Raw genomic sequence first — 60,948 nt, 5'->3', positions numbered from 1 at the left:
AAAATTAACATGATGGGTGCATGTGAAGGGAAGATATCCGAGAATGACTGTGTTGGAATCCTCCATCATAAAAGATTGAAAAGCACTTATATGGGGACAGGAGAGATGGCTCAGTGGTTGAGAGGATTAGCTGCTCTTCCAGAGAACCCCGGTTCCATCCCTAGAACCCACATGGCCACTCCTAACCCTCTGTAACTCTAGTCCTACATGATCTGATGCCCGCCCTCTTCTAACCTCCACAGGCACTACACGGCAAAACACGCAGACAAAACACCCATATACATAAAAGCCAAAAATTTATTTTAAAAATGCAAATTGGCTAACCCTTGTGCTCAGCAGGCTCAAAGCGACATCCCTGGGTGTGACAGGTTCAGTCTCCACAACAGCCCTATCTCATACAGAGCTGGAGTCAACACCTGAAGCCAGCACTTCAGAATACTGGTCCGGTTCAGCACCCACCCACCAAACTGGCTCAGCTTCCTGTCCACCAGCTCAAAGGACAGCTCTACCATCTCTTGTCTTGCCTACCCTGAGCCAGCTGTGGCTTGCTCTGTCTCTGGGTTTTTCTGTCCCCCCCCCACACCTCCGTTTTGTTTTTCTAGACAGTGTTCCTCTGTGTAGCCCTGACTGTTCTAGAACTCACTCTGTAGACCATTATAGCCTTGAACTCAGAGATCCACCTGCCTCTGCCTCCCAAGTGCTGGGATTAAGGGCGTGTACCTCCACCACCCTGCTCTGCCTGCGTTTTCTCTCCATGAAGCATACCTGCTTGCAGAGAAGCCCATATGCAAGTTGCAGTGAAGACCAGAGTCACACATCCATGTTGTCCAATGCTGTGGCAGGCTCCTTCTTTTCCTTCCCCAAGGAACGTTTGTCTCTGGTCCCTCTCCATCCCCTCTGCTGTTATGCACCACCTCCTGCATTCTCTTATAATGCAAGGGCTTCCTCTGATCTTCCCAACTTCATCCTGATCTGGCCCCAGGTCACCTTAAGTGTGCCCTAGTCCTGGCCATATGTATCTTCCCAGGCTCAACTCCCAAGACCTCCCAGATACTGCCTCAGTGAAGTGTGTCCTGGCGCTAGTCTAAGGGGAAAGTGTGGCCACTGGACTTCCTGGTTGGGCCTCAGTGGGAGAGGATGTGCCTAGCATTGTTGGAACTAGATGTCTCAAGGTGGGGCGGTACCCAAGGAGGGCTCCCCCTTCTCTGAGGAGAAGGGGAGGGAGTAGTGGGGGGAGTGAGCAGTATGGAGGATGGATTTGTAGGAGGAAAAAGGAGGGAGGGAAAGAGGGGCTGGGATGGAAAGTGAATATTTAAAAATCAATTTTTAAGTGTTTTTATCTGGAGAACCTGGACAGAAAGTCAGACCCACTGTGTACACGTTATCTGCAGCCACACACACTTTGTCTTCCTTCAAAAGCATCTACTCCCCCTCCACCGACTCAGCCTGCACTCGGTTTGGAAATTTTTTCCATTCCATTTTCAGGGTGTGGCTACTCAGCCTCCTTCCTGGCCAACTCAACTCTGGTCAGCAAGCGGGGGCCATCAGACGAGCGTGACACTGAACGCGGCAGTGGAAAAGGCCCTTGGCAGGCTGTCCTGCACCTCCCAGAGAAAAGAAAGCAGGAAGTGAGGAAAAGAGAAGTGGGCAAAGAGAGCCAGGACCCAGCATACATCGCTCCAACCCCCACTGCAAAGCTCCTCAGCCCCACAGAGCTACTCCTGGCTTATTTTGTTAGTGTGAAAGTGGATAATCTCAGGATGAGCTCCCTCTTGTTAGACTCAGTAAAACTAGACAGTGAGGCTTCAGCCCCATGTGTCTGAGACAATGGCTTTCTCAGGAGCCCTCCCAGAGTCTTTATTCTACATGTACCTGTGCTTTGCAGGCCAGGTTCACAACGTGTGTGTGTGTGTGTGTGTGTGTGTGTGTGTGTATGTGTGTGTGTGTGTGTGTGTGTGTGTGTGTGTGTTTTAAAGAATTACTTGTATGTATGTGAGTACACTGTCTTCAGACACACCAGAAGAAGAGGGCATTAGATCCCATTACAAATGGTTATGAGCCACCATGTGGCTACTGGGAATTGAACTCAGGACCACTGGAAAAATAGTGCTTTTAACCTAACCACTGAGGCATCTCTCTAGTCTCCATTTTGTTGTTGTTGTTGATTTGTTTTGTTTTGTTTTTTGAGACAGGGTTTCTCTGTGTAGAGCTCCGCTGTCCTGGAACTTACTTTGTAGACCAGACTGGCCTCAAACTCAGAGATCCACCTCTGCCTCCCAAGTGCTGGGATGAAGGGTGTGCATTACCATGTCTGGTGCGTGGACTTTTGTAACTGAAATGATTCAGACAAAGTGCCTTAAACAGTAAAACGGAGTCTTCTCCACCACTTGCTGCTGTCAAGCCATACCCTAGGTTTCCAAAACCAGTCAAGTTGGGTCTAAGCAGCCTATCCACATTTCTTCTTTCCCCCTCTTAAAACCCATCTTACCAAGCCAGCAGTAGAGACACACACCTTTATTCCAACATTCAGGAGGCAGAGGCAGGTGGATCTGGTCTACAGATTGAGTTCCAGGACAGCTAGGGGCTACACAGAGAAACCCTTTCTGGAAGAGCAAAACACAACATCAAAAACTTCTGCCAACAAACACCTTTCCTCTTTGGAGAATTTGTGTGGTTTAGGTTGAATTTGGCATCCTTGACCCTAGAACAGGCATTCCACCAGGCTCTTGGGGGCTATGTGGATGGTATGAATTTAGTACAGACGGAAGGTATAGCTCCCCAGTGTCACCCTCAACTGTCTGAAGAGTTCCCTTGGACTTTTAGGGACCTCAACTCAGACCAAATTTGACTTTATACCTTTGACACATTAAAAAAAAAATGTCAGGACTAGCCAATACAAAGCAGAGTTGGGAGTGTAATAAACATATTTAATATAGGCTTAAGCACCAGAATTAAGAGAATGAGAGGTGCTCAGATGGGCCTGAGGTTCTCAAAGAGAAATTACTCAAAGTAAGACATACTCATCTCTCAGGATAGCCGTAGCTGGGTGTTTTACAATAATCATATATTTGATTTTGGTGGGGTTTGAAATTTTCTTCAAAAAGCTGCTAAGAAATCTAAATGAGGCCACCAGGTGGTTCCTCAGGGACAATTTGTTGGGGGCACAAAAGTCCTTGTGCCTACAGATCACTGGGGCACAATGTTAAATATTAAACACACAGGAGCCTCTTCTCAATGGAAGATACAAAATACCCATTTTCCCATCCAGAAGGCTGGGAATGGATTTCCTTAACAGCCTGATGACGTATCTGTAGAGGCAGAGCTCACCCAAACTCCTCAAAATGAGTATCCCAGAATCCTTCCTCCCTGGACCATTCATCCATAGGTGGGCCATCACATGTACTCTATGACCTGCTGTCCTCTACACTACATACTGAGCTTTGAGCTATAGAACTCACCCTCACGGTCACATGATCACATGGACTTTGTAAAGGCATTTATATGTGGGCACACACCTTAAGCTTTATTGTTCATCTGGAATTGGACTGGTTGTTACCTGAAAACCTTTCTCTAGATCGTGCTGTGTTTTAAATCTGCTGACAATGAACTGCCAGGCATTACAGTCCCAGAAGTCGGATCCAGGTTGACAAGTCAGTCTGCACTGGGTCCTCATTCTCATCCCTCCGAACTTTTCCCTCCTTTGACTGTCAGTAAGGTGAGGCCCTAGCCTTAGACCTGGCCACACGACTTTCAACAACAACAACAATCTATATATGAGAATATTATCTCGATGTCAGCAGCCTTTTCTGCAAACGCTAATCTTGCTTCTCCCACTGCTGAGAGATTTCAATCCGACCCCAGGATGGGTGAGGGGGTTCTTTCCCTTCCTGTTGCCCTCATAAATGTTGCTATCCTGCTTCAGCCTCGCCGTCCAGTTTTCCATCTAAGTCCTTCAGAGATCACCAGCAGATGAAAAACAAGCCCAACTCCCAAAGCAGTGGATCGGTGGAGGTGCGAGACTCAGACCACTATGTCCCTTTAAATGTTGCTCTGCTACTTTCCCTGCGCTCATTCATTCCCTCAGTACCCCGGTCTTTCTGCAGCCTCTCCAAACCCCTTCCATCCCATCTGAATCCAAAGGCCTAACCCATTGCTCCCATTGGCCGCTGTCTGCTCAGGTTCCGCTTCAGCCCGCACGATGGGCTGAAAGCTGAAGGGCTGGAGGAGGAGCTAAACTGATGCCTCCCTCCCTCCGGGGCCCACCAGGCAGCCTAACCAAGCGCTTAGGAACTAGACAGAAGCTCCTCCCTACCTCCTCCCTCACATTCCTAGATCCTCAGGTTACAGTCAGGACTATGCTCCCCCACCCCCACCCCAAAGCAGGCGGCTGTACTAGTCCTGATTCCCTTGTCTTTGGTCTTCTTGTGTTCCACAGCCTGTCTCTGTGGCCAGGGTCAGTTAGTCCCTTAGGTTCATTGCTGTTATTGGCCCAGGGCCACCGTTCTCGACCCAGTGACAATTCTGGCAGGAAGCTGAGCAGTATGCTTCCTCTTTAGCAGGACCGTACACAGACAGGCACACCTCATCTAAATGACCCTTCTCCCACTCGCCCTCCAGTCCAAGGGTTCCAGGCCCTGGTCACAGTTCCACCACAAAGGCCTGTCCAGATTTTGCCCAGAGTGGCCTTGGTCACCCCCATGGACTCCCAAACCCTATAACCTAATCAGAAAGAAGAAGCCCTGTCACACAGGATGTCTGGAAGTTGCAGCAATGTGTCCTTGCAGCAATGTGTCCTAGACTCCTTGACACTCAAGAGGAACTAGGGGCCCTCAGCCTGTGAATGGGGCCAGATAGGGAATGAAGACTGCCCCACCCCACACATAAACAAATGCTTCCTGCTGTGCCTCTTCACACTCTGTCCCCTCTGACCAGCTGTCTGGAGCACCGGCATTTTTGGTTTGGGGTCATTATTAAAGAACTGAAAATGTGAAGAAGAAGAAGAAACGTGCAGCAGTGCATGCATCCAAGCTACCTCAGACCACTGTCTGCAGAGGGCAGACACAATGGGGCACGACCTGTTTTCCCCTCCCTGTGGATGGTAGGCACCTACCTACCCGGCCCCCATGCCTCAGGAGAATCCTGACTCCACACACTGGGGTTCTAAAAAAGTTGACCAGAGACCAGCAAGGTGGCTCAGTGAATAAGGCACCCAGTCACAAGCCGGAGGACCTGTACTTGATCGCCATGGCCAACTCTGGAAGGTCATCCTCTAACCTTAACAAACCCACTGTAGTTCATGTGTACATACTCGCACACCCATACACGTGTGTGTGCACACAAGTGTGAATGCACACACACAAATACATCAAATGTAGTACAAATTCTTGAAAGTCAAAAAAAATAAAAACAGAAGTAAAGCAGGGCTTATCACATCCTGCTGAAAACCCACAAGACAAACCACCCTGCACTCAAAAGCCATTTCCAGCAAGGCTCTGTGGCTCATGCACCTAATCCCAGGACTCCAGGCAGGAGGATCTCCATGAGTTTGAGGCCAGACTGATCTACACAGTGAGCTCCAGGACAGCCAGGGACACATAAAAAGACCTTGTCTCAAAACAAAGACTGCTTGCCACTGTCCCTGGACTAGAGCTGGCCTTACTGGAGAGAGAGAAATGAGGAGGAAGGCTGGGCAGAGCTCATGAGAGTCAGTACTGCTTAGGTAAGGGCGGGGGGTGGGGATTGAAGACTGGATATGTCAGATGGAGTCACTTCCTGCAGTGGACAGCCCTGGCCTGGCACAAGCCCCACAGATACACTCAAACACATGCACTGGGAAAATATACCTCCAAATACACATGCTTGCACAGGCTCATATTGGAACATGAACACATACACTTACCACTAGCATTCTGTCTAAGCTCCACTCCACAGTTAACTGGCAACAGCCAGGTATGCCTGACACTATAAAAGGGGCTGCTTGCCCCCTCCTTGCTCTCTTGATCTCTTGCTCTCTTGTTCCACTCTTGTTTTTCCCTTTCTGCCCCCACTTTCTCTCCACACGCTCATGGCCAGCCAGCCTCTTCTCTACTCCTCCCCCCCTCTCCCTCTGCCCCTACTACCCTCTTAAATCTCCTCCCCATGCCCTGAATAAACTCTATTCTATACTATACCATTATATGGCTGGTCCCTTTGGGAGAAGAGATGCCTCAACATGGGCCCACCAGAGGCACCCCCTTCCCCCACACCTCACCACACCTCCATAGAACATATCCCCTCTCTCTTTATCTTTTTATGAACATATCACAGGTACAAGCACACAAACAAGGAAACACATCTGTCCACATAATACACACAGATATAAAGACATGCACGTACAACATACACATATTGTTTGGGTTCAATTCTTGTTGCTGCGCTAAAACACTCTGGGAAGGAAAGGATTTATTTGGTTTATATGTCTCGGTTCATCTTTGAAGGAAATCAGCACAGGAACTCAAGCTGTAGCAGGTACCATGGAGGAAAGCTGCTGGCTGGCTTGTCTCCTGGCTCACTCCCAGGCCTATACTTCCATCATTTTCTTATACAGCCCAAGCACGTTTAGGGATGCCTAGGGAGGATACCACCCACACAGGGCTGGCCCTTCCCACGTGAATCATCATCAAAGATGATAGCCCCACAGACATGCCCACAGGCCAATCTAATCTAGGCAATTCTGGAGGTTCCCCATCCCAGGTGGAATCTAGGTGTGATCAAGTTGACAGGTGAAACAAAGTAGGACACAGAAATCTATACTCAGCCCTGTACACCTTGGAGCTTCCTACTGAACCAGCAAGGAGATGGACTCATGACCAGCAAATGAGTTCAATCAGAGCTCAAAGTGCACCCAAGCCCCACAGACCCTCTACCTGAAGAACTGGTTCTGGGGTTTTGTCAGCACAAGATAATGTTTCCCTTTTGTCTGGATCTAACTTTCTATTTGTGTGCAATGGCAACATTCCAGGGACACTAGAAATCACCTGCAAGGTAGGGCAGGGACCTCTTCATCACTAGAACCTGCTACCAGAAAACACATAGTCACAGCTGGTGTCCTTACCATAGTGAGTATGCTAATTCATACTTACTGCAGAGCCTTCAGGACAAGTTCTAGGCCAGGCACAGGGAGGCGTGCATAGGTGTGTGTGTGCGCGCACACACACACACACACACACACACACACACACACACACACACACTTACAGAGAGAGAGAGAGAGAGAGCAGAGAGAGGTGAGGGAGGGGAGAGAGAGAGAGAGGGAGGGAGAGAAAGGAAGAAAGAAGAAGAGGAGGAGGAGGAGGAGAGAACTTGTCTTTATAGTAAAATCCTAGAAGCAGCAGCTGGAGTAAGTAACTCAAGAAGAATGGATAAAGGAATCCATTGCCGAGGCATCTCCGCCCTGGGTACCTCTAGCCAGATCCAAGGTCAGGTTGCAAGGTCTGCCTCAGCAGATGAGCAGAGGCCAGAGCTTGGTTTACATCCCCTTTGCCCCCTTGTTCCTCAGGAAGGAACAAGGCAAAGAAGATAAGCCTCCAATACCTAGAGTCAGGAGCCAACAAACCCAGAACTTTTCATTTCAGATTATTTTTCAAGTACCGAAAATGTGAGCAAGGAATTGCACCAGCCAAGCTCCCATCCCGACCAGTGCCGATCTTCATCATGGAGAAACCACATGAGGTTAGCACATGTATGGGCCCCTCCAATAGAGAGGGCCTACAAGACTCTAGAGTCAGAATATAAATGAGCTGCCTGAGTTCTGAGGTCCTGGTAGAGGACATCTCTGTCCAGCAATATGTCTTGAAATGTTGGATGGGCTGCAAACACCCCTGAAGAGCTAGGAGATGTCAAGGAAGGAACCTGACAGCAGCCTGTTCCTACTGTGGCCAAGCCTGGGAGAGGGGACACTCTCAAGAGCCCTACGTTAAATCTGGGGCTCAAGCCACAGTGTTCCAATCCACAGCCTAAGAGAGGCCTGGGAGGGCTGGTTGTAAGGAAATGTGTTGTGGGGGCAGGTCCACAGCATCTGACACTCGAACACTATGGCCCTGAGGAACCTGTGACTAGATTGAATGCTTCTACTAAACTCCAGATTTATTTAAAATTTTTTCTTTATCTTTATTTTATGCTTTATCTTCTTGTATGTCTGGGCACCGTGTGTGTAGCGCCCGTGAAGGCCAGAAGAACTCACTGGATCCTCTGGAACTTGGTTACTAGCTACCATGTGAGTGCTAGGAACTGAACTGGAATCCTCTGTAAAACTGCACATGCTCTTAGCTGCTGGGCCTCTCCCGAGAGTCCAGAGCTTTTAAAATAAACGCCGTTATTGAGAAGCAATTCATATACTATATACTCCAGCCATTTAAAAGTGCATAATCCTGTGAGTCTAGTATATTCGAACATGTGTAGGCAGGGTGGCTCATACCTTTAATTCCAGCAGTCAAGAGGCAGAAGCAGGTGAATCTCTGTGAGTCCAAAGCCAGTCTTGTTTATCTAGTGCGCTCCAGGCCAACAGGGGATACATAAAGAGACACTGTCTCAAAATTAAATTAAATAAACAAATGCATGTGCAAATAAATGTGTGTGACTAGTGCCCACACCCCAGAAAGGGGGGGGGGGAACACTCTAAAACCATTAGGAGTTTCTTTGTTTCTTCATCCTTTAGCCATTGGCAACCACTAACAGATTGGCTTATTTGGGGAATTTCATACAAAATAACTTGCACAGTAATATGAGGGTTTTTGTTTGTTTTTTGGTTGGTTGGTTGGTTGGTTGGTTTGGTTTAGCTGTGGGTTGGCTTCTGCTTGTGGCCGTGTTTTCAGGATTCGTCCACACTCTGCAGTATATCTGTATATATATATATGTATGTATGTATATATATATGTAGAAGTGTATTCATGTCTCCCAGTTGCCATGCAAGCACCCTATAGTGGGTTGATGACAGAGTTTGGTCATAGGGCGCTTTCTCGCCTAGTGTGTGCAGGGCCCAGAACTGGACAAAATACTGTACAGATCTACTATTTTTTAAATCTATGTATGAGTAGTTGGACATTCAGGCCACTTAAGAGTTATCCGCTTGACTCCTTAAAATGTTACCATGGAGACCTGGGGATGGTTCAGGGGCTAAGAGCACTTGCTGCTCTTCCAGAGGACCAGGACTCAGTTCCTGCCACCCACATATGGTGCACATTCATACATGCAGACAAAAACAGCCACACACATAAAGTAAAACATGTTTAAATCTCAAAAAAAAAAAATCAAATGCTACCTTAAACATTGGTGTATGCATATCTGTTTGACCTGTTTTCTTTTTAAGCAACACTTCACCGTGTATAGCCACAACCCCAAGATGACCTCTGACTTTTGACATGCACCTAAAGCCCAATTGCTAGGTCACCTGGTAACTCACTCTACATTCGCAGGTTTGAAAACTTACCAGTGTATTCTAGAGCAGCTCCCCCGCTTTCAGTTCCCTGTCTGCAAGGGCTGCCGGTTTGTTTTCCTACAGTCTTACTACTATTTACTTAGGATGACAGCCAGCCTAGCGGTCTGGTCTTGATGCTATCTAGTTTTGATTTGCATTTTCCTGATAACTAATGGTGTGCTTGCTGACAACTGGTACAGTTGTGTATCTCTAGGAAAGTTCATTCAGATCTTTTACTATATATGGCCCAGGTATTTAAGAATGAATAGGCGCTGAGAAGTTGTAGGAACCCGGACCACGAGAAACCCAGGGGTTTCCCGAAGCCCAGGCGGGCTCCCGGGAGGAGGAGGAGGCTAGGGCAGGCTGTGCCGCTGTTCCGGGAGGGAGGGCTCCTTGAACGCGCTACGTCGGGCTGCAGCTTCACAGTTTCACTTTTGGGTCCTGACGCCTCAAGAAACACTCTTGCTCCTGGCTCCTGTTGCTCCTGGGGTGAGCAGACAAGAGACCCCCTCCCCGGCACCCCAGCGCGTCCTTGCTTCGCTTGGTGGGCCCCAGATACCTCGGCAGGGGTGAGATCGTGGTGAGCCATCCTGCTTTTCAGCCCTCCCAGAGCCCAGCCGCCCCTACCCGGTTTGTTCTACTCTATGGCCTGGATGCTTGCTCGTTGAGCTGGGGATTCAGCCCTTTCCAAGAAGCCCTCCTATACCAGACAGCTTGAAGAGACCCTAGCAGCTAGGGCCTAGCATCTGTGGAGGCCACCCACTAGCAGTGGGACCAGCCTGGTTTGGGCTTGACACTAGGGGGCCAGGGCGAGGAGGGGCGCCGGGGGGGGGGGGGGGGGGCGCCGGGGGGGGGCAGGGGCGGCGGAGGAGGGGCTCGAGACTTCTGGGCTGAATGTTGATTCCCTGGCGCTTAAGTCCCTTCCTGATTCCCAACGGCCTTCCTGCCTCACTCCCCAACATTAGCTCAGAGGCCCAGTTTCCTAGGGGTAGAAGTGTTCCTCCACACTGCACAAGTTGTCTATCCCGGGCCTGTTTTGGCCTCTGACCCATGAAGGTTCAACCAGGTCAGGTGGCTCACAGTGCTGTACATGAGAGCCCTAGAGGAAACACCGCTGAACTCTGGAACACTGGCTATGCTGTGGGCCCCTGTGCTAAGTCCCCCAGAAGTGTGGGCTTGAGTTCCTTACCCAGCCCTGGCCCTCAGCCAGGGAGGGCAACAGGGTATCTTAGACTTCAGCAGGTGGCCAAGGGTACACACAGTATCAGTGGTGCAGATAGTGCAGGACCTGCTATAGGCTACCTCCTCCTCCTCCTCCTCCTCCTCCTCCTCCTCCTCCTCCTCCTCCTCCTCCTCCTCCTCCTCCTCCATCAATTGCCTGCGTGAGCCACAGAGTGAACACTGTCTGTGTTGGGTTAGTAGTCCAGGCAGGATGTGCCAGGACTAACAAGGCTGCTTTGAAGGGATGGGGTTCCTGAGTGCTGGAACCAACTAAGTATGGACCTCTGCCATCTGCCTCCAGGATCATGCCATCAGCCTTTAAGGGAGTGGTCAAGAGTGTGATCAAAGAAGTGGCCGGCAGCAGAGGAGAGCTCATCCCGGTGGACTGCCTTCGAAACTCTACCAGCTTCAAGCCCTACTGCCTCCTGAGCAGAAAACTCTCAAGCTCATGGTTCTGGAAACGCCCTTATACGTGTGTCAACCTGTCAATCAAGGACATCCTGGAACCCGATGCTCCAGAGCCAGGTTGGCTTTCCCACTCCTCTTTCCCCATCCTGAGTCCCCAGATTGAATAGAAGAAGGGAGTAGGCGAATCTTACTGGGCACGTTCAGCTTTACTCCTCTGGCCCTATTTCCAGAGTAGGGATTTCTTAAAAGGCCCCATTGCTACAGAGAAAAGACAAGGCAGTGGCTACTGGAATAGGACCTTAGAGCTGGTCTTGTTTTTAGAACCGGAGTGTTTTGGCCAATTCCAAGTCTCAGATGTCATCGATGGGAACGTTCAGGGCAGTGTGACGTTGTCAGGCACGGGACAAGGGAGGATTTCTGGTGAGGCTAAAGTGTCTGGCAGTTCCAATGCCTCCATGAATGTGTGTATGCTGCGTGTGACTCAGCAGACCTGGGAGACCATGCAGCGTGAAAGGTGAGCCCCTGAAGGGATGACAGCTCTCTTACCTTGAGAAGCCACACTTCTTGGGAAGGTTGCTGGTCTGGGCTCTGGAAGGGTTCTGAGGCAGTATCTCTTGGCGCTGAACAAGGAAAGCCCCAAAGGAAGGAAGCAGTGTAAGTAATGGCAGGTTAGGAAGGATGTTAAGGCTGGGTTGCCAGGACTGTATCCTGAAGATCAGGATGTGGAGGCAGGACCCAAGACCTTTGGAATCAGGCTGAGCTCCTGGTTGCTATGGAAAGGGAATGACGTGAACTTGGAGTATTTATGGATCATATGTAATGGAGTCCCTCCACAGGCATACATGTCCACTTCTCCGTGTTTGAATTTATCATGTCCCCACGACCACCTAGACACTGTTGGGAGCACCCCGAGAGGGTTCCCAAGCCTGGTATCCGAAGACTCCTGGACTCCCTAGCCTTTCCATCTCACCTGTCAGCAGGACGGGAGGGAGGGAAGCTAGCCCCGGCAATCTTTCTGTAGGCACCTGCAGCAGCCTGAAAACAAAATCTTGCAACAGCTTCGGAGTCGTGGGGATGACGTGTTTGTGGTGACCGAGGTGCTGCAGATAAAGGAGGAGATGCAGATCACCCAGACGCACAGCCAGGAGGGCTCAGGCCAGTTCACACTGCCTGTAGCCTCATGCTTGCAGGTGTGTGGCCGGCCCTAACAACTGGCACTTAGCAATCGCAGGAATCTTAGAAGCCATGGGCAACATCCCAGGCAGTGGTGGAAGACTCTTCTAAGACCCCTTCAGAAGCAAGCCATAACCCTACTTGCTCAGTTAGCTGGAGCTGCTAAAAGCTGGATTGGCCATTACCAATGACAAGCCTGTCACAAGCACCCCACTCAGCTATTCACTCTACACCCCTGAGCCCAGATCTATTCTTCAGGGTGAAGGCAAGGGCCACCAAAGCCGGAAGAAGATAGTGACCATTCCTGCAGGCAGCATCCTTGCATTCCGAGTGGCCCAACTGCTCATTGGCTCTAAATGGGGTGAGTGGCAAGGGATTGTGGCAGAGAAGCAGGAAATCTGGAAGGCTTCAGCTAGCCAGGGGATGCTGTGGGCATCTGGCTGCGTGATCTCCCAGACAGGAAGGTCAAGTGTGCCAGGAACTGATATGTGGGTGATGGGTGGGATCTCATGGGGTCCCAGGAGCCCCTGGAGATAAGGGAGTTGTTGACCTTCTTGCTTCTACCTGCTGCCAGATATTCTTCTCGTCCCAGATGAGAAACAGAGAACCTTTGAGCCGCCCTCCTCAGGTGAGGCCCCAGACCCTCTGAGCCTACAGACCCCCTTAGCTTTGAGGCGTTCTGCGCTCAGGGCATGTGATGGGCGCATGCCACACATACACATGTATACACAACGGGTGAGGCTCAACTCAGGTGATGTTGAGCTTTGCTTTCCATCTGCCCTGGGCTGCTATTAGCAGGAGGGATGGATGTGGGAGGGTCCAGGGAAAATCTCAGCCCTCTTTGATATGAGATAATGGTCCCTGGGTCACTGTACAAAACAGCTCTTCCCCTTCCGCCATCCTCATGTGCTGCCTAGGCCATGGAAGAGCAGTAGACCAGAGGCGCCGTGGCTTTAGCCTGCTTGCTGCGCTACAGTCCATCGGTGAGCAGCTCAAACTCATGTCAGGTCAGTACCCATTTGGCCACCCTGGGACTCCATGGGTTCTGCCTCTGCTCCCTGGATCTACCCCCTCCTAACTAGTGTTCCCCCAAGACCTCATGGGCATCCGTCAGTGCCACTCTCTGTCCCTTCAGACGGAATCCATGAGGAAGAAGTAATCGGGGAAGGCTTCCAAGTCCTGCATGAAGAAGTGAAGGCTGGCTCCTCACAACTGAGGAGCTTAGAAAGGGAGTTGAGACAACAGCTACTAGTGAACATCGGAAGGATTTTACAGGACCAGCCCAGCATGGAAGCCTTAGAGGCCTCGGTGAGTGAGAATGTTGGAGGTGGACAGGGCCTGCCCGAGCCTGCTCAGCCTCACTTACCCTAATCCTTCCTCAGCTAGAGCAGGGCCTGTTGGGCGGTGGGCAGGTGGAGCCTCTGGACGGCCCAGCAGGCTGCATCCTTGAGTACCTGGTGTTTGATTCTGGAGAACTGGTGCTGGAACTTGCAGCCCCTGTCTTCTACCTGTTGGGAGCACTGTCTGGTGAGCATCCCGTGGAGGGATTAGTAGGGGACAGGAAGAGAGAGAGGACTAGGCTCTATATTGGGCATTCTGGAACCCTCTCTCAGCCCAGATCTCTCCCCAGTGCTGAGTGAAACCCAGCGGCAGCTACTAACTAAGGCTCTGGAGACAACGGTGCTGTCAAAGCAGATGGAGTTGGTGAGAGGACATGGCCTTGGGGTGCACTGGGGCCCTGGGTACATCGAGAAAGGTTGACATGGGTAGGTGCTGAATCCCTTCTATAAACTGCAGGCCCCATCTATAACCACTTGCCCCCCCCCCCTCTGTTGGTAGGTAAAGCACATCTTGGAACAGACCACCCCGTGGCAGGAGCAGAGTTCTGTGTCCCTGCCCTCCAGGCTCCTTGGGGACAGCTGGGATGAGGAGGCTCCCACCTGGGTCTTGCTAGAAGAGTGTGGCCTAAGGGTGCAGGCGGAACCCCCCAAGGTGCACTGGGAGCCAACCTCTCAGGGCTCCACATGTGCACTCTATGCTTCCCTGGCCCTATTGTCAAGTCTAGGCCAGAAACCTTGTTAGCCAACAGGCCTTCCTTCCCACATCTTCATGTCCTACCCTCCAGCCATGGCAGAAACTTGCCAAGCCCAGCTTCCAGGAAAGCCAAGAACCCCAACTCAGTCACTGGGTTAGAATGCATTGAGACCCAGGAGTTGGGAAAACTCAATAAATGTACAAAGAAAACCACTGTGCTGTGGTTTTTGTTTGTTTGTTTGTTTGTTTGTTTTGGGGGGTACTGGATCATCAGTAGGATGGGGAAGAGAGGGATCTGCCCACATGGAATCAAGATAGATTAGGATGGCTTTCGCCTCCCTCTGTCTCCCTGCGAGGTCGAAGTGGGCATGCTGACAGACTTTTCCAGGAGGGACACAAACAAATGTCTGCTTACCCCATGTCTTAGTTAGGGTTTCTATTGTTATGAAGTGCCACCATGAGGAAGGCAACTCATATCATTGGGGCTGGCTTGCAGTTTCAGTGGTTCAGTCTGTTATCTTTATGGTGGGAAGCCCAGCAGCCTGCAGGAAGACAGGGTGCTGGAACGGAGTTTAGACTTCTACATCTTGATCCTCAGGCAGCAGAACAGGCCTGCGTGCCACACTGGGCGTACAGTGATATACTTTCCAGAACGAGGCCACTCCCACTCTAACAGCTCCTAATGGTGCCACTTCCTGTGGGCCAAGCATTCAAATAAAGTCTGTGGAGGTTTTATCTGTTCAAACCACCACACCCCAGTTAGGGAACCAGGGCCACCTCAGAGCAGGAATATGACCAAAGTCCAACTTGGTGAGTTAACTGATTATATTGGGATTTCTAGCAGGAATATGGGTGAGGGATCATTTACAGGAGCAGAAATGACTCAGACAGCTGCATCACCAAAGGGTCTCACCAGCATGGGCGACGGCTCATGGAAGCTGGAAACCCTGAGCACACCGCACAGCCTGCTGGTAGCTCAACAGTTTGGAGTGTGTCCTTACCAATTGCCTGGTCTAAATGTCCTCCCGGTGGCTCAGTTGATTTGTTTCTTCTAGGAAGCTCTTTGTCCTTTGTTTGCCAACTGGGCTTGACTGGGAAGCGACTGTTTGCATCTTTATTTTCCATATAATCTTGGGGAGGGAGCAGGCTAGTGAATATGGCTTATTTCCTGTCTTAAGGAATGTTCTGGAAAGACGGAAACTGCTACACAACACCTGTGTGTGGACTTGGCCATACCCCAACATGCCCACGCATACTTTCCCAGAAAAGGTGTGCAGAACAGTTTAGGGGTAAGTCTGTGTGTGAGACAGGATGACCTTTTGCTTTAGGGTACATAGGACATAGGGCACGTAGCTAATACTGCTCTGCAACAGTATCGTACCACAGGTATACAAGTATGACCTGCAGACAGGCAGGACTCATGGCACAGAGGAGTCATGGGTTCTGTGTCTAGGGAGAGATGTCCCTAACTGATGTGGCCAAGGGGTCATAACCACTCTTGGAAGCTTGTACAGCTAGAAGTGTTTGGTACTTGCTGGGGACCACACCACCTCCATAGTGCATCTCAGCCTTAGCTATTGTTTCTCCCAGATGTTTTTTTTCTCTTTCTCAGTGATTCGAACATAGGGAAGATTAGAGCAGATTAAAAGTAGGTAAAGGTAGGTTTATTAGGAGGCAGCTCTCCGGTGGGTTCACCGATCTCACAGGTGGAGGTCAGTGAAGTTACACATCCAGGCTAAAGCAAAGAGGTTTTGTGGTTCTAGGATGTGGGGTGAGGGCGTGTGATCTAGGAGCTGGGATTGTGTCCATCCATGGTCAAAAACTGAGCCCCTGGCCAGAAACTCTGAGATGTGCAGTGATGATAAGGTAGCCCAGAGTTTTCTCCAGGCAGGCAGAGTTAGGGAAAGGAGAAGCATATGGGGTTTCCTGGCTTATTCCAAAGATGAACAGGGAATCCAGCCTAACATCCTAACCTCTTTAGGTCTAGAGGCTCCCGTTCAGATCTGGCTACTTCCTGATGAAGAGGGATAGCATGGGGTGGGAGGGTCAGGAGTTGGTGGGTTCGTGTTCTGGGGGAGGTATGGGTGGAGAAGCAATTGTTTGACTGTCATTCTGGAGACTTCACAATTCCATTTATGGAAGAGAAGGTGTGGGGCTAGAAGAAAAACTAGATATGTATTCTCAGCCCTGTGAAGGGGATAGCCTTGTGTGAAAAGCAAAGGCTGCCAGAAGAGAGGGTGGAAATGTGTCCTGGTTGTATGGGCAGAGTTCTTTAGACAATTTGTGGAGTGATTTAATAAGGGTCTCCATCAGGCTTGTTTTTTCCAGGAGCATGCAGGTCTCACCCTTATCAGTCATGAGGAGGTTAAGATCCTTTAATTTTGTAGGACCACTGAAGCTGATAAAGTTCTTATAAGTTTACAAAAAGAGGTAAGTTTTAGACATGTTAGCATTATCATTTGTACTGGCTGGTTTTCGTGTGTCAACTTGGCACAAGCTGGAGTTATCACAGGGAAAGGAACCTCCCTTGAGGAAATGTCTCCTTGAGATCCAGCTGTAAGGCATTTCCTCAATTAGGGAAGGCCCAGCTTATTGTGGGTGGTGCCATCCCTGAGGTGGTAGTCTTGGGTTCTATAAGAAAACAAGCTGAGTAAGTCAGGGGAAACAAGCCAGTAAGCAGCACCCCTCCATGGCCTCTGCATCAGCTCCTGCCTCCAAGTCCTTGCCCTGTGTGAATTCCTGTCCTGACTTCCTTTGGTCAGCAATATGGAAGTGTAAGCTGACTAAACCCTTTCCTCCTCAACTTGCTTCTTGCTCATGATGTTTTGTGCAGGAATAGAAACTGACTAAGACATCATTGTTTGTCATCTATACTGAAACTCACATTGTAGAAAAGTCAGTAGACTTATACCTTTGAGTCATAGTAGAGGCTTAGAAAATGATTTTATGTTAAAAGCATGAACAGTCTTTAAGGTGAGCTCAGGGAAGACAAACCTTTCTCGAAACAGAAGGGACAAAAGCTCCCTTGATCATGATTTGTAGGATGATTAGAAACTATGAAGGAGGAACTTTTTTCCTCTACCCAGAAGGCTGGACGCATACAGACTGGACAGAACTCTTTAATGAGAAACATCTTTTTAAATCTATATTTAGAAAACAACCAGAGGAAATTTCAAATCTCGAGCTTGTGACTAGGATAATAGTGGGTCATACAGTGAAAGGCTTTGTCAGAATTAGACTAATAATGTATCAAAACTCTATTGGTTAATGTTAAAAAGATGAACTTTTGAAGCTTAATACAACAGTAACACAGAAAGGGAACGGAACCTGAAGCTTTTTTTTTTTCATTTCTCCCACACACCTTAAATAATTTTTATCTCACCTAGGTTTTTTACACCCTCCAACCTTCATACCTCACAAGTTACCAACCTCAAAACACCTTCCTAGACCCTCAAACGTTTTCTTAGATCCTTAAACGCTTTCTTAGAAGCTTCTGTATCCTCAGACCTTAAACTTAAAACTTTACATTTTTCCTATCCGATTATTTGACATGAGACATAGATGAATGATCCTTGGGAGCAGTCACTGTAAAGTGAGTTTCTTTAGATATAGAAATAGTTAAAACTCAGATTGAAGTGTTGTGCTGTTTTTGTTTTTTGAGTCTGGTAGCGAGACAAATTGTGTGCATACCTAATACACGGGAATACACACAGCTTAGGAGAGTGAGGCCTGGGGCCTGAATTTTACACATGAGGAGGACTGAGAAGGCAGCCAAAGCCTTGGCTTTTTTTATTAAACTGATCCTCAAACCCAAGAAACCTGAGAAAAATAAATTTTACATAAGTAAGCAGGAAGTGAAGTAAAAAAATGAGCAGCTTCCGAGTCTATTAAAAATAACACAGACTTACCAACCATGTGGACAGGATTTCTCTATGGCCAGTGGGGCATCCATTTTGGCCTTCAGGCCCAGAAAATGTTACAGACATTTCTGTGGGACAGGAACTTAAGGGGAAAGTCCTACTTTGTTTAGGGAAAGTGAGTCAACTTCCTAGAATCTTGCCCAACCACAGTTGGACAGTGTGTTATCAGCTGTCGAGGGTGAGGGCAGTTTACAGTCCAGTGGGCTGCTTTGTCATATTTGAAACAAACACCAGGTGAAGGTTCTTCTGTGCCCATCTTTTTTGGAAGAGATCAAGGGTGCTCTCAGGAGCCCACGGTGTGTCTCTATTATGAAAAGCTTTTTTATTAAACATTTTAAATGCCGTATTCTATAGATCTCTGAAGTGTTTGAGGACCCCCTGTCTATCTAAAGCATACTCAAATAGACAAACATTGTTTGTTCTAGTTATTTACTCTTTGTTTAACTTTGAAAATGTGTATAGAAAGCTAAATAAAGCTTATTTGGGTAATTAATCATGACGATACGTATAGCTATGAACATATTAAAGAATAAGATTACTTGTGAGGTAATTGATAGTTAACTTTTAATTTAACTCTTTAAATTATTTTTAATAGTTTATAAGAATAGGTTTAAGCTGAAGGCAGGTCAGGACAGGAAAGAGTTAATAAGTTGGGACAGGGGAGAGGCAAGGATCTTGGCTGCCAGCTGAGCTGATGTAACTGTTATCACAAGGTCATAAATCATATTGTAGTTTATTTGGTTATCAACAGTGTAGAATTTAGCTTTAGAAAGGGAGTCAGAGAGGCATGTTGGGCTGAAAGAAGGGGCTTTTTTGAGCAGGCGGTGGGACTGTTGGGGTGGTGCAGCTGGAACAAGCTTTGGAACCCATTTCACAGGGGGCTGGGGAAGTTTGTAGGAGGGGGAACGCAATAGCCCTTCATGGGCCTAAAGGAGAATGTAAGCCCAGACTTTTTCCCAAGCAGGAGGGGGAGTTTTCTCTGCAGGTTGGTTTGGAGAAGAGCATATGGGAGTTCCTAGCTTGTGTGGGGTAGGGGAGGGGGGAGAGATAAGCAGGGGTGTGGGGGATGAGCAGGGGTTCCAGTCTAACACTTGAAAACACAGATACTGCAGCTTTCCGGACTTACTAGCTAGAAGGGACTAAACATTCCACTATGGCTGGAGCACTAAACTTCTGTCACAGACACTGCTCTATTGCTGTGAGGTGACATCATGACCAAGGCAACTCTTATAAAGGAAAACATTTAATTGAATCTGGCTCACAGCTTCAGAGGTCTAGTCTATCATTATCATGGTAGTGCAAGGGTCCACGATTCTCCGAAAAACGATATGCCAGACTCAACGAGTATGTAAACGCAGAGTGTTTTATTCTGCAGAAGTCCAGCACGCTGGGATCTCCCATCACCAAGACAGACAATTAAGTTGAGTTCGGAGGTTTTAAAGCACATTGGAATTCCAGGGTTGATAAGCTTTATCTTACTCTAACTCTAGGCATTCCTGAGCCATTATCGGGGTGAGAAGGCTGGAGTCTGGGTGACACACTTCCTCCAATAAGGGCACACCTCATAATAGTGCCACTCCCTATGGCCAAGCACAGGCGTCTATAAGGACCATTCCTATTCAAACCACCATATTTACAATTATCTTCATGACAGGGAGTATGATGGCAGACCTGGTGCTGGAGAAGCAGTTCAGAGCACATCCTGGTCCACAAGCTGGGGGATGGGAGGTGGAGGAGATGATAGTGGGCCTGGCTTTGGCTTTTGAAATTGCAAAGCCCACCTTCAATGACACACTTCCTCCAACAAAGCCATAACCTACTCCAACAAGGCCACATCACCTGCTCCTTTGAAATAATACTACTTCCTGGTGACAAAGTGGTCAAATACATGAGCCAGAGGCCCATTCGCATGCAACCCACCACGACATTAGGATAGCTAACGTCCTCAGATATCTGAGGGCCATGTCACAGACAGGCCTCTCACCTTAGCGTGCTCACACAGTGCGAACAACTTTCTAGCTCCCCGTTCTCCTTTGAAAACGCGTTACTTTCTCAGGTTAGCACACAGTGATGGGGATTGTCATGGCACCATTATACAGCGTATCATTCATTAAACTTGGTTCTCATTTGTTCCCCAAGCCCACTTCCGTTCTCCACCACCGGCTAACCACTATCCCAGTGATTCCCGACCACTGAGACATGGCTCTCCTAAGACCATCAGAAAACACGCACAGACATTTGCATTATGATTCATAGCGGCAGCAAAGGAAGGTCCCATGGGCCTGGAGAGATAGCTCAGTGCTTCCGAGCACTCGCACCACTTGCAGAAGACCCAGGTTTGGTTCCCAGCATCCCAATGGCAGCTTAAAACCGTCTGTAACTCCAGTTTCAGGGAACCCAGCACCTTCTTCTGCACCATTTGTGCACAGACATACATGCAGACAAAACACTCACACATATGAAACAAAAGTAAAAGCAACACACATTTAAAGCTGGTGGCTCCTGACTTTAATCCTAGCACTCAGGAAGCAGACAGATCTCTGTGCGTTTGAGGTCAAATTCCTATCAAGCTTCTGGCCAGCAGAGCTATACCGTAAGATTTTGTCTCAAAATAACATTAATAAATAAGTAACATTTTCGTGCGTGTGAGAGAAAATATGTATTTATCTTTCTGAGTCTGACTTATCTCACTTAACAATGCTTTCCAGTGGCACCTTCCCAGCAAGAGCTATGAGTTCATCCTGAATGGCTGAGTAATATTCCATTGTGATGTATGTGCCACGTTTTCTCTATTCATCTGTTACTGGTCTAGGTAGGTTCCTCTCGCTGGCCGTTGTGAACCGTGCAGCAATGAACAAGGACAAGCGTTCATTAATTAGTTTTTGCTGATGCATATGGCATGTGTGCAAGTACCAAAGGGGATGTTGGATCCTCTGGAGCTAGGGTTATAGGCGGTTGTAAGCCTCCTGATGTAAGTGCTGGGAGCTGAACTCTGGTCCTCTGGAAGAGCAGGAAGAGCACTTAACGTCTTTCCATCTCTTCATCTCTCTATCCCATTTCAGATGGTTGTGAGCCACCATGTGGCTCCTGAGAATTGAACTCAGGACCTCTGGAAGAGCAATCAGTGCTCTTAACCACTGAGCCATCTCTCCAGCCCATTACAGATGGTTGTGAGCCACCATGTGGTTGCTGGGAATTGAACTCAGGACCTCTGGAAGAGAAGCCAGTGCTCCTAACCACTGAGCCATCTCTCCAGCCCATTACAGATGGTTGTGAGCCACCATGTGGTTGCTGGGAAATGAACTCAGGACCTCTGGAAGAGTAGTCAGTGCTCTTAACCGCTGAGCCATCTCTCCAGGCCCAAAATCACACACTATTAATATATCTGGCACTAATCTGACCTTATATGTCAATTGTTGTTTGTCTTGTGAAACCCAGCATTTGGTGTATTCATACTTACAATTACTACGCCTTCTACATGCGTGTTTCCATTTATTAAAATTCAGTGACCTTGTATATATTTCTGTTTTGAAGCTTATGAGATTAGTTATGCCAGCCTGTGCTCTGCTTCCTTTCAATTGATGGGTTACCTCCCCACCTTTGACACTCTTCCTTGGGCATCTTGAAACAGATAGCTGGATCTAGTTCTTTAGTCCTGGCTTCTATAAGAAAGCAGGCTGAGCAAGCCATGATGAGCAAACTAGCCCCCTCCATGGTCTCTGCATCAGCTCCTGCCTCCAGATTTCTGTTCTGTGTGAGTTCCAGCTCTGACTTCCCTCAGCGAGAAACTAGTACTTGGAAGTGTTCTCTGAAATAAACCCTTTCTTCCACAAGTTGCTTTGGTCACAGCATTTCACTGCAACAATAGTAACCCGAGCTGAGACAACAGCAGAATGGTGCCTGGCTCTGGGAGAGTTGATAGGAAAAGGAATCAAAATGGGTGGGGGACTGTCAGAAATAGAGAAAAAAACTTTGAAAATCCTCAACGAAAGTAAGAAGATGGTGGAGGGGCAGTACAAATGTGTCTCTCGGAGAAACACACGTAGCTCAGTTTCATCTGCATAGGTCCCTGGCTGAGGGAGGCAAGGCAGACCAAACCTTGCCCCCCACATCCCCACATCCCATCCAGACCCCTAGCTGTGGGCAGGGTGGCCCAAGAAGAGATAAGGGGTCAGCAAGGGAGGAGCGAACCGGGTGTAGTGCTCAGCTCTGACTGACTCGAAATCAGGTTGCTTCTTTATTTATATAGATTTCATAGAATAAAGACAGATCAATAATTATCCAAGAAGTACAGATTGTATCAATTTTGTCTCTGGACACCTGTGGGGTTACAAGTTCAGTCATAATTAGAAAGTACAAATAAAAAAGATTTTATTTTTTTATCAGCCCTATAACTTCAAAGAATGTCTCGCATATTTATTATATGACAGCCTGCTTGAGGCTGGCAGCATTTGCAATTTTAAAGCACTCCAGACATCTGAATCAGGTTTTTTAAATAGATAATTCTTTACATCATTTAAATGTATTTTGTAAGGATTTATTTATTTATTATATATGAGTACATTGTCGCTGTCTTCAGACACATCAGAACAGGGCATCAGATCCCATTACAGAAGGTTGTGAGCCACCATGTGGTGGCTGGGAATTGAACTCAGGACCTCTGGAAGAGCAGTCAGTGCTCTTAACCTCTGGGCCATCTCTCCAGGCCCCCTGAGCCAGTCTTTTATGAATACTAAATATGAATACATAACTCCTTTTACTGTATAATTTTATCTTCTACTCTATAAAGTAGGAAAAGTTTATTTTAGTCAATCTATCTTATTTACTTTGTTCTATCCCTCCATGGGTGTACCCTGCCCATTATCAAAAATCCCTATAATCTATCACAGTTTCAACAATGCTTAAAAGTCCAACGTTTAGGCTGGAGAGATGCTCAGAAGTTAAGAGCATTGGCTGCTCTTTTGGAGGTCCCGAGCTCAATTCCCAGCAACTACATGGTGACTCATAACCATCTATAATGAGATTTGGTGTTCTCCTCTGGCCTGAAGACATACATGCAGGTAGAATTCTGTATACGTAGTAAATATGTCTTTATTTAGAAAGTCCTAAATTCAAAATCTCTTTCGAGATTCATATAATCTCTTTACTGTAATCCCTATAAAATCACAATAAGCAGATCACATACTTTCAACATGTCATGGCACAGAATATACATTATTGTTCCAAAACTTAGGGAACACAGTGAAGAGATACTGGACCAAAGGAAGACTAAAAACTATCTGGGCAAACTCCAAACTCTGCATCCCAATGGCTGATGTAAAACTTCTTTCAGCTTTGTTGACTGCAACACAATTCTTTCCATTGAGCTGGTTCTACTCCCTGTTTGCAGCTTTCCTTGGCAGCTATCTCATTGCTCTGGAATCTCTAACATCTTGGGGTCTCCAAGGCAACATTACAGCTGGCTTGAGTCACTTCTCCAGCTCTGTCCTCCGCAGCACTCTAGCACTCCACTGTTGCTGCTGTTCCTGGTGGTCATCCCAAGGTGCTGGTGTTGTAAGACCCTGAGGAGTCTTAGCTCAGGACCGTGACCCACAGAACACAATTAGACTATAGACTGCTGTAATAACAGGAGGTTCTTATTCCATGTACATGAGGTTGCTCATCCTCGAAGGGAAAGTCAACCCTGAACTCAAAAAGCATACACCTTCTATACTTTTTTGTGAGGGGGTGAACTATTATTTTACCATTGGTCAGTAGTATAATTTTTAGAAAGAGGAGAGGAAGTGGGGAGGGAGGGGGGGAAATTTTGGCAGTAAGGTTGTTGACAATTTGCATTCTCTTTGGAATTCAGTATAGGGAGGGGTAGGGGAGCTGTTTCTAAAGCAGTCATTTTGTTTTGTCTTACTAAACTTTGTCTACTAAAACTTTGTTTTTACATTTTTAGAACCTTGTTTATATTTTTTTAAAACTTTGAGGGGTTTTGTCCTTGTTTTGTTTTTCAAAAATGGGTGATTAGAACATGAGTTAACTATGACATGGTCTAGGGCTTTCTAGAGGGCCAGGTGGCTATTAGTCAGTATATTCTGTGGTTTTCCTGAGAATTACTCTGGGCCATTGGTTTTATTTGTCAGGCACAGGCGGGATTTCATAGCCTTGGGATGACTGGAAAATCTCCGAGTCTGACTTTAACCATTTCTGTGTCTTTAAGGTCTCAATTCTAAGAATGGGATGTTTTAGAAAACTCTCAGAGCCCCTAAAAACTGGTTTTTTTGTTGTTTTTTTTGTTTTTTTTTCACATCACTGGCATCTCTAACACGCTGGGATTTTTCATTGCAATTAGGCTTCACCAATACTCTCATAGGCTCCCTTTATGGTGCCAAGTTTCAACTTCTTTGCATGACCCCTTCAGGCCTGGGCCATTAACTGCAACTGAGGCTGCACTTTTACCAATGGCCTTCCCAGCTCTCATAGTGCCAAGCCTCAGCTGCTCTCCATGACCCTCCATGCCTTCAAAAACCAGTACCACCTGGGTGATTCTTATACAGTCACCAAGTCTAACTACCAGCATGCGGTACAGCCTTGGCCACTTCTGGAATACAGCTTTTTTCTGCTCTCAGAAAATACCTCCCAGAAGATTTCACCTCAGTGATGCTGGTGTCTTCTTAATCACTGCTAATTTTTTAGCTCTAGCTAACCAGCATCAGTTGTCCCAGCATTACTTCTATTTTTCACTCTAAAGCCGAAACTGCTGCTGGGACTGGAACACCTTGTTCTATGACATTATCATCAGCTTTCTGTTTTCCAACTCTCCCACCGTCTAAGCTTGGCTGTCCTGAAACTTGCTCTGTAGATTGACCTTGAACTCAGAGATCTGCATGGCTCTGTCTCCTGAATGTTGAAATTAATGATGGGTGCCACCATGCCTGGGCCAAAGCTTTTTTGTAGCTGCTTTATTCCAATGATAATTGTGTCCCTCAAAACTGTTTGCAGAGAGGGTCCGCATGTACCTTCTGGGAACCTGCTCCCAGCTAATTCTGACTAGTAAATAAAGATGCCAGCAGCTAATAGTAGGGAAGAAGAGAAAGAAGCAGGGTTTTAGGTTTTCCTGGGCTTGGGACTTCAAGGAGGAGGCAGGGAGGAGATAAGTGCAGGACAAAGCAGCAGAGCCACTATGTAAAAGGACTAAGAGTATGTGGCCCAGAGGGCTGCCCAACTGGGTCTAGAGCAGCCATGATGGAACATAGAAATTAGTAAGTAGTAATGTTGGACCTGCGTGGCCCAATGACCAGGGTGTCCACTCCCACAAAGACACAGAGACCAAGATTGATGCAACAAGCAAGAGGTTTTATTCTTACTGGTCCATTGCACTGGGGTTGTCCTGCAAGCAGAATAGAGGCAACCCTGAGGTTTCAAAGCACACACTTTTTATACAGTCTTGAAGGCAGATTTCAGCAACAGCATGGGGCAGTGGCATCACAATGGTGGGCTACAGTGACCTTTGGATTTATTGGCTAAGCATATAGTATTTTAGATCTATTGGCAATTGAGCATGAGCTAATTATTATATATGTCAAGCCTTATCAGGGACTTTGGCTATCATCCTGTTTTGTTTCTTGGAACTGGGTGTTTTGAAAAAGTCTCAGAGCAGAGACAACTTGACCTGGCCAAGAGCCTCACAGTAACTTGGAATTATCAGCTGAGGTAGATTCTAACAACATGAAGATTAGGCAGTTGTCCAGCTATTGTGCTACTTAAGGCATAATTAAAATGTAAAGGCTGTGTGTATGTTTCTCATTTGGGAACATAAACCATTGGGGCAGGTAACAACCCTGTGATAGGGTTTATTAAATTATTAATACTGTACTTTTCATGGCCACTGTTCTTCAAGGTCCAGATCAAAATCCTGTGTCTTCCAGTCTAAAGGTCTGGATCACAGTTCCACCCTCTGTTTCTGGATTTGTAGTTCATTCCAGATTAAAAGTCCAAATGAAAACAATCCAGGTAATGACATCTAATGTGTCTTGACTATTCCTTGTTCAACTGCAAACACAAACAATAAGCTTATCTAGGTGGGATCCTGCCCTGAGATCACCACTCCTTTAATCTGTTTGTCTCACTGAACACAGGATTCAGTTCTATTTCATTTCTTGGTGCATCTTTATTACTTGAACCATACATTTTGTATTTTTCCTTTCTCAGCTTGCTCCCTCTCATTAAGACGCTCTTTATAAGAGTGAACTTTAGTAACCACGAAACAGAATTTATACCAGGCTGTTTTGAGACTTTCTTTGTCAAAGCAAATCATTTTAAATCTCTTCACCTGAGCCTCAGGCAGACTCTTCAGACAATGGCAAACAAAAACAAAAAAAATACCACATTCTTCACCAAAATATCTCAGAAACAGTTTCTAGACCACATACTATCATTCTTCTCTATTTAAATTTTTGGGCCATGTCTGTATAGTTAAAATCATCCTCAACACTAATGTCTTTCATATTTCTACTAAGATTGTCCATTAAACCCTGTTTTAAGCATTCCACTGCTTCCTGAACCCAAAGTCCCCAAATCCACATTCCACCAAACAAAAACATGGTCAGGGCTATCACAACAATACCCTAGTTCCTGGTATCAACTTCTGTCTTAGGGTTTCATTGCTGTGAACAGACACCATGACCAAGGCAAGTCTTATAAGGACAACATTTAATTGAGGCCAGCTTACAGGTCAGAGGTTCAGTCCATCATCATGGCAGGAAGCATGGCAGCCTGCAGGCAGGCATGGCACTGGAGGAGCTGAGAGCTCTACATCTTTATCCAAAGAGAGCCAGGAGAAAACTGTTTTCAGACAGCTAGGAGGAGAGTATTAACCCACCCCCACAGTGGCACACTTCCTTCAGCAAGGCACATCTACTCCAACAAGGCCACACCTCCTAATAGTGCCACTCCCTGGGCCAAGCATATTCAAACTACCACACAAGGTCTCACTAAATTGCCTAGCCTGGCTTGAACTTATGATCCTCCTGTCTCAGCTGCACCACCACCTCTTGTTTTGTTAGGGTTATGACCCTAACCATTTGGCAGTTTCTCTGCCATACGGTGAACCCATTCCGGCCCTGATCAGCTTTTGCCCTAAGCTACTGAAACTTGAGTCCAACCTCCAGACTGACATTAGCCCCTAAAAGGGGGAGGGGCATATTTTTATTTTATGTATATAGGTATCTTGCCTAGAAGTCTATGTACCATGTGCCTGTTCTGCCTATGGAAGCCAAAAGAGGGCCTCAGGTTCCCTAGAACTAGAGTTACAGAGAATTGTTAGCAGCCATGTTTATATATACGGGGAGTAGAATCCCCGACTAAGAGCAACAGGTGCTCTTAATCACCGAGTCATCTCCCTAACCTGACATTAGTCTTGCTCCATATTGTTTAGCTTGACCTCAAGCCAAGCTAGAGCTTGCACAAAGCCCAGCTCATCACAGCCAATTTCTCAGACAGATGTTCAACCCCTGCCATGTAGCCATGTTTATATTGAACACCTACCATACAGGTGCTAGGGAAGCAAATATAAATAGGATCTCATGCTTGTCCCAGAGACCCCAGTGTGGGGAAACAGCCCCCCACTCATCACCACATTGTGCATACCCTGTGTTTGTGAGGAGGTCTCCCTGAAGCCTGAGGACATTCCATGGTAGCCATTCTATGTGGAGGAAACTGCCTATGCAAGTACCTGGAGGGGTGGGGTCACACCTGCGGCTGACTCTTCCTGTCTATCCAGCTATGCCATCCCAGTTAAACCCCGTACAAGGCATTGGGTAATAGCATACCCATTCACAGTCTGGTGGGTGTAGAGGGCTTGCTTTCCTACTTCAACCCAGGGGTACAATCCTGGCTTGGGTTCTCCAGCATGAAAGGATGTTAGAGTCACCTTCTAGAAAACACCATTATATGGGTGGGTTCTGACACGAGTGGGGATAGGAAAGGGATTGTTTATCCAAAGGAGTAGGGAGAACAGGTCAGCACCTCTTGAACAAAGCCACATAAACCAGAACAACTGTGGGGAGGAAGAATCAGGAGTGCCAGATTACTGTTGTAACTAGGAAGGCCATGACAGATAGGACTGTGGCTAGGCTCACTGAGTCCTAGGAAGGACACACTCCAGGAAGTGGACAGACTGGCCTGGCAAAAAATAAATAGATGGACCAAGTCTACAAAAGGTACTTGAGGTAGAGTGCGCCATTCACAAAACAGTTTTCACATCGTGGGCCCATAGAAAATAGTTACAGGGCAAGGGGCACCAGTGCCCAGCACCAAGCCCACAGTGACCCTTTAGTCTCTTCTGCTATAGTGGGGACTGGCAACAGCATGGATAGTGCCCACAAACCCGGCCTGGCTCAACAAGGTTCAAGGCAGTTCCATCGGCCTGCAAGGCTCCTGCGCAGGAATGGACTGTCTTCGTAGAGCGGATGGGGCCTTGTAGGGTATGAATGGTGGCGGATGAAGCGGAACAGGTTGTGGCTGCGTGTTTGGACCTGCGCCCGGGCAAGCAGCGCCACCTGCTGGGCAGACACGTGCGCTGCCGAGGAAACCGCCGACTCCGGGTCGCCCTGCAGCTGTCCTAGGTCTACAGAATAAGGCAACTAAGGCTGCGTGGGAGAAGAGCCTGGGACCCGCCCTCACCCATTCTGTCCTGTCCGCTCCTCTCCAGAACCCTCCACCTCTCCAGCACTCTACCCCATGTGGTTCTCACCCTGGAACAGAGAGTCCAACAGATCCTGACTGACTCCTTTGGGGCTAGTATGATAGACCAGGAAACCTGTACCAAAGCAAAACAGGGAGGTCTGGCCCAGCCCTATAAAAGGCTGGCCTAGCCCGTAGAGCCGTGAGGAAGTTGACCTCACCTATTAACACAGTGGCTGCCCTGCGCAAGGTGTCCTGTGGGCTCCGAAGGTAGCCCTGGGTCTGGCTCAGGAAATGTTGAACACGGCTTGGATACCGCTGAACCTAGGAATACAGATGCTCATGACAGGACCTTCGTGGAGAAAGGGCTGAAGCAGGTAACAGGAACAAAGTCTATGGACTGGCCTCATAGGAGCATGGTGGTAACGCTTAGACACGGTGTTGAGATAAAGTAGACTATAGGCTCCTAGGACCAGTGAGCAGCTGACTACTACTATACTCTGATGCTTCCTCTACTAACCAGGCGGTGGCAGACGCGGCTTAGGGCCTCAGGGCTGTCATAGTGAGCCACAGTGACCATCTCCTCCAGCAGGCCCCATCGAAGGGCCCGATCACAGCGGGCCAGTGTCCATTCTGAGCTCTGGAACAGAGGAAGCAAGCAGGTTAGGCTTGTGGTGGAAGACGGCAGGTAGTGGAAAGAAAGGGAAGGTGACCAGAAAAAAAAGGTTGGCAAAGCCTGGAGGAGGGGGGAGGCACTTAGTATAGCAGCCCAAGGGAAGACCCGGACATTGAGGTTCCTGAGGTTCTTGTCCCTAGCTTCAGAGAGGCCACAAGGTAGGAGAGGAAGTACTGGATGAGACAGATATGGGACAGAACACTGACCTCAGCAGCATCCTGACTGGAGTCATGTAGGCGGAGCAACAGAGGCACCAGACTCTGCAGCACCAGTTTCTTCAGGGGTCCCCGGAGCCCCAACCGGAGCCCCCTCTGGCCCCGCCGCACCAATGTTCCAAGGAGTCCCGCTGCTGAAGCGCGGACCGAGTCCCGAGCCTTCGTGTGAAAATACAGTCAGAGCTCAAGGATGCGAGAGTGGGGGAGATCCGTGCATCGTCAGGAGGGACAAGACTGGTCAGGGCTGCAGATTAGGCTTTAATCTGGTGGCGGGTCCACAGGCAACTGGGTGGGGAGTGCAGGCAGAGCCTGTGGGTAGGACTGGGTGTCTGTGGACAATTCCAAGGGGGACAGAGTGGGACCACGGGGGGCAGGATTTTGCTCACATCATCCAGTAGCGGGGGGAGGCGTGGTCGCAGCTCAGAGCTGAGGAGTCTCACGGGTGCTCCCGGCTGCAGCAGAAGTCTCCGCAGCGCGCCAAGCGCAGCACCCACTAGCCTCACATCGCCTTCGCCCAGTGCTCTTAGGAGGACTGGTAGCAACGTGTTCATGTGCCTTATCTGTAAAGATAGGACTTGTGGCTGGACCTTTTCAGACTCGACCTTGGACCCACCTCTCCCGGCACTACCAGGTCGGCACCTTCCCACGATTCATTGCAAGGTGGCCAAGGCCAAGTAGGCCTAGCCAGCGCACAGTGGGCTCTGGGTCACCCTGCCAAGCCCGAAGGCGCTCCAGGATGACTTCCTCACGTAAGAGCTGTGCAGTGGGCTGGCTCTGCAAAAGCTAAGAAAAGGGGCACAGAGTCAGCATCTCTCTGTGTCTGAGCAGGCAGTCACCCCTCACTACCCTCTAGGAAGCAGGCTTACCCCAATAAAGAAAGCCATAGCTGTAAGGCGCTGCCGGTTGTTGGCGCTTCTTAGCCGAGGGAGCAAGTCTGCAAAAAGGCCTCGCAGATGGTGATCAGCATGCGCCACCATGGCACTGGGGTAGGGGAAAAGGGAGGTCTTCCGTTTTTGAAGGGCTCATTCCCATCACCTTTCCTGTGCCACCATAGCACCTGGCCAGCAGGGAGCTCCTCTGTTGTGCTGTCCTGGGGGGGCAGGGGAAGCTCCTCACCTAGCCAGCAACAGGACACCCTCCAGGTGCGTGTGGGCTCCTACCAGTCTCCTCCAGCCTCCTGCTTGCTCCATACATGTGACCACCATCCGGCCACCATCCCCCGTGAGCAGGGCCTTTAAGGTCTCCACTGTGCAGCTGGAGGTGGGAAGAGTTGAGCAGTGGACAGTGAGTGCGAGGAAGGCCTGTCCCAACCCCATCACTTATCCAAGGGTACCTCCTCACCTGGCATGGCTGTGGGGTGGCCCTGGGTGAGAAGGCTCCCAAACCTTAGGGCTGTCGGGGGAATGAGCACCTTGAGCCAGCTCATGCAGCTGTGTGACCAGGGCTAACAGCAGGTGAGGGTAGAAACCTCGAGTGGCTCCCACGCAGCCAGAGACTGCCAACATCTCTCCAAGAGCTCGGGTGGCCTGCAGATCGAGTGAGCCCACCCTTGGGATTCTGCCAGTTTTGGGTGTATACAGGGACATCCCAGACAAGTGTGACCCAGGAGCTAATCTGCAGTCCTACCCCTACAAGGCTACTCTTTGGCTGCTGGTGGCCAGGCCACGCCCCCTGATGGCACTTGCTGAAGCCACTTACTGCCAGTGCCTCAGACTCGGGACCCGCCGCGCCCTTCAATGCCCACAGCAGTTGCACCAGCACCTGCCCGTTTACTCGCTGGTTCCGGCTTAGGCTTCGCCACAGCTCAGAGGCTGCCCTGGGGGTGAAGGGCCAAGTCGTGAAGAGGAGCCGAAGTGGAATCCTCAGGAAAGCCCACCGCGATGACTTTAGGGAAAGGCTCCAGAAGTAAACCCTCCTTGACCCTTCCACCAACCCATGTCCCAGAGAAAACACTCAGGCGACAGACAACACAGTCAGAACCAGAGATCATCAGCCCTCTGGACTACACTGAGCCCTGTTGAGTCAGCTACTGGGAAACAGACCTAATTTTTTTTTTTTTTTTTTTTTTTTGGTTTTTAATTATTGTAAAGAATTAACCAAAAATAACTTCTGGGGTAAAAGGTTGGAAGAGCCAGAGGCTTCTACGTGCTCAAATCACCCTGCTTACTTATCCCGCCCACATCATCAGGTAAAAAAGCAAGTGGGGGAGGGGAGTGTAAGAGTTAAACTAAACCCAGGTATGATTTGTGACACCAGCAAAAGTCGAGGGGAGGGGATTTCTGGGGCCCTGTTCCCTTTCTGCCAGGTGCTGCAGGAATCAGATTCTATAATCAAGCAATCAAGCGGGAAGTGGGAAGGAAGCCGCGTGGGGCAGCGCGGCTGGGCGGGGGAGGGTTACCGGTCCGGGGGTAGTGAACTGGGTAGCAGCGCACACACCACATCCTGCGCATGCTCCAGAGCCAGTGCGCTCAGCACCCGTAGGGCAGCCCGCCGGGGTCTCCCTTCTGCCAGACTCGGCACCTGTGCCAGCAGCCCACGCACCAGGTCGTGGACCTGGGTAAAAGGAATACATGTTAGTAGTTAGAGCCCCTGGACCTCGAAAGGAAACTCTTGCCAACACCACACCCACCTACACTCAGTAAGAACAGCCTTTAGGGGGAGTGTGGTCGAGGATCTTATTCTCCCGCATTGAAGGGAGGCTTGCAGGATTCTCTGGATGGTGGTGGGGATGCTGACCTGGTCCTCCAACCGCTGCCCCCGCGCTTCCAGGGCTGAGGACAGAGTGAGCGCTGTTGCCTGGGTCCCGGCATAGCCAACCTCCTCCAGACATGCAGCTGTATACAATGCAAGGTCTGCAAGAGTTCCTTCCTCCCAGGAATACTGGGAGGCCTATGAAAGGAGAGTGAAACATGTAGTTTCTGAAGTCCCCAAGCCTATCTCAGCTATCCTCCCTAGTCCCCCAGTCTTCCCATCCCTCAGATGGCGACAACCCCTCCTCCCTTATGATCTTTTCCATCCGTTTACCCTCAGTACTCCCCACTGCCCCCATATGCCCAACACACACACACCTGTATGTACCTCGTCTTTCTAGCACCCAGGTGAACAGCCAAACCTTTCATCATCCACCACCCGTCCTCACACTCACCTGGTATGGTCTCTCAGGGGTCGGCTCCTGGGCATTGTGTGGGGAACAGATCTCGCTACCAGCTGTGGGGGCAACCGCTTCATTCCCACGCTGGGCCTCAAAGGCAGGGGTGAATGTCTGAATATAGGGCTCAGCCTGGGGGCCTGTAGAAGAGGGTCCCACAGGCTGCTCCTGGTTAGCCCGGATTCCTTCAGCTAAAGCTGTCAGAGTTAGACAGCCCACAGGGCCATCCCGGCCCCGACCCCACACACCCCCAGCCATAGTGTTCCTACCAGCGGCACCTGGCCACCACTCTTCCAGTGAAGTTGTGTCCAGACCTGACCTAGAATCAGGCCCCGGGCGGGCCCACAGGCGGGCCTACAGACAGGCGTGGTGGCGTGGGCATATATGCGCATGCGTGTCTGAGCAAGTGCAGTGGTTGCCTGTCCAATCACAGAGATAGCCTAGCATGGGCTTGTGAAGGGTTTCTGCCCAGGCTGCCGGAGCCAAATTCGTAGTCTGGCTCTGCCCACAAGTGCCCATGGAGACAGTCAACTATTGGGAGGAGGAAGGTCTTGAACCCAACTGCCTGTCCCCCTCTTGCCTGGGGGAGGGGTCCAGGGCAGTTTTAGATCATTCTGAGGAAGCCTCAGTAGGGTCAGGGGCGAGGCTAGACCACATAGACAGATATCCTAGGAATGGGTGTGGCCGGATACTGTCATCATTCCTGAACTAGAAATACTCGGGGTGTGGAGCAGATGAGGTGAGGCAGGTGATGTTTCCTCAGTACATTTGCAAGTGCCCACTATTGTTGATGTGGGCTCCTCTGCATCCTTGCCAGGCCTGAGGTGGTATGTCTCATGCCCTGTATGTCCAGCCCCTCCTTCTCTGAGACTGTTTTCCCTGTGTCTGCATAGGCAGTGCGTATGTATACCCCATGCCCAGTCATATGCTCCCCAGGGCTGACCCAGCCTCTACCCTAAATCCCCATTCTCCACCCAGCCACACTATAGGCACTGCCCAGCACTAAGCCAGGGGAGCTGGATGAACTAGTCAGACAAGCTCCTTGGGCAGCATCGGAAGTGCATAAGGAAGTCTTCCAAATGTTGAGAGAATGGTGGCTTGCATCCGGGCAGACCACACCGGGCCAATACGGTTCCACTCGATAGAGGTTTACTGAGGACAATGGAGACAAAAGGGGGAAAGAGAGAAAGAAGAAAAAGAGGAAGGGGGCAGGAAGGGTCTGCCTTTTATTTAAACTGTGACATAACCGCTCCCAGGTAAATGTGGGAGTTGAGCCGAATGTACGCTGGGAATGTATGGCCATTGCCAATGGCAACAGATATGTGGGTCCCTGTCATAACATCACGGCTGGGTTTGGAGGCGAAAGCAGTTCCTGATAGCAACACCAAGCAATGGGCATGCACTCTCTTCTGCTCCTGTACCTCAGGCGACCCAAGCCTCCTTCCAAGCCACGTACATCCTGTGATGGTTGGAATAAGAATGGCCCCCATAGGCTCATACATTTGAGTGTTTAGTCACCAAGGAGTGGCACTGTTTGAAGATTAGGATCAGGAGGTGTGGCCTTGTTGAAGGAAGTGTGTCAAGGGCTGGGGGTGGGGAGGCTGGGCTTGGCTTTGAGTTTCACAAGCCCATGCGGAGGCTAGGGTCTCTTTCAGTATGCAGAATGCCCACTTATGCCACCCTTGTCCCACCATGATGATCATGGACTAAACTCTGAAACTGGTACGAAAGCCCCCAATTAAATGCCTTTTTTGGACAAGAGTTGCCAAGGTCACGGTATCTCTTCACAACAATAGAGCTGTTCTTCTGGAGTCTTGCCTAGCTTGTACCCAGGCAGCCCCCTCACTAGGCAGCTCCTTGGGTCCTCAGCTTTTTAAATCTTTTAAAATGTTCCCTTCCTTCCTTGGTTATTGGGTCTTAAACAGAGACCCCAAGACCAGATTGGCTGATAATAGATGATAGATCAGATCAGGCAGGGCTGGCTTGGAAAGCCTGAGCTAGGCACATTGCCCTTAGCAGATACAGTGCCTGGGGCTATGATTAGACTGACACTCCGTCTCAACTTTAGAACCTCTCTATCTGCTTCTAGTAGTGGGTGAGGGCTTTCATAATAACACCCTCAAAACAGAGATAAACTCTCCCTCTGTCTTGTGGCTCTATGGCTCCATTCAGACCAGGCTCACACAGCCCAGTCCTTGTGGCTACCTTCCCACATGCTGGGTGTTAAGTTTCAAACCCAGAGCAGGCAGCTGGGGTGCCTATTTCACATATCAAAGCAGACCTGACTTCCAGGTTCTCCCAGCATCGCCCAGTTCCCACCCACAGGGTATGGCTGGCATATCCCATCCTTTACCAGGAACTCTCCAGCCCAGGGAAGGCTGCCCTCCCCGCAAAGGCTTTTCCTTACATAATCCACATATTTTGGTTACTGCTCTCCTTTTGTACCTTTGGCCTCCTGGCTGCTGTGTTTCCTGTGCTCTCCCTTTCCCTCCAGTCTCTGCATATGGTTCGGGGTCATGACGCCCTGGCCTCTCCCAGATGTGTCTGCCCCTGGCTATGCTCTGCTATAGATCCGTATGAACGCCTCCACCATACCTAGGGGCAGTCATGTCCTTCCCTTTCCTTTCTTCCTTCTTTCATTCACTCGGTCTGTGCCTCCTCATACTCCTGACTCCAGCCCAGCCCTGGAAGTCCCAAGTGAGTAGCAAAGGTTTGTAAACAAATGACACAATAGCTGACAAGCTGTGGGAACAGAGAGTTGTGTTATTTGTGATTTTTCACAGGAGACCTCGAGCAGTCAGTCCTCAGACTGTCCACCAGTGCCCGAAGCTTCTCTGACAATGCGACCTGCAGAGAGAGGACGGAGATATTGGCAGCTGGAGCTGGGAAGCAGGCAGGGGGCACATAGGACACAGAGGGCAGGCCACCCATGGGCCTACCATATATACTGCAGGGTTCTGCAGTTGCTTATGAGCAGGACGGAGGCGGCTCAGGGACTGCTGGGCAAAGGCTTTGGACTCCTCCAGAGATGGAAGTGGCTCATGCAACTGCAGGGGAGGGGAAAGAGAAGGTTAGAGATGCCGGCTTCGGATCAGAGTTCAGCCAAAAGTGAAGGCGCAGGTGAGTTGCAGTCACCTGTCCCTGTTGCAGGTAGAGTCTCAGCAATGGTTCCACTTGGGCTGGCTTCACAGTACAGGGCTCCTGGGCCCCCTGAGGCCAAACCTTCAGTTCCTGCCCAGCCTTGGGTGGGGGCTCTTCTGCTAACTGCAGTAGATCCAGTAGCAAAGACCCTGTGCAAGAGGCAAGAAAAATGTCAACGAGGGACTGGAGAATTGATGAACGACAAAGGGGAGGGAGACGGAAATCACCATCAGGGTCTAGGAACCGGAAGGCAGCCTTGCTCCCTGGCAGTGTTTGCTTCTCAGGGTCCTCTGTCAGCTTCATTCGAGGTTGGCCTCCCATAGACACCAGCTGCAAATGACAGAGCGTTTGGATAGCTGCACCCCTATCCCCTACCACCCACGATCTTCTAGACTTGTCCCGCCTGGGGCCAAACATTGTTTTTACCTTGTAGACACAGCCCAGAGAAGGCTGTGTGAGACAAGTGACCATATTGGTGCCAATGCCAAGGACGTTCACCTCACTGCCCTGTGGAGAGAAGTGACACTGAGCCACCCTGCCACCTGTTGGGTGCCGGGGCCATCTAGACTATCCACCACCTGTTCCTCTTCCACTCTACCTTCTGGGCTAGCCTCGCCAGCTCCTTCTCGTCAATGTTGTTGGTGACTATAATGGCAACAGACTCCAGCCAGGGCACCTGGAACCTGCATGCAATGGATTCACAGACAGCACCCCTCAGATATTCATGATTTACTCTGCCCTCTTTCTTTGCTCCCTCCCTCCCCGTTAGCCATATACCTATACCCACTCTTGCCTTAGGGACCCCTAGTGGTCCTATCCTACTTGAGAGACCATCCCTGTCGAGTCCCATCTCTTCTCTGGGACTCACAGGAAGTTTCAGGCAGGCACGCCATGCCCCTCGTGGGGAACTCACTCAGCAGCAGCAGTTCGAAAGATCCCACGGATGTCCTTAGCCAGCTGAAGCAGGTCACCGCTGTCCACCCTCACACCCAATGTCCTGTAGCCCAGCTCCCCCAGTGCCAGGGCTACTGCCAGGAAGTTAGGAAGACCACTCCTGCATGTAAAACAAGGGGGTCAGGGGCTCAGTTGCTCTACCGAGGCCACACTGATAGAATGTTCATAGCTCACCTGCGTACACTGTAGGAATCTAGCAGGCCATAGAAAGCCCGGGGATAGGCCAGAGCATAGGCCACAAATGCTGCGCGTTCCCCTGGATGTGGCTCCCGCTCCTCTAGCCCCAAGTGGAGGCACACACGCTTCAGCCACAAATTCACACTGGCAGGCAAGTCCACTGCAGGCCCCTCATTAGAAGCTGGAGCCAACAGCTATAGAAAGAGATTTGTAACAGATGGTTCTTGGAGAGCCTGGGAGTAGCCAGTAATGCCATGGCCTCAGGGCAAAGGTGATGCCATGCTTTCTAATGCAGCCTTGGATCAAGTGCCCAGGGTAGTATCTGCCAGGATAGATAGCGGGGGGGCCCAGCCCACTCTAGCTGGGGGAAGAATTGGTTTTAAGATCTTGTCTTCTAAGGTGAAGCAGACCCAGCATGAAAATACACACAGAAGCAGAAGGAAGGATCGGGCTACATGGGATCCTGACACAAAACAGTACTAACCGGGTCAGGGGGTACCTCACTACCCGAAAATGAAGTGACAAAGGAGTGGGCCAGAGTCCCTGCCACGGGTACACCTCTCAGTTGTCCAGCAAGTGTGTTGCTGCTGCTGTCAAACCCTGGGTGAGAAGGCAGGTAGGCTTAGGGGACTCCCGATATGATGGTACCTCCCCTTCCCTAACCTATGCCTCCTCCAGGTCTCACCACCCAGGTAGCTGTAAATTGAGGCTGTGAAGCCTCCATCGGGACCCTGAGCTCGCCGCATGCCCATCTCTATTAGTCTCTTATCCGGCCCTGCAATCAAGCGAAACCGAGCAGCATTGGTGGCCACGAGGCTGTGGAGAGTAACAAGCCAGGAGAACCCAGGTGAGGGTCACAAAGCCACCCCAGTGGACTTAGCCCCAGCGCTTCTATTGCCTGCACCTCTCGGACTCCACTCACCTAGCATAGCCGACCAGACACAGCAGCGGGGTCTCTAGCAGCTGAACCAGAAGAAGTGGCCCGGACACTTGCAGCAGCGGCACCTGTAGGGCGAGTGATCAGCTCCACAGTGGGACCTCCTGGGCCATCCCACTCTCCCTACACACCTAGCGCGCAGGGCACTCACACCGGGGAAGGCGAGGGAACCCTCTGGCAGGGCCCGCACCGACACTTCAGAGCAGTCAAGGGTTCGGAGGTGGTCGAAGAACGCAGGGTCAGTGTCTGGGGGTAGCACTGAAGCCAGGTACTGTACCTCTGGAGCGATGGAGAATACATGAAATCTTTGGGAGGACTTAGCTAGGCAAGTGCATGTCCCCTCAAAGGTCTGGGGCACGGGAGAGGGGACGGGAGATTCATTCCTGAGGGAGCGGGGGTTCTCTTCCAGACAGAGGAGTACCGGTGCTGGTCGCCGAAATACCTGCATCCCGCAGACGGAAGGCGCGAAGAAAGCGCATACAGTCCCGTAGGCCAGCGGTCAAGGCAAAGGAGCCTCCGAATGGGCAGTGGCGGAACAAGAGCTCGAACTCAGCCGCCTCATGTGCCCGGCCTGCATGCCAGTAAGCCAGCGCCATGGTAACCTCATAGATGTCGGTGAGCAGCGGCCGCACCGCCAAGCGCCCCTCCTCACCGTCCAGTTCCATCTCCATTTCGCGGTGTACACAGGCTCCGGGCTAATGGCGCCTACTCCACCCCCTAATGGCCCAGAGAACTCTTGCGGAGGGAGGGCCTTTCCCAGTAGAAGTGGGCGGAGCGAGCCGCCTACCCTACTAGATTTTCCAGGAACTCAAACCAGCAAGCTAGGCAAGTGACACACTCCCATCTTCTGGACTCCAGCTAGCTAGCCACTTGCCCAAGAATGATTTACAGGTTTTGAAGTTCAACTAGTGGCACCAAAGGCAAAGCAACTTAAAAATGAACAAGGCTGAAGTGCTTGGTCAGGTTGGACTTTATCCTGGCCTCTTGCCATACCAGGAAGGAGCAATCGGGCCACATTAAGGCCGAGCAGTGCTGCCTGTCAGGTGTGAGGGGAGCCCAAGCACCAACATAGGGGGATATTTGTTCGACCCAGCAGCCAGGTTTGTTATAAGTCAACGTCCTAGAACAGTTTATGCTGAACGTGGTGTTTTCAACCCCAGCACTGGGAAGGAAGAAGCAGGTGTTTCTCTAATAGCCAAGGATTAAGTTAAAAAAATAATTGCTTATGTACTACAGGTAGATAGATGTATGCCCAGAGGCCAGAAGAGGGCAACAGACACCCCTGGAACTGAGGTTACATTACAGCTGGTTGTGAGTGTCCATGTGGGTGCTGGGAATGAACCCCATCTTCAGGAAGAGCAGCCAGTGCTCTGAACTGCTGTCACCCTTCCCCATGTGTCACTTTCTGCTCAGGTCCCACAGGAAAGTCTCTAAAAGCTGAAGGGAAGGGACTACATTGTTTCCTGATGACTAACCATGAACAGACAGGAAGCAGCCACAACTTGGCACACCTTCTCAACTTAGATGGTCACACTATTTCACCAGCACTGTAGTCCCAAGATAACACCCAAGCACTAACAAGGGACTTTAGGGGAGTGGGCAGGCAAAATGACAGTACAGCTGGCTGCCCATGTCCTAACCATCCCAGAACATAAGATGTGCTTCCACTCAAGCCCTCAGCTGCAGTGCCCCAGAGGTAAGGAGAGTGAAGGAGTGTTTAAGATTGGACCTAGGTGCGCTCCACATGGTCACAACGGCGGGGACAGGAGACACAGGGTGGACAAATGAGGACCCAATAGATTCTATTTCTGGCCCAAACAGCTTGAACACAAGAGGCAAGAGGTGGGCAGGTATGGGACAAGTATGGACCAGAGCCCGGCAGAGCACTGTACACCAAGTAACACAAGAGCCAAAGTGCAGAGTCTCAGTCTTTAATCTCAGCAGGTCCTCACACATGAAACCACACACTATTGGACTTTCAGATCTTGTTGAAAGCTGCGATGTCGACACTCTGTACCTGTGGATGGAGACAAAGGTCACAGCTGCAGACTGACTGCCTGCTCATGCCCCACTCGGGGTTTTGAGGTAGCTGTTCCTACGGATGTGGGGTGTCCACCTGTCTTCCCTCCCCTTGAGCCCATGCCCACTTACATGCTCCTCAAACTTGGTGATCTCCTCTTCCAGCAAGTCAGTGCCCACTTTGTCATCCTCCACCACACACTGGATCTGCAGCTTCCGGATACCATAGCCAACAGGCACGAGCTTGGAGCCCCCCCAAACCAGCCCGTCCAATTGGATGGAACGCACACAAGTCTCTAGCTGGGCCATGTCCGTCTCATCATCCCACTGTGAGAGAATGTGGGGTGGGGGGCTGAGTGAGCCGTCTTAGAAACCTCTAGAACCCATGAACCCCACCCTTGAACTACAGGACACACTGTTTCTTTATAGAGAGCCCTTAGAAACAGTCCCAGGTTTACACATCCCACTCCACATTTCTGTCTCATGTTGACATCTTTAAACTTCCACCAAGACCCGAGAGGATGTGTCAGAGTTTGAGCTTACGGGCTGGCCACTCAACACCCCACCCTCCATCTCTAGCTGTAAGGTTCTGTTCCTAGCCTCCCAGAGAGGCCTCTCACATGACCACTCACAGGTTTAACATCCAAGAGGATGGAGGATTTGGCCACCAGTGTGGGCTTCTTGGCCTTCTTCTCTGCATACTGGCGTAGCCTCTCTTCCCGTAGTCGGGCGGCCTCCTTATCTTCCTCTTCCTCATCACTGCCGAACAGGTCAATGTCATTGTCCTCATCGTCCTCTGCTGGTGTGGCTCCTTTCTTGGTCAGGGGCTCCACTTGACGCATAGGAGATACATGCTGCCACAGAGGAAGGGAGGAAGACTGAGACTCATCTGGCCTCTACACTCCAGCTAACTTGCAGGAAAACCAGCCCTCTAGAGGCATTCTCAGATCTCAGCCTGCCCTGAGGCTCGGTCTTGCCTGGGACAGTAAGTAGGTGGGGACAGAAGCCAGGACCACATGTCCAAGGCTCCTTCCCAAGTAGGAAGACTCACTTGGGTTTGTGGGGCTGTGGCTCTGTGAGTAGGTGAACTTTTCTCCAGAGTGCTCAGCCGAGCCTCCAACTTGGAAATGGCATGCTGCAAATCTTGCACCACTGTGGGTACAAGGGGGACACCAGTCAGACAGCAGAGGCTGGAGCTAGGAACCCCCCACCCCTGGCAGGCCCAAGCCCTCACCGCCTCGAAGGTTCTGGTTCTCCACTTCCAGACTGGCAATCCGCACAATGAGCTCACTGTGGTCTCCACCAGGTCCACTGGAGGCTCCAGGACCTGAACTCTGTTAAGGGAAGACAAAGCTGTCCTTAGTCCTTTAGCCTGTTTCTAGGATCCCCTTACAGCCACTCAGAAGCAGAGCCTAGACTGAGTTCAAAGTCTGACAAAGGTTCAGTCAGTCTTAATGGGTACCCTGCAGTACTTGGTTAAGGATCTGCTGGAAAAGCAACAAAGGAAGGTAAGGGACCACAAGACACCTTTTCTGCTTAGGGTGAGCAGTGAAGACCTGCTGTCTTCAAGAACAGCTGTGCACTGTGACCATCTCAGCCAAGCAGAGCGTATAGGGCAGGGGAGCCAAACAGAGAAGGTAACAGGACTTATAGTCCTAGGGGTGGCCCGGCCCAGGGCCTCAGGGGAGTTGGGCAGCATCACCTTGAGCTAGAAACAGGAGGGAAAGCAATTGAGAGGCTAGAAGGAAGGAGTATGCAGGTGGTGCCAGCACCTGTGATCTGGCTCCTGAGGTGGCCCCAGAAGGCTCAGGAAGGCACAGGGCAGGCTCCCCTTGCAGAAAACCCAGGCTCCTGCTTCATGCTCTCAGACGTTAGTCCCACTCATAGGAAGGTTATTGGCTCTGATTAAAATATTTGCATGCAGGTCCTAGCCTAGAAGGCTTGCTACGACTTTCTCTGGGGGATGGCCAAGCACTCAGTATCTGCCAGGCAGAATCTGCTCTACAGAAGAGGTAACAGACAGCAAACACAGGCCTTTGCCAAGTGACCCAGTAAGGCAGTGTTTGGGCTGACAGTAAAGATAAACTTTGGTTTGGTTTTTCAAGACAGGGTTTCTCTATGTAATAATAGCCCTGACTGTCCTATACTTCTTATAGACCAGGCTGGCCTTGAACTCAGAGAACTGCCTGCCTCCGCCTCCTGAGTGCTGGGATTGATTAAAGGAATATGCCACCATGGCCAGCTACCTTCTCTGTTTAAAACTTGGTGTAACAGCAGAGCCCTAGGGTACCTTTGGCAGAGCTGGCATTGAAGGGAACTTCCTTTAGTCTACCTGCAAGCAAGGCCATACAGTCCAAAGGACTATAATGTGTGGATGGAGGCTAGCCTGGAAAGCAAGGGCTGCTTCCAAAACACATGGGGGCTTTCCCACGCTGTACAACAGGCCTTAGACAAACAAAGGACCTGGCAAGGGACGTGCTCAGCCAAGACAGGAAAAGGCTGCAGAACTGGAACCAGCTTTCTGGGGACTGAAATTCAATGTGCCTGGCCAAGCGCACAAATCTTTTACCCCAAACCGTATCTAACTAGCCCAAGCTTCACTGGCTGAGCATGAGATCACAAGTTTGGATTTGAGAATGACAGGATGAGAACAGAAATCAGGTAGGCCTAAGAAGGGGTCTGGTGTGTGCAGCCTTTCGAAAAGGCTATGCACTTTTTGGCCATCTGTAGAATAGTGCCCTAGAAACAGCTGTACTTGAATCTCCAAAGCTTGTAATGTTAGCTCATACAGTAAGGCAGACTTAATAGATGGGACTAAGGCCCTAGATCAGTGGTTCTCAACATGTAGGTCTCGATCCCTTTATGGGGTTGAACAGTTAGGACCTTTAGAAAACAAAGATTTACATTAGGTTCATAACAGTAGTAAAATTACAGTTATGAAGTGTCAATGAAAATCTTACAGCCAGGGGGTCACCACAACATAAGGAACTGCACTAAAGGGACACAGTGTTAGGAAGGTTGAGCTCTAAATGCTCTGTACACAGCAGCAGGAACTAGACAGAGAAGCAGGGGTGACCAGACAGGTGGGAAAGATGGAGCAGATTTTCTCCAGACTTTCTGAAGGACCCTGTGGACATCCTGGCTCTGCTCCACGAGATGCCTCTACAGATCTGACCCCCAGAACTCTAAGAGGGCAGAGCTGTGTCAGTTCAGTCACTAGCTATGTGGAGTGCTGCTGAGACAAATTCCTAAAAATGTAGAGGGCAGTGGGCACAGACCTTAAAGGCAGGAAGCACTGTAGGCGTTTAGTCCCCCTGTCTCTAGACTTCTATGTGAGAACTTGATCTTCAGCTGAGATTTTTTTCCCTCTCTCAAAACACCTTCTACAGCGCAGACCTAACACTTATGGCCTTAGCTTTCTTTTCCTAGGGCTGTGATCGTACACCTGGCCAGGAAGCTGATACTTCTAAGCCAAGTGTGAAAGGTGTAGCAGGCTTTCTTTTTGCTACTTATGGGAGGGAGAAGAGAAACTGGGGAGGGGGGGGGGGTTGGAGCAGAAAGAAGCCAGGGCCAGACAGCTGGGAGAAATTCTTTAATACAGTTCATAATAGAGTGCAAAGAAAAGTCAGGAGAGCAAAATGTGGAGGGTGGCAGTGGCTGCCTTGGGAAGGGTGGAAGGTCAAAGAGCAGGTATCATGGATGAATTCTCATAGCCTTCTTGACAGAAGCCAAGAAATGTGATGGGACCAAAAACACCCAAAGGAACCTCCTGCAATGACACAGATTTCTGTGACAAAGTGTATCTGCAAGGTTCTTGAAATTTTAATTCAGACAAAAAAAAAAAAAAAAAAAAAAAAAAAAGAAGAAAGAAAGAAAGAAAGAAAGAAAAGGTCAGGATGAAATATTAAAACAAACAAACAAAAAACCCACATTAAAAAAAAAAAAACTACAGAGCTCTTCTATAAGCAGGAAGGTTGTTAAAATTCCAACCTCGACTGTCTCCCAGTGGCCACATGAACCACAAAGGAGCCATTCAGGAAGCCTGACTGGATTCTGAAACTGTTTGGAACCCTTCTACACCTCCCTTTCTCGGAGTGTCTGTTGCCTATAAACCTGGTGCTTTACATAGCATGCTTTCAAAAATGGCCAGTTGGATCTGAGCAAAAAGGGCAAAGGAAGCTGCAGAGCAAGATGTTGAAAAGAAAAGGTAATGCACAATGCACAGCTGAAGAGTTGTAATAAATTTTCCATAAAGCAATAAAAAAAAATAGGCTAGTTAGAAGTCAAAACGAGAAGCTGAACTATATGCGTAGGCTTGGTTCAATCCCAAGAATCCTTGTGATGATGGGATGCAGGAGGACCACAGGGATAAGTAGAGACTGGGAGGATGAGGTGCCAAAAGATATGTGTTAGTCTAAGAAATGCAAACAGGTAAACGCTCAAAGCCTCAGAAAGAACACACTATGTCTTTGGCTCTATTTCAACTTCTGACCTTCAGAACCATTTTGATGATAAATTTGCAGTTTTAAGCAGCAAGGTTGTGGTAACCCATTACAGAGCCATCAGAAAACATAACTCACTCCAGACAGAGCGAGGCCCAAACTTCTTTGGAGTAAGGGAGACAGAGCAGGTCTGCCTGCTATCTAAAGGGCACACTTTCCTCAGCTAGTCCAGAAGGCTAGGGCCAGGTGGGGCATATCTGGCCTTGCAGGCCACAGGGTCCCTCTCTAGGACTTAGTCTAAGATGATGCAGACTAGCATATCAAACCAAATAATTATTTTCTTTCCATGAAGAGCCCCACCTAATCAAGAGGAATAGCGTGGTCTGAGGGATAGGAGGCGCGTGCTACTTCAGCAAAGGAGCAAGCAGGAAGGAACAGACTTCCAAGGCATGTGCCAACAATACACAGCCCCACGCAGAATGACATTGATTAGCCCAGGAAGCCCACCGCAGACACTGATAAATAGCTGGAGTGAGCTCCAGTATGCATGAGAGACACATGGAAAAGTCTAGAAAGCAAGACCACTTTCCATGACAGTGTGGGGCACAGAGGCTTTGGCACTCACATCCTACAAGAGCACAGCATCACACCTTGTGCCCTAACTTGCTCCAAAGGCCAAAATAGTAAGCAGTACTCTATTTTTTTTTTCTTTTGGTTTTTCTTAAGGTTTTTGTTTCTCTTTTTAAGAAAAACCGAAACAATCAGACATGCTGATTGGCCGAGCACGAGCCCATGAGTACATAGGTCGTGGGTACTCACTCCAGCCAAGGATTTCTGGATGTTCTCTCTGGCTCTTGCAATGTCTCGGAGGATCACGCTGGCACCATTCTCCTGCAGGCAGTGCAGAAAGAACCAGTCTTTTGTGTTTTGGCTTAAAAAGAAAATTTTAAACACACACAAAACACACACACACACACCCACACACACAAAAAAAAAAAGCCCACACAGAAAAACGAAAGCCCCAAGAACCCTTGCTCCAAAAGCAAAAACACATTACAAAGAGGAAGTATGTATTACACAGAAAGAAAGCTCCAAAGACAGTGAAAAGCAGTGATCCTGGCCAGGGCCACTAAGTCTAGAGGTAGCCATACGTGCTGAGGCCTGGCCATACCCTAGACACCTGTCTGCTTGTTGCCCCCAGGTGACACATGTTAGGATCAGGAGCCAGCAGCAGAAGCATCCCAGGAGTCACTTGGCCCTAACATGTCTCTGGCCCACCTGGTTCCATTAGCCTTAAGTACAGTCCTCACCTGCCGGGAGCCAGCGGTCACAGGCCCGTTCATCTGCTCGTAGAACCTCCTTTCTGCGTCGTCATACTTAAACTTGTCAAACCAGATCTTCTCATGCACTAGAAAGTTTGTAGCCATTTTTCTGCTGAGATGGGAAAGAGTGGCTAGGTCAGAATGGCTAGGGTGGACCTCTGGCTTCACCTTCCCCACAGGCTCCAGGCCTCCCCAGCCTGAGCACTCTGAGGTCAGAGGTAAAGAACCAGGCAACCTGAGGCCTATCACATGCTGGGCCAGCTCAGTCCTGCTTGGCTCATCAACTACCTCTCTGCTGCCCGTGACCACAAACAGTTCTCAATTCAACACCAAGCCCCGTCCGCACACAAAAGGGTCAACAGTTGTTCTGTCACTACTCAACTGCCCTTCCAAGGCCTGTGTGAGTCCTCTGGACCTTGAGTTTTCTAACCTTACAATCCAACTACTACCTGTACCTGCAGCTAGAACACATAAGCCGCTTGGCTGGAAGGCCAACAGCCAGCCATACCCACCCTTCAGCCAAACAGATCTGTAAATGAGGGAGCCCACTTGGTTCCCTGAAGTTATTTTCCATAAAAATGTTTTCCCAGTACACAAGGCGTCATTCTCTTTTAGTACTTCTCTGTTTTGACTTAAGATGGTTAAAAAAAAAAAAAAAAAAAAAAAAAAAAAAAAATCAAGGCTACAATGAAAGCTCTGTGAACACCAACACCAGAGTCCAGCTCACTCCGCTTCTGCAGGCAACGCTCACAGTGCAGCTCCTACACCCGCCACAGTACGGAAGCAAAGTGTTCACAGAGCCCACGATTCACTATCCTGCCCTTCCTGCAGGGTGACAGACCCACCCAATCTCACTCTGCCAATCTTCTGTGGCCTCAGGCCACACCAACCCATCCTAAGTGTTTTGACACTGCTGCCTTTCCTCAGGACACATTGGTGAGTACAGGGCAGGTAGGTGGCAGACAGGAAGTAGAGATTCCCCCAGGACTACTGGGCTCTTCCCGTTCCTCCCTCACTGCCCCCACATTGGTGTATTGTTACTTCTCAGGAGACCTGGGATCCTTCCCTGACCACTTCTGTCCCTTCCTTCTGTGATGCTGATTCATTACACCTATCTGCCTAGGAGGCCACCTTCCATGGTCAGTCATTCATTCCCTTGTCTTCAGAGACCAATCTTAGGACTCCACCTGTGTTGGAGCAAGATCTCTTTAGAGACTGGGAGATACGCAGGTTTCTTTCCCCACAGGGAGGCCAAGAAAGACAAGCACCCTTCAGAGGCTGCCAGATCAGCCATGTGCTCTTGAATCTAAAGCCCACCTTACCTCAATGGGCATATACTATAACCTGGGCTATGGGTATCAAGATCTGTCAGGTACCTGAGACCCAGCTTCGGTTTCCCACTCGCCCTGCAGGTGTCTTTGGTGCTCATGGACCCCCTTCCCCACCAACACCACAACTCAGAACTCTGTAACCCTCAAGGACCGAGAACTACTGCCCATGCCAACCCTACACGGGAGTATGAGGGATCCCAGCCTAGAGACAGCTGACCCTATTTTTTGTAGACTAAGTCAATCCCAACACCTGCTGCCTTATTTCTCCTACTTGGGTCTCAGGCTGGACATGGATGGGCCAGAACGGGGCGTGGGTCGTTGAGCCAGGGAGGCAGCTTCTAGGCGCCAGGCAATTCGAAGGGCCTCAGCAGCATGGTGGCGACACTCAGCACTGTCATACGTAGGCTTGCTGAGCCAGGGGGCCTCTGCGTCCTTGTGTAAGAAGTACCAGTAGGGCAAGGCAGAAGGAGCCTCCCCATCGGCCCGTCTGGACCCAGCTCGCTTGTTTCCTACAGCATTGCGGCTCCGGCGGTCTCTGCGGCCCCTCCGAGTACCCTCTGCCTGACTGGCTCGCTCCTGTAGGCGCACTTTCCCTGGAGGATGACCATCAAATAGGGCCTCATAGAAGCCCCTTTCGGCTGCATCATACCGGGGCTTTTCCAGCCACACCTCCCGAACCAGTGCCTGCAGGCTGCCCAGTGGAGGCTGGCCATTGGCTGGTGGACACGGCTGGCAGGCCAAGGCCAGGTCAGGAGTGATGGCCTGCTGGCCTGTGTCCCGAGTCCCCTGCCTATGGCTCCCCTCTGCAGCCAGCAGCAAGGCCTGAGACCACTCCACAAAAGCCCGCTCAGCTTGATCAAAGCAAGACTTGTTGACCCAGATCCCCCAGGTCACATGGTGGCATGCCACATGGTTTCCATGTGTACAGGGCGCTAGAGGGGCCAGAGCAGGCGGCTGGGCTGCCTGGGCGGCTACATCTGCCAGCCTCTGGCGGTAGGAGCTTTCTGCCTGGTCGAAGAGTGGCTTGTCCAACCATACATGGTCAGCAGAGAGACCCACAAGGGCCAGGTCTGCCTGGCCAAGCCAACTCTTCGGGGAGCGCTTCCTCTTCTTCTGTAGCGGCTTCTTGCAATCGTGGCTCTTCCTAGAATCACTCCTGCTGGTGGTGTTGGGGGTCTCGGCCTCGTGCGTGTCCTCTGCGTCCCCCTGGCTGGGCCCGTTCACAGCTGGCACTTCAGCCAGGAGGAGCTGCTGGACAGAGGTGGCGGCGGCTTGTGTGGCCTCATGCTCGTGGAAGCGCCGCTCGGCTTCCTCATACTTGCGCTTGTCCTCCCAGACGGTCTCCAGCGCACAAGAGGCCTTCCCACTCCTCATCTTCGGGCGCAGCATTAAAAAGCAAGCACAAGAAGGCAGTTGCAACACAGTAGAGGCACCTGCCTCCCTTACCCTCCTCAGTAGAGCAGGCAAAGGTGGGCAGGGAGGCCTGGGGAAAGGAAAGGGCAAGCCACCAAAGGGCCTTCACCAGATGACATGCAAGGGCACAAAAGTCAAAGCCACACAAGGGACTTTTGTGAGTCAAAAACAGCATATGAATATACACATACACCTAATTTACTATAAACGTTGCCTGTGCTATCCAATAAGCCTAATAGGTTCAGAAAGGGATCTAAACAACACTTCCAAACTCACCAGACACCTTAGGGGCTCCCAGCTAGGGTGCCAAATAAAAGACAGCTGACTCATTAACAATGAGCTTTTAATATGTATCAGTAGGGGTGTTTTGCAGTCTTGCTTTTTAGTACAAACATCCTATGAAATGTTCTATGGTCACTTAGAGCAAGAAATTACTCTTGGCTTATGTAAACTCAAATTTAGTCTGGCTGTGTTTTGCAGGTGTTGAGCCTGGTACCTCCTTGAGGTGGCTGTTTCTAGTTCACTGACAAGGACCTGTGACTGCCCAGGTGGATGGAGTACCTGCAAGCAGTGCATCCTACCCTGGCCGTACAACTACCCTACACAGATCAGTGTACCCTTCCAGGGGCTGTGCCAGCAGCAGAGACTGCATGCACATCACCACCAACAGAGATCCTTAATTTAACGGTGATACCACCTCATCAGATGGCCACCAGACTACAACTCTGGATCCATCTGATCCAAAGGGTCATCACGGGGGCCCTCGGTCTCAGGACACCATATCTCACCTGCTACTGTAATCGGCGGACAACATTTTTGCCTCGGGACCCTCAGCTTCCTCATTGGACAAGGTGTTACCTAAAGTGCTATGCGACTTTCTGCTCCATCAGCAGGGGGTGGCTCTGAAGCACATAGCAACAGCCACAGGGGCAGGACTTTACTGCTCATGATGTGGCTCCACAGAAAGGACAGGCTCCAGGCTCTATCAGCCAGCCCACAAGACCGCAGGTAAATACTCTTCAGTATTCTTGTAGTCTGGACTCATCTAACATCTGAGGACTAAGGATACAGATGCTGCTATCATGCCTCTTCTGTGGATCTGGTACTACAGACCCAGGACATCTGCAGTGCAAGGACACACCCTTTGGCTAGACAGCAATCTTTCACATCACTGTCTAGGGCCTTTTCCTAACACACCCAACAAATCACTTGACTGGAAGAGTGTTAGCTATCTAACCCTCACCCATGTTGAGGACCTCAGAAAACGCTTCCTGTCATACCCTAAAAGCCTACCTCTAAGTGAGAGCTAAAGCTCTTTAGTGCAGTCCACCCAAGCTCTCTCACTGTGAGGAGCCAGGACTGGGAGGCACAGAGGCCCAGTATAGAGAGGTCTCTAGGCCACCACCTCACTTACCAAGGCCAAGTAGCAGGGGCAGGGGCAGGGATTGAGGGGGGATTCCAGGAGGCAGAGCATTGTGACATCACCCACTGTCACCAAGGGGGCAGTGTATGCCATCACAGCAGGACATGACTGGCTCTAACCTCCTGGCTCTCAGTCCCGGAGGCTGCCGTTCTCACCGAATACTATAGGTCTAGGTTTCTCCCCATACTCTTCAGCAATGCCTACTAACCTGCCCCCCGACCCCCCAACTTAAGACTAGGAACCCTCCAGAAGGAAACAGATGTAGCTGCTTCCCTACCCCACCCCCCACCAGGGCAGGACAAGATCACAGAAACTAAATACTTCCTTGGGCCACATATTCATGTCTGACCGCAGCTTCTCCATAGGGCAGAGGGCTATGTGCCAACCTGATTGGTGCCAGGGCCACATGGGTACCTACTTGCCACTAGAACAAGCTAATCCACTACTGCCCTGTTCCAGCAAGCTCAACTCCATGTGGCTATGCCTCCCTCAGGCAAGGCGAAGGCTGGGGCTCCTTGGCTCAGGTGAAGGGAGGTATAGGGCACTATGCAGGTGTACTTACTTTTGCTTTGGCCTCCTAGGACAGCATGAAGGAAAAGCAGCAAGGTTAGAGCGGTGGGAAAGGTCACCCAATGCCAGACAGCAGCTTGGGCAGCCTTTTAGAAGCTGCTTGTCAGGAAGGCATGGCAACACAAGATAAAATGGTTTATATCACCACCAAATCCCAGGTGGCTGCCAAGGCCTCAAACTTGAGAAGCAGCACTCTTCCATTAGCCCCTGATATGTATGTAGCTCTTATCCTACTATCCAAGAGACAAGCAGAAACCACCATGGAAGCTGCCTGCTCCCACCCTCTTCTGAGTTCCCAGCCGTATCAAGGTGAGCTAGCACCTACAGATGCTCCCCCCTCAGCTGCGAACGAAACCCAGCCTCGCTCCTTCACTGACAGGACTTTGGAAGATAAGGACAGCCCCTCTAGGCCCTATCTCCAAGAGACCAAGTGTTCTGGGTCCAGACAGCTCCAAGGTGTGGGTCTCTGCTGCCACCAGAGCTGTGTGTAGCCTCTCACTGAAATAATGCCACCTCTGGGTTGAGGACACACATAGAGACCAAGCAGGTAGGGGTGCTACCCCAAGACAGTAGTGACAGTAGTAGTAGCAGCAGCAGCAGCAGCAGCAGCAAAGGCTCCCAAGGGACAAGGCCTTCCCCAGCCTGCTTTCCCTACAAGTGTACAAGAGGCTGAGAACTTTTACCAGTTTGCAACCAGACTTGGACATACCTGAACTTCATTGCTTCCCTGGAAGACACACACATGCAAACCTGCAGCTGTCCAGGAAGAAACAGCCCGGAGACAGGTAGCAACGAAAGTCTCAGACCCTCACAGGACGAATGTCAGTCCCTACAAACCTACACAGGGTTGGCTTGCTTTTTCCTGGGGCTTTAATCTAGACAACAGAGGAACATGCTGCTTGAGTATTGAAGGATCACCAAGAAAAACAAGCTTCCAGAGAAGCAGGCTCGGCACATTAAAGGACCTAGAAGGGTGGCCTAAGCAGGCCCTGACCTGCTCCCAGTCATAGGCTAGACTTGAGGATACAAGACCTAAGGAAGGACCTGGTCACTTTAGGTCAGCTGTCAAGCTCATGCCCGAGCTCTGGGGGCCCTGAGTACAGGCAGCTCAAGTGGCAGACAAGGCCCAATGGGTCTTAGGCCGAGATATAACACAGCCAGGCATGGCCATGTAGCTCAGCACCCAGACCTAGCCTCCACTCACAAGCAGCTTGTCCTAGCCAGCTGCAGCCTGAGGCTGAGCTACAAGGCTCTGCAGGAAGAGCGCAGGTGTTCCGGGCTCTCAGAGCCTCCATCAACGTGGGCCAGGCAGCAGCCTCAGCCAAGGGCACTTCAGGCTTAGGAACTGAACCCTGAGGAAGATGAGAAAGGGTATGTCACAGCTGTGCCCCAATCACAGTAGCAAGCACCTGGAAGATTCCATGTGCTGGGAAATTAAAAAAAAAAAAAAAAAGTCCACAGAAGAGCTGGCTTTCTGAGCCCTAAGCCCATACCTTCTGTGCACACTCCGAGGTAGCATGTTACCCCCTCGGTCTTGAGAGTGATGGGCTCCCAATACAGCCTGTTCTTCACAGGAATAGGAATGAGTGAGGTGGGTAGGGAGTGGGTCTGACAGCAAGTTCAACTTGTATCCCTTCACCCCCAGAAGCAACATTTCTGGGCTTACCAGGCCTGAGTCTGTGAACCAATGCTGCCCACGGGGGCTTTTTGTGTGTCTGGTGTTCAAAGGGGCAGCTTGTAGCACTTGGAATGGAACAGGACTCGGGAGCAAAGACCAGCTTTTAGTCATGACAGTCATGCAGTGGGGTAGCCACACTGTCGAATTTATAGGCGCGGGAGTAATGCCTTGGTCTTTTTTCATAGGTTCAATTCTAATCTCCAAGCTTTCCCCCTGCTTCTCCGCCTCTGGGTTATCCCAGCTCTACGTAGAAACCCTGGCCTGGGCTGTGTGCCCACCTTGAGACCCAGAGGCAAATGCAGTCACTCAAGTCTAAACCCAGGCAGCCTCAATCTCCTTACCCAACTGCCACTGTTGGCTTTATTTCTGGTCCAGCTGATGGTACCCCAACCTGACACACAGGTCTTGGGACTTTGCTAGACAGCTTGCTTTCTCAGCTCTTCCTTTACGCCTGATAATATCTGTACCATACCTAACACTTAAAGGGGGTGAAGGTGTTGGTTGTGTCATCTTAGACACAGGAAGGAAGACTATAAGGCTCTGAGTCAAGTGATGTGTGGAGCTGGAGACCAAGGCATGTTCGAGCACCGGGATTTCACGCGAATGTCTCAACGCCTACAACCTTCAATAGGCGCACAGCCATCCTAGATCCCTGACACAGAAACGCTCAACGCCAGCATCACCTGAGAGTCACTCTTGCTGACTATCAAGCCCTCTCAAGTATTTTGCCTCATCTGTACTACGCCATGGAGCCTCACCTACCCAAAAGATAGGCTAGGGGACAACCCTGCATCAGCCTCCTCCTGAGAGGACAGAAAGCCACGCAGAGCAAATAAATCCTAGGCAACAAAGTCTAAAATGGCTCCCTCTGCCAACTCTCCAACAGTTTGCTGAGTTCTCCCACAGTCCGAGAGGAGATTCATGATGAACTGGCCCTCACAGAGCCTGGGAAGGGGACTCCTTGTCCCATCGACTTCTTCCTCTTGACTCTGCTGCCCCATGAGATTGGCTTAGGGGACACTTGGTAGTCCTGTCACATCCGTCCTTTGCTTCATCCACGAGAATCCGCCTGAGGTAAGACCCAGTTATCCCTGAGTGACAGGGCCAATTCAGAAGCATTCCTGGGAGTAGCACCCCAAGATTAGCTTCACCAAGTTCTCTTGCTGTGAGGTAGCCGTTCACTCTAGAAAACCATGATGCCAGGAGAGAGCACTCACGTATTAGAAAAAAGGGCGACCGTACCCTTCAACGCCCCTTTCCCAAGAAAGCTGCCCATACCATCTTATTCAAATCAGTAAGTAGAGCCAGCCCTGTTACTTTTGAGCCAATCGGCATCACATGCCCTTATTCTACCCTGTGTTCGTGGGCCGTATTAAGTTCCACCCGGCTGCACCCGAAGCAACCTCCCTCTATGCCTAGAGCTCAGTATGCCCTCGGTGCTTAACCGCAATGTTCTAGGACGTTTGCAAGAGGAGGGGCAGAGCTCCGGAGCCTGACCGACCGCAAGGCAATCATGTCACTCAAGGCCATGCCGAGCCGTCGCTCGGCCAGCCTGAAGCAGCGCTCAGGAAGCTGGCAACCATGTGGCCAGCGGCCCGTCTCCACACAGGCCCAGACTCCCGCCCGCACTGACCCACTGGAGCCAATCCTAACCGCGCGGGGCCCGGGCACTCCAGGCCTCTGCCACACGTGCGCTCCTTGAGGCGGGGCCCGCGGTACTCACACGCCAGCCAAGGACGCAGCAACCAAAACCAGGGACTGCGAGTGCAGGACTGCAAAGGAGAGGGAGGGCGACCGCGCAGCTCCCGGAAAACGCAGCGGCACAGACTATGAAAGGCAGGGCGGGGGACACAACCCTTGGCACGCGCTGCCTTGCCTTCAGAGCATGCATCATGATGCATACAGGAACCACCATGGTAGAAGGTAGGACACAGTTACCTCGAGAGCGGCACTTTACCCGAGAAGATGTCGCTAGTGGCCGAGAACTGGATCTCCCGACGCGCCGCACCCCCCTCCACAGCCTGAAAAGTGGAGCCGCCGAACTAGGGCGGGACGAAATGAAGTTGGTGTGCGCAAGCGCTGGTGACGCGCCCAAGGCCAGACTGTGCGCAGGCGCCACGAGGCAGAGGGGCGGGACTTGAGGGCCGGTGCAGGCGAGGCCGGCGAGACAAAAGGGAGGGACCCGGGCAGTCCCGCCCCCCGAGCCCCGCCCCAAGCGGCCCGCGCGGGTTGTCAGGCTCGCTATCCCGGGTGGTCCCTGGCGCCGACGCCATGTACCCCGCGAGCCCTCCGGCCGGCCCAGCCCTGCACTCAGTCCCTCATCGCGCTCCTCTTCCCCGGCCCCAGTGCCTTGCTGAGCCACCACGATCGCCGGCGCCCGGCCCGGGTTCCACAGCGCGCCCGCCGCCCCCAACACCCGGGCCACGGCCCCGGGTGGCCGTGAAGATGACTTTCCGCAAGGCCTACTCCATCAAAGACAAGCTGCAAGCCATCGAGCGCGTCAAGGGCGGTGAGCGACAGGCCAGCGTATGCCGCGACTTCGGCGTGCCGGGAGGCACACTGCGCGGCTGGCTCAAGGACGAGCCCAAGCTGCGCTGGTTTTTGGACCAGCTAGGTGGAGAAGTGGGCACGCAGCGCAAGAAGATGCGTCTGGCCAACGAGGAGGAGATCGACCGCGCCGTCTACTCGTGGTTCCTCACCTTGCGCCAGCACGGCGTACCGCTATCCGGGCCAGTTATCCAAGCGCAGGCTGAGGCCTTTGCTCGCCAGATCTACGGCCCCGAGTGTACCTTCAAGGCTAGCCACGGCTGGTTCTGGCGCTGGCAGAAGCGCCATGGCATCTCTAGCCAGCGCATCTATGGTGAGGCTGAGCCCCCGGTCCCAGGCCCCGCGCCTGTCAAAGAAGAGCCCGCGCAGCCACCGGACACAGGTGGTCTACCTGATGGCGCGCCGACCACTCTACCCCACTCCGAGGGCGGCTATGGTGACGAGCAGATCTACAATGCTAACGTTACTGGTCTTTATTGGAGGTTACTTCCGGAGCAGGCCACAACTCCAGGCACTGGGGACTCCAGGGAGCCTGGTGGGTGCAGCCGGCGCTGGCGCAGCGACCGAGTGACAGTACTACTGGCCGCCAACCTGACAGGCAGCCACAAGCTGAAACCACTAGTCATCGGGCAGCTACCAGACCCACCCAGCCTGCGCCACCACAACCAGGACAAGTTCCCGGCCTCCTACCGCTATAGTCCGGATGCCTGGCTCAGTCGCCCTCTTCTTCGGGGCTGGTTCTTCGAGGAATTCGTCCCTGGTGTCAAGCGCTACCTGCGCCGAAGCTGCCTGCAACAGAAGGCTGTGCTGCTGGTGGCCCATCCACCCTGTCCAAGTTGGGCCACTAGAATGCCTGCCCTGGAGGAGAGCGGGGAGACTCCCAGGCAGTGCCAAACTGAGCTCCTTGGGTCCCCAGAGGAGCTTCAAACACCTGATGGTGCAGTTCGAGTCCTCTTCTTGTCCAAGGGCAACAGCCGAGCACACATCCCTGAACCACTGGAGCATGGTGTGGTGGCAGCCTTCAAGCATTTGTACAAACGGGAGCTTCTGAGGCTTGCTGTGTCTTGTGCCAGTGGCTCCCCTCTGGACTTCATGAGAAGCTTTATGCTCAAGGACATGCTATACCTGGCCGGCCTCTCTTGGGACTTGGTCCAGGCAGGCAGCATAGAGCGCTGTTGGCTTCTGGGTCTGCGAGCAGCCTTTGAGCCTGGGCAGCAGCCCACCCACCAGGTAGAGGAGGCTGCTGAACACAGCAGCGTGCTCAGTGACCTCACACATCTGGCAGCCCTGGCTTACAAGCGCCTGGCACCTGAAGAGGTGGCAGAATGGCTACACCTGGATGATGATGGAAGTCTCCCTGAGGGTGGCAGAGAAGAGGTGGCCCCTGCAGCTCCTCCATCCCCAGCTAGCCTGCCCTCTAGCATCGGGGCTGGAGAGGAGGAGGAAGAGGCCACCGAACAAGGAGGAGTGTTGGTACCTACTGCTGGGGAAGCTGTTTGGGGACTAGAGACAGCTCTGAGGTGGCTGGAGAGCCAGGATCCTAGAGAAGTGGGACCACTGAGGCTTGTGCAGCTACGTTCCCTCATTACCATGGCGAGGAGGCTTGGGGGCATTGACCCCTCAGCAGCAGCTTCTGATGATGGTGTGTGACTACCTTGGCCCAGTGGCCTCTCTCCTGCCATACTGGGAGAAAGGGGGCATACACAGTCTGCTGTCTACCACCTTTTCTCCCTGGCAGTCCACTGTAGAGATCCAGGGATTACAAGCCTAGCCCAGCTTGGAGGAGTTCTATTAGTAAAGAATGAGCTGCTCCCATGATCCACAGGGTCCTGGAGACGTAGCTAAAAGAAGCAAATGTTCTTTCCTGGTTAGGCACATGTGGGCACATAAGCACAGCACCTACTGGAGAACAGTTGACTGTACTTCCATTCTGGCCCCTATGGGGTGCACACACACACCTGCCTCCATGGACACTGGATGAGGCTGCTGCTGTTTCATCTGCTTCCCTGGTGCTACCTGGTCTCATCTCAGTAGGGAAGCACTTAGTTTTGTTTTAAAAACACATTAAACCTGTGTGGAAAGATGCTCTTCCTAGGGAACCATGAGTGCTGGCAGGGGGAGGTGGTGTCTGGGCTCTCTTGTCCTTGCTCTGATAACTAACTGCAGGCCTTTATGGTGCTAGGCAAAGGCTTCGGTCCCTGGCCTGAGGTGGTGCACTCACATGAGAGTGGGAAGGGGGAAATCGAAGCTCAGTGCTTGGTGTGGTTTTGGATGCAGCAGAGCGTATGGCAAATTCTGTTCTACTTGGATTTTTAGTCCCCCCTTTAAAAACTTCATTCTGGATAGGTCTTCTATTCACGAGGTTGGCAAGTGTTTGGATTTGGACCCAGGTGGCTTGACCAGTGGGCAGGACAAAACACAAAGCACTTTGTCTAGCTCCAGAGCAATCCGATCTAGCTGGAAACAAGTCATAGCCTTTGCAACCATCTGGGAGGTCTTCGGTGCCTTATAGTCTACCCTTGACCCCCCATGGGCTCTTCCTGTAAACTCCCCTAAACTCATCCACTTGGAATTGCCAGGGGTGTGGCTGAGGAGCTATTGCTGGACGGCCCAGGTTGAAGAAGAAAAGGCTCAAAGGAATATCCATATTTTGTATCACTCTGCTATCTGGATTCAGATTCCTGCTGGTGGTCTAAACCTAAGGCACCTGTGTCTTAAGGAAGAGCACTGCATCTTTGCAGAAATACTGTCCTGAGCCCTTGTCCTGGTGCTCTCCCCTCATCTTCACATGTCCTAGTCTGATCCTTAAAAACATGGAGAAGGGCAGGGGATGTAACAGCCTGGCAATGGGCAAAGCTTTGGGTGAAGTATCCAAAAGTGATTTCCATGTAGGTCCAAGAATACAGCTCCTTGGAGCCACGGCTACATCCCAGTCGAAAAGCTGCATAAATATCAAAAGCTGAGGGAAAGCATGGAGCAAGGGAACTGAGCTCAGGTAGCAGACTCTGTGCACACTGAAGTGTTTATACCAGCAGCCAGGTTAGGAGCTACCACCCAGCTTTGACAGACCTGCTTTCAAGTCTGCAGAGAGGCAGATCTGGGCCTTGGATGTACAGTCAGGCTGGGTAGCTTCTAGTAGCTGCTCGTTTGGAGAGGTTTCAATCTGGTCTGGGCCCAGATAGACTAGAGTTGGCACAGACTAGGACCCTGGAGTAAGACCTCTCTCACCAGCCTCTCTTAACAGTTCAAGCCCCTTTCCCTTGGAGACACAAGGCCCAGGAGGTTGTTATGACCCCATATTGCTGCTGTCCTATAAACAAGCAAGTGTGTCCTGGCAGGTTTGTATTCATGTGCTATCATTAACTGGGCTAGAGAGATACCCATGATGAGGCTCAGAGGTGTCATCTCCATCTAAGGACATAGTGCAATGGTAGGGTGCTTTTGCCTAGGATGCCCAAGGTCCTAGGTTCAAACAACTGCACTACAATTAAAAAAAAAAAAACAGCTTGAATGAAACATTCTGGTGCTCTTTACATGCTATAGGCAGAGGTTCTGGTGGCTGAGTCTTGGTTGTGGAGGAGGCTACTTTGCCCAGGTTGCCTGGCATATGCCCTAGTGGGGAGGAGTTCAATAACTCTGAGGCTTACAGTGCACAGAGGCCTCAGCCCCAATGAAAACTCAGCTTGAGATAGGCAGTCATTTCTCCTTTCTATATCCAGTGTCTGATGGGGCTCCATAGGGAGAAACTTTATACACACACACACACAGTATGACCTACTAAGGGGGATGAAATTGTAGTTCCTTTCTTCAGCAGCCATTACCACCTGCTATGTACCAGGCATCACACAGGAATCTCAGTTCACTTGCCCCCAGAGGTGTACCTGTTCCCCATAGTGTGGTGATCCTTTGGTTTAAGAAGTATAAGCGTTTTCTGCTAGGTTCTAACTTGGATTTATAAACATTGTCTGGAGAAAGCACCCAACACAGAAAGATGGGGAGTGTGGGTTTTGTTGGAGCCACCAGCAGTGGGGTGCTGAGCCCTTTACACTACCCAGTTAGGATTGCCTGTGGGAAGCCCAGCGAGGTCCTGGCACACAGTTTAGGCTCCACTGAATGTCTCCACAAGAGCTTCTTGACACCAACAGCTGTCCTCCAGAGGATCTTGGGTTTGTGGGCTTCCTGTCCTATTGTAGGGCCCTTTCTCTGACACTCAACCTTGCTTACAGCTGAGTTCATCTAGCCATGTGTAATAAAGGTGAAACAGGTCGACTTCATTAGCTACCCTGTTTTAGTCTCATTTTTTTTGTGACTAGATCTAATGCTTGCATCTGGAACATGCCATAGGATGGGGTGCATCAAAGAGGGACAGTATTGATTAAAGAGAATGCCATGAGCGCATACCAGATTTTAATCTCAGAAAGCCACACTCACCAGGAAGAGGCCTGTGTCACAGTTGTATGGCCCCAAAGCTGCTTCTCTGAGTAGCCAACAGCCTGTGTCCCAGCCTGCCACCAGTGAACCTAAGGCCATGTAACAATGTGCTCTAGACTGTGACCAGCTAATGAAGGGGTGTGTTCCGCTTCCCCGCCCTGGTCCCAGGGACAAACTGCTGTTGTTGGCTCACAACCATCATTGACTCTATTGGCAGGTGGGCTGCCCAAGGAGTTCCCATAAAGAAGTGCCTTATACCAGACCCTGGGACTCTATCCTACCGAGACTTGGGATAGCTTGGAAGCCCGTTTTCAGGGAAACTGATTGTCTTGTGTCTCAATGACACAGGCGATGGGCTCTGCAGCTGGGATGGCGGAGTCCTCGGCTGTCTGTATGGCTTGTTTTCTTAGCCTCTACCCCTGGCCAGCTTACTCAAACAGCCAGGCTGTTTTTCTGTAAATCCTTACAAGTGAGAAAACAGGGCCATGGACTGGACTCAGGATAGCCCCTCTGAGTGACAATGCCAGAGTCCAACCAGGTAGCCCTTGGCTGAGAGGAGCTACCCCCTGGGGATGGACTGAGAGCTGGGCATCCAAGGCAAGAGGCTGAGAGAACGCAGGGCTGCAGTGCTGGAGGAGTGGGACTATGGATGAGACAGCCTCTTCCTGTCTGTAACTACCATTGACTAGTCCCGCTTCACTCATCTAACAGATGCCAGCACTGGAGCTGCTCCAAGCACAGTAATGGGTGCTTCCACCCAATCTCAGGGCACTGCTCAGTAAAAGTGAGGGAGGCAGCACTTTGGTGACTAGATGGCAATGATTGGGGGAGAGGGTACCAGGGACGGGGCCAGAACCACACCAGGTCCCCAATCCCATTACCTCAGTTGTCTTGATGCCCTGATTTTCCTGGCTTGCTAGTACAGGAAACGATAGCAAATCCTTTTTTCTTTTTCCTTTAATATCCTTTCAAATTCTAGAGTCAAATCCTGCCGAGGCAGTACCTGTAGTTATAATGCCAGAGCTATAGGGCACTCAAGGACTCCTGACCCAAGCCAGAATTCTGGAGACTCCAGCTCTACCTTCCATAGAGTCAGCTTAGGTCCAGTAGGGAAGCAGCCTATGTCCAGCTGGAGGCGGGATTCTCGTCTGTCTTCCAAAGCGAGCTAGGATACATCTTTGAATCCTCAAACAGCTCTTCCCCTTGACTGGAGCACAGGGCAAGTTGGACACCATACCTCTGCTGCAGGAACAACCTGGGTGCAGCTCCTTAACTGTGGAAGGGCATGCCTGCTTCGGGGAGGTGGGGACTCTTTCCTCCTATGGGCCAAGGCCCTGGCTTCATGGAAGGAGAGGGAACTTCTTAGGCAAGTGACATTTATTCCTCTGCTATTCCCATCCTCATCCTCCTGAGTGTGGCCACTGGCTTTTGGGAAGTCCCATGGAAATTCAAGAAGAGGACCAGAGCTCCAGACCAGGATCAGGTAGCTCTTGTTGCTACCAGAATACTTTGTTGCTTCCAAAACAGGCACTGAAGACCCAACACTGCCAATTATGTCATTAGGGTTACTGCCACTCTAGGAGTAAGGAGGCCTGCAGAAATGACTGCTTTTTCTGAGAGTATAGAGGAAGTGAGAACACTTG

At 50.6% G+C, this 60,948-nt stretch overlaps 5 protein-coding genes across 13 annotated transcripts; 2 read left to right on the top strand and 3 right to left on the bottom strand.

The window, feature by feature from the left end:
* The first annotated feature begins 9,841 nt into the window (after positions 1 to 9,841).
* Positions 9,842 to 14,417, top strand: GSDMD (gasdermin D). Of its 3 annotated transcripts, none has more exons than XM_080938968.1 (11): positions 9,842 to 9,943; positions 10,977 to 11,200; positions 11,405 to 11,597; positions 12,105 to 12,273; positions 12,515 to 12,617; positions 12,831 to 12,884; positions 13,174 to 13,263; positions 13,392 to 13,564; positions 13,639 to 13,783; positions 13,887 to 13,960; positions 14,096 to 14,417. In XM_080938968.1, the coding sequence occupies exons 2-11, from the start codon at positions 10,981 to 10,983 to the stop codon at positions 14,336 to 14,338; spliced, it is 1,464 nt and encodes a 487-aa protein (XP_080795094.1). In that variant the 5' UTR covers positions 9,842 to 9,943; positions 10,977 to 10,980; the 3' UTR covers positions 14,339 to 14,417. The 3 variants fall into 3 exon arrangements, with proteins under 3 accessions (XP_080795094.1, XP_080795093.1, XP_080795095.1); XM_080938967.1 differs by having other exon boundaries at positions 9,907 to 10,034; XM_080938969.1 differs by lacking the exon at positions 9,842 to 9,943 and adding an exon at positions 10,028 to 10,084.
* A 14,178-nt stretch (positions 14,418 to 28,595) lies between these two features.
* On the bottom strand, positions 28,596 to 33,178 carry MROH6 (maestro heat like repeat family member 6; the record flags this gene model as incomplete). Its single annotated transcript, XM_080939752.1, has 14 exons — positions 28,596 to 28,825; positions 28,952 to 29,017; positions 29,103 to 29,205; positions 29,402 to 29,521; positions 29,764 to 29,931; positions 30,159 to 30,332; positions 30,412 to 30,555; positions 30,639 to 30,753; positions 30,889 to 31,026; positions 31,114 to 31,298; positions 31,471 to 31,588; positions 32,171 to 32,325; positions 32,509 to 32,661; positions 32,918 to 33,178. 14 exons carry the CDS (start codon positions 33,176 to 33,178, stop codon positions 28,596 to 28,598), a joined length of 2,130 nt encoding a protein of 709 aa, XP_080795878.1.
* A 2,487-nt stretch (positions 33,179 to 35,665) lies between these two features.
* On the bottom strand, positions 35,666 to 38,821 carry NAPRT (nicotinate phosphoribosyltransferase). Of its 2 annotated transcripts, XM_080939045.1 has the most exons (13): positions 38,572 to 38,821; positions 38,281 to 38,408; positions 38,115 to 38,197; positions 37,878 to 38,008; positions 37,677 to 37,792; positions 37,190 to 37,386; positions 36,975 to 37,115; positions 36,660 to 36,744; positions 36,488 to 36,568; positions 36,289 to 36,391; positions 36,056 to 36,210; positions 35,860 to 35,967; positions 35,666 to 35,767 (listed from the first exon to the last, which is right to left on the bottom strand). In XM_080939045.1, exons 1-13 carry the CDS (start codon positions 38,798 to 38,800, stop codon positions 35,684 to 35,686), a joined length of 1,641 nt encoding a protein of 546 aa, XP_080795171.1. In that variant the 5' UTR covers positions 38,801 to 38,821; the 3' UTR covers positions 35,666 to 35,683. The 2 variants fall into 2 exon arrangements, with proteins under 2 accessions (XP_080795171.1, XP_080795172.1); XM_080939046.1 differs by lacking the exons at positions 38,115 to 38,197; positions 38,281 to 38,408 and having other exon boundaries at positions 37,878 to 37,967.
* Positions 38,822 to 39,980: 1,159 nt separating this feature from the next.
* Positions 39,981 to 54,363, bottom strand: EEF1D (eukaryotic translation elongation factor 1 delta). 6 transcript variants are annotated; one of them, XM_080939415.1, is made up of 8 exons: positions 47,515 to 48,851; positions 45,901 to 46,024; positions 45,410 to 45,481; positions 41,383 to 41,482; positions 41,200 to 41,300; positions 40,781 to 41,002; positions 40,281 to 40,475; positions 39,981 to 40,146 (listed from the first exon to the last, which is right to left on the bottom strand). In XM_080939415.1, exons 1-8 carry the CDS (start codon positions 48,630 to 48,632, stop codon positions 40,108 to 40,110), a joined length of 1,971 nt encoding a protein of 656 aa, XP_080795541.1. In that variant the 5' UTR covers positions 48,633 to 48,851; the 3' UTR covers positions 39,981 to 40,107. The 6 variants fall into 6 exon arrangements, with proteins under 6 accessions (XP_080795541.1, XP_080795542.1, XP_080795544.1 ...); XM_080939418.1 differs by lacking the exon at positions 47,515 to 48,851 and adding an exon at positions 54,266 to 54,363 and having other exon boundaries at positions 40,000 to 40,146; XM_080939419.1 differs by lacking the exon at positions 47,515 to 48,851 and adding an exon at positions 54,051 to 54,116 and having other exon boundaries at positions 40,000 to 40,146; positions 45,901 to 46,021.
* A 235-nt stretch (positions 54,364 to 54,598) lies between these two features.
* On the top strand, positions 54,599 to 56,524 carry TIGD5 (tigger transposable element derived 5; the record flags this gene model as incomplete). The annotated part of the gene is made up of 1 exon (XM_080939751.1): positions 54,599 to 56,524. The coding sequence occupies one exon, from the start codon at positions 54,599 to 54,601 to the stop codon at positions 56,522 to 56,524; it is 1,926 nt and encodes a 641-aa protein (XP_080795877.1).
* Positions 56,525 to 60,948: the final 4,424 nt, after the last annotated feature.

The sequence above is a fragment of the Micromys minutus genome, assembly GCF_963924665.1.
Source record: "Micromys minutus genome assembly, chromosome: 27".
In the NCBI taxonomy this organism is placed as follows: Eukaryota; Metazoa; Chordata; class Mammalia; order Rodentia; family Muridae; genus Micromys; species Micromys minutus.
This window is presented reverse-complemented; position numbering and strand designations above follow the sequence as displayed.

Coding starts and splice junctions, on each gene's coding strand:
- GSDMD (XM_080938968.1), top strand. CDS start 10,981: ATGCCATCAGCCTTTAAGGGAGTGGTCAAGAGTGTGATCAAAGAAGTG. Junction 11,598..12,104: donor GAGACCATGCAGCGTGAAAG/GTGAGCCCCTGA, acceptor ATCTTTCTGTAG/GCACCTGCAGCAGCCTGAAA. Junction 12,618..12,830: donor GCTCATTGGCTCTAAATGGG/GTGAGTGGCAAG, acceptor ACCTGCTGCCAG/ATATTCTTCTCGTCCCAGAT.
- NAPRT (XM_080939045.1), bottom strand. CDS start 38,800: ATGGAGATGGAACTGGACGGTGAGGAGGGGCGCTTGGCGGTGCGGCCG. Junction 37,116..37,189: donor GATTCCTACAGTGTACGCAG/GTGAGCTATGAA, acceptor TTTTACATGCAG/GAGTGGTCTTCCTAACTTCC. Junction 36,392..36,487: donor CTCTGGGCTGTGTCTACAAG/GTAAAAACAATG, acceptor TGTCATTTGCAG/CTGGTGTCTATGGGAGGCCA.
- EEF1D (XM_080939415.1), bottom strand. CDS start 48,632: ATGCTGCGCCCGAAGATGAGGAGTGGGAAGGCCTCTTGTGCGCTGGAG. Junction 41,301..41,382: donor GAACCAGAACCTTCGAGGCG/GTGAGGGCTTGG, acceptor TTGTACCCACAG/TGGTGCAAGATTTGCAGCAT. Junction 40,476..40,780: donor TCCTCTTGGATGTTAAACCT/GTGAGTGGTCAT, acceptor ATTCTCTCACAG/TGGGATGATGAGACGGACAT.